The sequence below is a fragment of the Triticum aestivum genome, chromosome 1B (genome assembly GCF_018294505.1).
Source record: "Triticum aestivum cultivar Chinese Spring chromosome 1B, IWGSC CS RefSeq v2.1, whole genome shotgun sequence".
Taxonomy (NCBI): Eukaryota; Viridiplantae; Streptophyta; class Magnoliopsida; order Poales; family Poaceae; genus Triticum; species Triticum aestivum.
The window spans coordinates 31,118,594-31,190,682 of record NC_057795.1 but is presented as its reverse complement, the minus strand read 5'-3'; the positions used below and the strand labels follow the sequence as shown (position 1 = coordinate 31,190,682).

The window sequence follows — 72,089 nt, the reverse complement described above, 5'->3', positions numbered from 1 at the left end:
TGTCATCTCTCGGAAGTCGATTGGCGTGAGGCAACTCAGAAGGCTACAGGAAGAGATCGTGGTGATACTATGCGAGCTTGAGATGTACTTTCCGCCCGCATTCTTCGACTTTATGTTGCATCCGCTGGTCCATATCGTGGAGGATATCATCCAACTCGGGCCGACGTTCCTGCACAGCATGATGCCGTTCGAAAGGATGAATGGTGTCATCAAAGGATACGTTCGCAACATGTCACGTCCAGAGGGAAGTATAGCCAGGGGCTTTCTGACCGAAGAGTGCATCTCCTACTGCACGAATTATCTAGGCATCGAGAACCCCGTTGGTCTGCCCGTCAACAGGCACCTCGGCAGGCTCGCTGGATGGGGTCACCGTGAGGGTCGCCGCGAAATGCATGTCGACTTCGAGGGTCGACTCGCCGACTTTGAAAGAGCAAACCTAGTCGCGCTACAACACATAGACGTGGTCGATCCTTGGGTGGTAGAGCACAAAACCTTTATTGAGAAGACGTACAATGACCGAGGCCAACAGAGGACGGACGGAGATATAATCAAAGAGCACAACTCATGTTTCACGCGTTGGTTCAAGCAGAAGCTTCTGTCGTACCCTTTACATGAGGATTCTTCCGCGGAAGAACAACTCATATTCGCCTTGTCACAGGGCGCCGAGCACAACCTGATGACCTATGAGGCGTACGATATCAACGGCTACACATTCTACACCGAGAACAAGGACATGAAGAGCGATGGTTATCAGAACTCCGGGGTAACGATGGAATCCTACACCGGTAATGATAAGGACAGATACTACGGAAGGATCGAGGAGATCTGGGAGCTGAGCTACGCTGGAGAGAAGGTCCGGATGTTCTGTGTCAGATGGGCCAAGAGCGTCCTAAAAGAAGACCGGTATTTCACCACCATGGTTATACCCGAAGCCAAATCCAAGACCGCTGGCGCAAACGTCACCGCAAAAAATGAGCCATGGGTACTGGCTTCCCAAGTGGACCAATGCTTCTTCATTACCGACCCGTCAAAGCCCAGTCATGTTGTCGTGAGGAGAGGCAAAAGGAAGATCATTGGAATGGATGGAGTAGCCAATGAGCAAGACTTCGACAAGTATGGCGACCCAAAGATCGAACATGACGACGACAATGAAGTAGTAGCACACACCACAAGAAGAAGCAGGACCACCCTACCTAAAGGACGTCCGTTCCATAGAAGAACTCCATTTGCGAAAAAGAAGCGCAAGAAGATTGTGAATAGATAGCTATCTAAGATCGATTGTATTTAAATCGTATCCTTCATTTCTCGATTGTATTTCATGGGCAGTTTTTGATAACATGAATATTTTAAATTTCATGGGCACTTTTTGAATTCACGAGGACACTCGATCTCGACCCCCCTCCATCTTGATCTGGATTCCCCCTCCATCTCGATCTCGATCCCCCTCCATCTCGACCGCTATCCCCCTCCATCTCGATCTCGATCCCTCCCCCACTCCACCGCCGCCGATGAGCACCCCCCGCACCCGCCCCCGCTCCACCGCCGCCGACGAGCACTCCCGCACCCTCCCCCGCTCCACCGCCGCCGACGAGGACCCCCCGCACCCTCCCCCACTCCACCGCCACCGCCGATGATATTTTCAAATAACAAATTTGATGATATTTTTTAAAAAATTATTACTGTTTTTATAAAAAATATTACTATTTCATATTCATATTCATTTAAAAAAAGTGTAGAATACTATTGTTGTTAAACAACAATTATTACTGTTTTTATAAAAAAATATTACTGTTTCATATTCATATTCATATTCATTTTTTTAAAAATAATATTTTTTTTTACTTATGGCGCATGGGTGGCTGGTGCGCCATTGCTATCTAAAAAAAGAATACTTATGGCGCACTGTGGCGCTGGTGCACCATTGCTATGAAAAAAAACATTCTAATGGCGCACCGCCTGGGGGTGCGCCATTAGTAATCTTCCCCATCCATACACAACCGCGCCGCTCCTTCCCCCCTCCCTCTCGCCAGACTACTTCGATTCGTCCCCCTCCCTCCACCGTGGCGCTCCCTCCCTCGTCCCTCCCTCCACCGCGCTGCCGCTGCCCCGACCCACTGCGCCGCAGCCGCCCACGCGCCCCCGCCGCCTCCCTCTCCCCTTCCTCCCCCTCAGGCGCCGCCTCCCCCCGAGCCCCGCCTCCCCCCTCGAAACCCTAGAAACCTCGGAGCCGCCCCACGTCCACCAGGAGAGGAGGCCCCACCTCTAGTAGGAGAGGAGGCCCGCAACCTCCCCGCCGTCCAGCAGGAGAACAGGGTACGAATCCCTTTTCCGGTTGTCTCTTGCTGATTTTCTTCTTCATCTCCTCCAATCTCTAACGCATTCACATCTATAGCTGTGTTGTGATGTTGTGTTGTGTGAAGGAAGGACTTGGTTCAATTTGGATATAGAGAAGCTGTTGCTGTGGGTTTGACTTGTTTGGATTTGGTTCCCCTGTCACCAAGGTGACCACTTGTCTCGCCTCTCTCCCCCTCTGTACAAGTTCATGGCTGTGGAGTGCTATGGTTGATGCTTGTCTCAGATGTATGCATTTGATTTCAGACTATATAGCTTGCATATGCAAAGTGCCTAGGGTTAAATAGGTCTGTACAGTAACACATTTGCTTCTTATTGTACATGACTATGTTTATTGTGCTGAAACATTTGTCTGATCTAATTAGAATGTATATCTGAGTTAAATAGGTCTGATTTTTAGGTAGAGGCAGCATCCATGTATTTGGGTAGCTAGTGGTTGTTTTTTGCTGTGTTGCAAGAAAGGAGATAATGTTGGCTGAATGTGCTTGAGGAAGAAAAGTATAAAAGTGGTTGGAATCGCATGCCTAGAATGTTGTTCACTTATTGTCTTCATATTTAAAATCATCTGTTTTAAGTAAAGTAAGCTCTGAGAAAAACCTTCCAGAAAAAGCTAAACAGCACAAATATACTGCTCTTGGATTGATGATTTGATTATGTAGCATTCTGTCTGGGAGGCTCTAGTGGAGGATAGATTGGAAGATTATGTTATTATTTGAGCAAGTTCACTGATGTATTTTGTTAGATAAAAAAATACTGACGCTTAATGCTTTACATATTGTTTTGTAAAGGTCATATCAAACATTCTTCTTATGTAATGTATGTTTAGAGGGTGGAAGTAACTCTTGGTGAAATATCTGCACTTACATCACTAAACTATTTGAAAAATGACATATTGACTTCGCTTGCCAAAATGTGCATTCTCTTTTGAATTACAAGCATAGACAGTCCATACACTCTTTCATAATCAATGGATCAGGGATGATTATCATGTTATTACTAGGTTGAACAAACCAAAGATCTGATCACAAAACAGGCTCAGCCTAAGAACTGTACCAACATTTGCACAAACTTGGGGTTGCACAAATGTGGTGTTGCACAAACTTGCTCCTAGGCCAAGAGAGAGATTGAAATTGAGTACTCCTAGGCCAAGAGAGAGATTATGTTAAAAATTCAGTTAAGCAGGCATGGTACTCCTATTTTGAAGTAAAAATTCAGTTTAAAAGTCAGTTAAAAGTCCAGTTTTAGAGCTTGGCATCGATAAATAAATTGACAAGTAAATTGTTCCTTCTTCTGCATTTGACAAGTAATGACTGTTGATAAGCTGCAGCATGGATTAAGCTGTTTCTTTGCTCTGAATTACTTGTGATGCCTCTGAATTACTTGTGATGACATTGAGAAAGACTTGTAAAGATGATGATCATCTTTTATAGAAAACAATTTGTGATCATCTTGCTAGTTTGCTGGGTTTTGTCTCCGACCATTGTGTCGTGATGATATTGCAGGTACCCCGAGAGGCCCTTGAGTTTGCCAGAATGTCGATTAACTTCCGTTCCGGCAAATTTGGGTACTCCATATGTCCTATTTTCAGCAAAGGTCATGCTGAAATTTTCCGTGAATTTTAGCATGACTTTGCTAAAAATCGGACATATGGGGTACTTGCTACTAATGCATGGGCCGGGGTATCTTAGTACTTAATTAAGTAGGATCACATAGGTGGCAATAGAGCCAAGTGATTAGTGCCAAGTGATTAGGCCCAACCTAGGGTGCCTCGGCATCGATAAACTCTAAATGATGAAAACTTAACTTAGCATTTAGGGTGCCTCGGCGTCGACAAACCCTCAATGATGAAACCTTGGCTTTTAGGGTGCCTCGGTGTCGATGAGAACCTAAATGATGTACGCTTAGGCTTTTAGGGTGCCTCGGCGTTGACAAACCCTAAATGATAAAAGCCTAGCTTTTAGGATGCCTCGGTGTCGACAAACCCTAAATGATGAGACCATGATCTTGTTCCTTGACAATAACCAACTTTTTCACCAAACTGTTTTCCTATTTAGAGCGAAACATGGCCAACAACGATGAGACCGGCGGTTCGGGCGGCAAGCAATTCTGGGAGCTATCCCAGGAGATGGAGGAACAACCTCACTGCTATGAGGACGCCGCGGAAGACACCGATCCTGACTATACAACCCCTAGTGGCGTCGGGGATGACACCACAGATGGTGCCGCCGAGGATGCCACCACTGACGATGGCAGCGCACACACAGATGGCTGCCAACCGAAGAAGCAAAGGAAGGACCGGCGCCCGAATGCGCTCCGCACCCTAAAGGAGGAATTTACTCAAGTGGACTCCGACGGGCATCCAACGGAACCCAAACATATAGTCAAGGGGTACTCGCTTCAGCTCGGGTGCATTCTCCGGAGCACCGTCTCGATCAACACCGAGAACCTTAGGCATAAGGACCGAGGGAATTTGCGCAACCTCCTCTTCACGAAGCTGCACGAACGATACAAGTTCCCCGCCGAATTTGAAAACACACGCCTCTCAGGGAATAAAGTGAACAGTGCCGCCCTCACGAGGATGAGCACGGCCCTGTCTACTTGGAGAAGCGTGGTTAAGAGAATGATTGATAAAGGTGATAGTTATGAGAAGATCAAGGCAAAAAATCCTTCGATCAACGAATATGACTACAAGGAGTTCAAGATCAAGTGCGAGAGCAGCGCAACCTCCGAATCAAGTCAGTGGGAGAAAGAAATGCGGGAGTTGAACTTAGGGGAACACAAACTCGGTCCCGACGGTTACAGAGTGGCGGAGCCTATATGGGACAAGGAGGACGCGGAGCGTGCCGAGCAAGGCCTACCGCCCCACTTCGAGAAATACAGCGGTGACAAGCAGACCAGGAACTTCGTCAGGGCCCGGTACAAGGAGGACCCGATAACAAAGGAGCTTACCACGGATCCGAAGACCAGGGTGCTTGAGCTTGTTCTGGTAAGGAATACACCCCTGGGTAATTAGCTCCATATGGTTGCACTCTAATTAATCCCCAATATTTCTAAATGGTTCACGTTCCTTCCGCAGGACACTGAAAGCAGTAGCGCGGGGTCGTCTCAGAGCTCCCCTTTCGACACCCCTTTAAATAGGGCGTCGAACGTAATGAAAAACAAGGATAAGCTCAGTAAGCCGACGTCAGTTGGTCGTGTGGCCGGCAAAGGCTTGTCCACAAAATGGTCGTCATACTATACCGCCGGTGGGCAAAAGGAGAAAAAGACCAGCTCGGAAAGCCAGTCGCGCGAGGTTGAAGCACTCAAGGCACAAGTGGCGCGGATTCCAGAGCTTGTCCAAGAGCAAGTGGAACAACAACTGGGAATGAAGCTCAACGCCATGTTTCCTACGTTGATTCATGGGCTAACAACGTGGATTGGGGCGGCCAACAGGGGCCTCCCCCGGTTCCCAGCTTCACGACCAGCAACTCGCACAGCTTGCAGGCGGCGCCATTGGTGTCTCCGGCGGCGCCATTGGTGTCTCCGGCGGAGGCGGTATTCGTGTCTCCAGCGCCGGCACGGGAATTGGAGCTTAATGCACCCGGTTGTACGCCGGTCGGCACCTCGCCAGCAAGCGGCCCCTTTGTCAGCTGCACGCCCGCTGTTGGCGGTGCCTCGACATTAGCCGAGCTTGACGGCATCACGGTAACTAAGCCTCTCGGCCGATGACTTCATCTCCTTGCCTTTGACTGGGCATCCCTGACACCCTACATGTTTTCGCAGGGCGCCGCCGACGTTCCTTGCACTCTTCTGCACTTCGTGGGTGGCGAGTTGGTCGATGTCACCAAGGGCAGAATCGTTCAACCGGGCAACCCCATGTTCCACGGTAATCCGATGCCACCCACAGTGTATAGGGTTGAAGTGGTTCGGGTGCTGACAGGCTGCGACGAGCTGTTACCTCCGATTCGACTCGCTGGGGCCGACGAAGAGGTTGAGATGACCCTCAGCGCCTGCGTAAACTGGCCCCTGCTTTGGCCGAAGAGCTAGATTCGTTTGGGGGCGGGGGACACCACCCCACAGAAAAGACCGCTAGTCGTGTCGGCGCCAAGCCATGGCAAGAACGCCGCAACACTACCGGACCTGCCGGACATCCCTATGCCGGACATCCCTATGGTACAGGATCCGGACATCCCTATGGCACAGGATCCGGACGATGACGACAACGATGATGGTACATTTACCAAAGTCGATAAGTACTTTGCCGAACATGGGTACGCTGACGAGTTCTGTGGGCCTCTTTCTCAAGAACCCAACCAAGACGACCGCGATCTAGCTGGTACGGCGAAGAAATCAAATTGCAATAGGCGTTGTCTGGCATTCAGTTCTCAGGAGACGCCTCCAGCTCCCACCTTCACCGAGCCTCAGATAGCTGAGGTGTGAAATATTATCAGCACCAACACGCTCAAGAAGGCGGTCTGTGAGTAGAACTCGGTCCCATTACAGGAGATCAAGAAGAAGGGACGGAAATGAAAGACTAACAAGGGCGCCGGTGCGAGCCAGCTGGCACCGAGTTCGATCCGTGCTCAGGACGGGCCACCTTCACCTAAGGATATTTCAAGGAGGGTGCATGTGGCAGGTAGGGCAATGCTACCGCCAAATATGCTCAATGCCGCAACCGGTGCTATGCGGAGTCTGCACGACAGTGTTCTTTCTTTGGAGAAGCGGCGTCTCAGAGAGAATCATGTGGCATACCCGGTTTTTGTGGCCAAGGTGCCAGAGGGCAAGGGCTTTGTGGATGGCGACATCGGGGGTACGATCGTCATGCGGTTTGATGACATCTTTGCTATGTTTAACCTTGATCCGCTGCACTACACCTTCGTTCGGCTGTTTTCGCTGAGTATGGAGATGCGGATCATTAGAGACAAGACCCCGGACATCGTGATAGTCGACCCCTTCTACATGCGTGCCAAGCACTTGAGCAGCGTTGGGGACCGCCAAGTTGCGAGTTCACACCTCGAAGGCGTCATTCTGGCAAACCCAGATAAGGATAACTTCCTTGTGGCTTACTTTCCCGAGTAAGTCATCTCTTAACCGCCCCGTAACATATGATTTCTTAGATTTCGATCGTTCTTTTTTTTCTAACATTCCGTGTTCTGTGCAGTGACACACATTGCACACTCATCCTCTTAAGCCCGAAATATTCCATGGCCACGTATTTCGACCCGAACCGTAACTCCAAGATAGACTACACAAATGTCAAGAAAGTTCTTGATGATGTTCTCCCCGACTACGCCAAATCTGGAGGCACCTTCACCAGGGCAGTTCGTAAGTACGGCAAGCACACCTTCTCACACAATATGAAGTTCTGCTGCGTCAAGGAGCCACCTGGCGGTCATAAGGATGCCTACTACGCCCTCCATCACATGCGGGCGATCGTAAGGGACCACCATCACGTTCTGCTACCAAATAATCTCAAAGATTGGGCCGCGAGCTTGTCGGCAATCCAGGACGCGAACCTCAGACAAGAATTCTTTCGCATCCAGTCGGAGTTTGCGGACATCATCCATCAAGATGTCCTTCATACCTTGGGGCAGTTCTTCCTCAGATATCAACCGTCTAACAGTGAGATAGATGGAATGCTACAAATGCAGGGTGACAACGACCGCGATTTCATGACCATCATGACAGACGACGGCTTCATCCACGCTCCTGTTCGATGAGTCGAGTCGAAAGTAGTGATGTGTAGTTCTGAAACATTGATTGGCTCATGTTGTAATTAAACTTTAATGAATTCGTATGTCTCTTTGGTTTGGACAGTCGTTTAACTTAGATGTAATCGATGCTATTGATTAGTAGGACCATGAATCGTGCTATTAATTTCTTGCTTTTCTCTTCCGATCCTTTTGTTGCATACTTACATATTGCTTATGTATTGTCTGTTGTTTGGCTTGTGCATAGAGATGCCGTCGTATGTCGTGGACATGGGTAAGGTTCCCGGAGTCTATGATGACCCGGAGGAGTGTCGGAGACAGGTTCACCGTTTCAGCGGTAACAGTTACAAAGGGTACACCACTAGGGCGGAGGCTGAATCTAGATACGCCCGCTATCTAGCGGGAGAGGGGAGGGAGCGTTGGAGGAACCGGATGAAGACCAGTTTGATCGCGATGATGCTCATCGTGATGACCACAGCTCTCTTCTATGTGATGGTAGTTTAGATGATCGATATCGACTTGTAATGTGAAGACAAACTCGATACTCGCGGTCTTGAGACTTGTAATGTTTTATATTTGTTCGGTCTTTTGAATTCGGAGACTAATATGATGAATTGTATTCGGAGACTAATCTTCTACTGTATTCGGTGAATCTGCTGTTGCTGTGTGCTGCTGTCTATATTTTGTCCAATAATATATTTTGTAAGCAGTGCAAAAATCAGAAAAGTAAAAAAAAACAAATATTCATACTAATGGCGCATCACCTCAAGGTGCGCCATTTGTATGCCAAAGGATACTAATGGCGCATCACCACAGAGTGCGCCATTAGTATGACAAAGCACATGGTTACGTATGCCCCCCCCCGGGAGGCATACTAATGGCGCATGGTGTTACATACTAATGGTGCACTGCTTGGTGCGCCATTAGTATACCAGATACTGCAAAACCGGTGCGCCATTAGTAGGCCTTTTCCTAGTAGTGACATGTGTTCACATTATTAGGTTTACATCTCCATCTCCGTGACATGTGAAACATGGCCATGAGCAAATGCATCTGGTAGTCTAATACTCATTTGTGTGCTCACATGAAGTCAACTTGGGACTACTCTAATTTTTTAATTCAACACAAAGTTTCAATAACAAAGTGTAGTACTTGCCAACTTATAAAAATGATGTTAGCAACCAACATTTAACTGTTCATGGACACAATGAAATATAATCAGTACTATGATTGCTTTTAGGGCAAATTTTCATCAACTTTCTCCTCTAAAGGGGTACCAGAGAAATTCTCCAGCAAAGCTCCGCCTCGGATCGTGAATATCTTCTTTGATAACACAGTGGGAATTTTTTTTGCAAATAGTTTGGAGTTCCAGAGTTATATATTGTTAGAGGCAGCAGGGTCGCAAGCTGGAGGCCACACGTCCATTGGTGATGCATCAGGAGCATGGGACCAACATTTGCCCATGCCCTTCTCCTTTGGCAGGTCATCATCTTCGGAGATGTTGCATGTCCTGGTTATTTTAGCTCGGAATGTTCTTGAAGTCGATATAAAATATTGCATTAAAAGATAACAAATACAAATATGAATCCAAAAGTTAAGTTATGTTTTAGATGTAGCACTTAGTGCACCTCGTGCAGCATGGTTGCCAAAAACAGCCCAGGTGCATTGTGAGTCCTGCATCTCCAACACACTTTTATTAATATTTTTTGCAAAGTTTGGCTCATTGCACACCGTCTGTCCTCAGTGACACGTCTGTGATTTTACTTGCGCACTACAAAATCTTGTAACTCCTCAGTAACCCCAACTCTTCTCACTCTTTGTCATCCTCTCCTGATCTCTCTTGATCAGAACAAGAAGGCGATGAGCTCTCGATCTCCACAACCTGGTCACCAGTGGGGTAGCCAGGATGGGGCCAGGCCCTGGGCAAGCCACATGCCATACATGTTCTACAATGTCAAATAGTGTCTAAATTGCTACAGTCAACAAAGAAACTTGGTGTTACAACCGGAGGCGCGACCCTTGTAGCCTTGAGCCCTGTCTACGCCATTGCCGGTCACCACTCCCCATCGACACTCGTAAGTCGTGATGATCTAGATGTGGTGCCCATTGTTGCTTCCTCCTCCACTTCCCAATTGCCACCTTCTTCCATCATCGCTCAATCTCACATTTCTGACCCCCCACCCACCCACCCACCCATGAAGGACAACTTTTCTCTATTTTTCCATAGGAGAGAATAGGGACCTCGTATACATGTGATGCCATAGGATTACTAATCCATCAAGTGATAGGAGCACTCGGTGAGCGTATACATGTGATGCCCTAGGAGTACTAACCCATCAAGGGCCGAAAACACTCCACAAATGTTTTATTGAGTGTTACACTCAGCAGACCCCTTTTCGGCAAAGCACACTTTGTCGGGACCTTTCTGCCGCGTACTCGGCCAATAGTATGCTAAGTGTGAAACGAACCAAATGGACGTTTTTTGCAAAATAAAGTGGTTTGACGGGCACTGATACGTCTCCAATGTATCTACTTTTCCAAACACTTTTGCCCTTGTTTTGGACTCTAACTTGCATGATTTGAATGAAACTAACCCGTACTGACGCTGTTTTCAGCAGAACTACCATGATGTTGTTTTATGTGTAGAAAAGAGAAGTTCTCGGAATGTCCTGGAAATCCACGAAGGCACTTTTTGGAATTAATAAGAATTTTTGGCGAAAAGATTAATGCCAGGGGGCCCACAACCTATCCACGAGACAGCCCCCCCAGGGCGCGGCCTCCTATCTCGTGGGCCCCCTGGACCTCCACCGACCTCAACTCCAACTCCACATATTCCGTCTCGGGGAGAAAAAAATCAGAGTGAAAGTTTTATTGCGTTTTACGACACGGAGCCGCCGCCAAGACCTAATCTCTCTCTGGAGGGCTGATCTGGAGTCCGTTCGGGGTTTCGGAGAGGGGGATTCGCCGCCGTCGTCATCATCAACCATCCTCCATCACCAATTTCATGATGCTCACTGCCGTGCGTGAGTAATTCCATCGTAGGCTTGCTAGACGGTGATGGGTTGGATGAGATTTACCATGTAATCAAGTTAGTTTTGTTAGGGTTTGATCCCTAGTATCCACTATGTTCTGAGATTGATGTCACTATGACTTTGCTATGCTTAATGCTTGTCACTAAGGCCCGAGTGCCATGATTTCAGATCTGAACCTATTATGTTTTCATCAATATATGTGTGTTCTTGATCCTATCTTGCAAGTCTATAGTCACCTATTATGTGTTATGATCCGACAACCCCGAAGTGACAATAATCGGGATACTTTTCGGTGATGACCGTAGTTTGAGGAGTTCATGTATTCACCATGTGTTAATGCTTTGGTCCGGTTCTCTATTAAAAGGAGGCCTTAATATCCCTTAGTTTCCGTAAGAACCCCGCTGCAACAGGGGGGTACGACAAAAGATGTCATGCAAGTTCTTTTCCATAAGCATGAATTGATGAATTGGAGCTAGTTCTATTACATTACATTGATGAATTGGAGCTAGTTCTATATCACCCTATGTTATAACTATTGGATGAGGAATCACATCCGGCATAATTATCCATCACTGATCCATTGCCTACGAGCTTTTCATATATTGTTCTTCGCTTATTTACTTTTCCGTTGCTACTGTTACAACTACTACAAAAACCCAAAAACATTTATATTTACTGTTGCTACTGTTACCATTATTATCATACCACTTTTGCTACTAAACACTTTGCTGCAGATACTAAGTTATCCAGGTGTGGTTGAATTGACAACTCAACTGCTAATACTCAAGAATATTCTTTGGCTCCCCTTGTGTCGAATACATAAATTTGGGTTGTACTTCACCCTCGAAAGCTGTTGCGATCCCCTACACTTGTGGGTTATCAAGACTAATTTCTGACACCGTTGCCGGGTAGCATAGCTCTATTCTATGAGTCACTTGGGATTTATATCTGTTGATCACTATGAAGAACTTGAAAGATGCTAAGACCAAGATTTTTCCCTCAACTACGAGGGGAGGTAAGGAACTGCCATCTAGCTCTGCACTAGATTCTCCTTCCGTTATTAGTAGGCTTGCGACACCTAAACCTGCTACTGCTATGAATTCTGATATGTCACATGGTATTGATGATGCCACTTCTGCTATGCATGATGAAACTACTTTTGTGCGTGATACTACTTTGCCATTAGGTGAATTTCTTGATGAACAACTTGCTAGAGTTAGGGGGGATGAAAATATTGAAGAACCTATTATTGATGATAGTGATGATGAACGTTCCCCCAATGATTATGTATTACCTGTTGTTCCTAAGGGTTATGTTATGAATGAAGCAGCTGCCATGGAAATTCTTGCTTGCAATGATAGAAATAATTTTAAGAAATTATTAGCTAAATGGAAGCAGCATTCTCTTAATGCTAGAATGAAACCCGATCCAGCGTTTGCTACTTCACCTATCTGTGTTACTGATAAGGATTATGAATTCTCTGTCGATCCTGATATTATTACTTTAGTTGAATCTGATCCTTTTTATGGCCTTGAATCTGAAACTGTTGTGGCACATCTTACCTAGTTGAATGATATAGCCACCCTGGTCACTCATGATAAGAAGTCTCGCTATTTATATATCCTTAAGATATTTCCGTTCTCATTAAAGGGTGATGCTAAGACCTGGTATAATTCTCTTGCTCCTGGTTGTGTGCGTAGTCCCCAGGATATGATTTATTACTTCTCTGCTAAATATTTTCCTACTCATAAGAAACAAGCTGCCTTGCGGGAAATATATAATTTTGTGCAAATAAAAGAAGAGAGTCTCCCACAAGCTTGGGGGAGGCTTCTCTGGTTACTTAATGCTTTGCCAGATCATCCTCTTAAGAAAAATGAAATACTCGATATCTTTTATAATGGACTAACCGATGCTTCCAAGGACTACTTGGATAGTTGTGCTGGTTGTGTTTTCAGGGAAAGAACAGTCGATGAAGCTGAAATATTACTGAATAATATGTTGACTAATGAAAATAATTGGACTCTTCCTGAGCCAGTTCCTGAAGTAATTCCTAAACCAAAATATCCAACTCCTGAGCCTATTCCTAAACCCACTCCGAAGAAGAGAGGTGTTTTATTTCTCAATCCTGAAGATATGCAAGAGGCAAAGAAATCAATGAAAGAAAAAGGTATTATAGCTGAAGATGTTAAGAATTTACCACCTATTGAAGAAATACATGGTCTTAATTTGTTGCCTGAAGAACCACATTGTCTTGATAACCCGACACAGGTAGTAAAGCTAAATTCTCTCTATAGATATGATAAAGTTGAAATACCCTCTACTAAATTTCATAGCCCATGCTTAGATGAATTTGATGACTTTATGGCTAGAGAAGAAAGTTTTAATGCTTATGTTGGTAGAGAGTTAAAGAATAACGCTTTCGAGATAGGACGCGTAGGTGACAATCTGGCCAGAGTTAAAGATGAACTTCCACTACTAGGGAAAAGGCTAGCAGCAGCGCGGGTTTTAGGTGTATCAGTAGCGTAGGGAGGGGCGCTACTAATAAGGCGCTACAACTAACATATAGCAGTAGCGCGTGGTCATCGGCGCTACTGCTACACAAGTGTAGCAGCAGCGCGGTTACTGGGAGCTCGCTACTGCTAGTAGCTCGAGCGCCCTTTGCAACAACGCGCTACTGCTATCGCGGTGCTGCTGCTAACTTTTATACACTCGCTACTGCTAATTTAACAGGTTTTTGTTTTTTTGGGCATATTTGTTTTGTATTTGAACAGGCTTTATAGAAGAATCTTTAGCACATAGAAATGTCATCATGATACATATACAAATGCCTGTGAGACCACGAATGTAATCATAGCATATACATACAAATAGTCTCATCATAATCATCATCCAACACAAAGTGGTCTCTCGTCATCATCTCGAAAATAGCGATACAAGTCCTTGATTACTTGCAAATACATCGTCATCCATCTAAACAATGGTATACGCGAGAAGAGCTATCACTTTGAGTACATGAGTTCGTATCCCTCTCTCGCATTAGCATGAACCTAAACTAACTACTGCCTGCCGCTCGGAAACCGGAAACCGGCAACACCTGGGCCTGACACTCCAGCCACTCATCATATATATACTCTTGGCGTAGCACTTCTTCGCCATCGATGATCTATGCACCTGCATCGTCACATGAGTCGATGATATGCAACATATATAGTTGAGCAACAGAAAGAGACAGACTTGACAAAAATAGAAACAACATATCATAAGCATAAATAACAAAGTTCATCGTACCCAAAATGCCCTAACTAGAGTGATCTTCGCTAGTCGAGGAGGAGGACAGTTTAATTACATCACAAATAAAGTTTCACTGCGCATAACTCAAAGTTTTGTCATACAGAAAGTATGGACTAAACAGACACATTGTCATATATCGACAATCACTCCAACATGCCGTGCCATCCATCGAGGTCAGGGAGATAGTCCCCGAGCTTAGTGAAAGGCTTCATGTCGAGACGCTGAGAGGCTATCCATGTTCGGACGTCTTCCCGCGACATTTGTCCTTCTCCGTAGAACATCCCTGTTTTTCCGACGACCTCTTTCATGATGATTTGGGCAAGTTCGCGCTGGATGTTATAGAACTCAGCTCGAAGTCGATGATCCTCGATATCTCCTATGTCCTTTGCCCATTGCAGAATATGGGCATCGCCAGATCTAGGTGACATGTGAAGGTTCTGGTGATCCCGTCTGTACTCCAGCATGTGGTGTAGGACATAGAATCCATCATTAAGAGAATCGTTCGGTTGCTGGATGCAGCAGAAGTCGGTCTTATGGCTGAAGGCGGCCCTGCCGCCCCTTCTCTTCTTGTCCCTAACCTCTCCACCCCTTGCTTGGTAGTAAAACATAGCACTGTCGAGAACATCTTTGATGTGGGTGTAATCCTTTTTGTGAATGTTCTTCGACGAGTCCAAGTAAAGAGCGTGGGAGAATCGGGGGTAGAGGATGATGAGGACGGCGCGCCCGCCGCTGCGCAAAATAAGTACACCTCAAATTAATTAGCCTCCACCGTGCAAATGAATTATTGAAATCGAAGGAAGGATAGCAGCGCGGATGACTTACACGGGATGATAAGGCACGAGAATCGCCTCCTTGTCCTTATTGGCGAGCATGAAACTGACGATGTAATCCCTCGCGTATTCACGCTGCTCTGCACAGACTCCCAAGAAGCTCTCGTGCATGTAGTACGGGTCAGCGACACAGATATGACGTATCTGCTCAACCCCAATGATGTAGTTCATGTGCAAGGCATAAAGGCGGACAAACGTAAAATCCAGCTTCTTCACGTGAAACATGTCGAATATGTAATCGAATCGGAGGAAGAACTTATCCGCAGGGAAGCTGTCGACGTACGACATTTTCCGCGGAACGTTAACCACGTAGAGTGGATATCCTGGATCTTTCGAGGCGATGAGGCCTTTCTCTACCCGCAGCACATCGTCATGAAGTCACCTTAGATCGCCGAATCTGGCCCGTAGCGCTGTTGCAGGTAGGATTGGTTGACCGGGGATATGCCATTTATCCGCATCGGGGATATCTATACGGTCCTGAAGCCGAGGCTGCTAAGGCGGCTGGATCATAGAATCAGCTTTTTTGCATTTCCTCGCTCTCTTCCTAGACTTCTTTACTATCGGAAGGTCGTCAATAATACGTTGAGACGGTAATTCCTACACCGACTCATGACGCTCAAACCCTGAGGAGGCGCCAGTATAGACATACTGTTCAGCGCCATCGTCATCCTCATCCTCATCCATGGCGACGTCATCAACGACTAATGGAGCCTCCTCCTTACCCCGTCCGCTATCACCCAACCCGAAACCCGATGCTAATTGGGTAGGTGGGGTGTTGATGTTCATACCTTGCTGAGGCTGCGTGCTCGTGGGTGTGCTCCCGGCCGCCTCCAGACAAAGCGACTCTTTGTCCACAACAGGACCCACCCATTGCAACAATCACCAAGCCGCCGCGGGGTCTCGTCGCCATCCCTCACTAGTATTAGAGGAGGCAAATTCTCGTGGCCCGGTTTGACACTGGCCACGGAAACCTTGAAGACGTTCGGGGGGATCGGCCGGCTGTGGAACAATGGTTCCTTCGGCTCCATTATCGTCGCCTTCCCCACATCCACCTTCTGTTCGCCGATGGTGTACAATATGGTGCACGGGGTTTCGTCGGCCTGCAAAGAAAAGTCTGCGACGTCAGACATCCGAAAGGCAACGAAAATGGGAGATTATACATTTATATTGAAGGGGGCCAGTGTGACAGATACTGTGAGGGCATCGAGCTCAGCCAAAGAGGAGGCACCACCGAGAACGACCGGTGCGGGAGCCGGTGCGGGAGCCGGTGCGGGAGCAGGTGTGGGAGCAGGTACGGGAGCAGATGCGGGAGCAGGTGCGGGAGCAGGTGCTCCCAAGAAGTCAGCAAGGGGAAAGTCCTCTGCATTTTTTTCTGGATTTTGCCTTGTCCAAGTGAAAACGCCCGTCACCAAGGAAGTAGACATATCTGCAATCGCCTGTTTTGCGGCAGCTACTGCTATTGTGACTGTCTGAGATGATTTCTTCTCAACTGCAATCTCAACCTTCTTGTCGATGTTTTCTTCAGTTAACCTACGTCTTTCCTTTCTCTCCTCTGTGGTATCACGGTAGTACTTCTTCCACGTGGCGCCGTCTCCGACACCGTGCACGCGTCCATACAACGGTCGAGTATCCACCGGTTGTCGTTCCAATATGTTCAACGCCCGGTTGAATGGAGTGTCCCACTTGGGCCTCGCCAATGCCTCAGACGGCGAGTCGCTTTCGGCCGCAATCCGGTGCTGCTCTCTCTGCAAAAGGCACAAGGATCGTTTACAAATATGACTAACGTGTGCAGTCGAATTGATCAGAAACTAAAATTACCAGCAGTCTCATGAACTCCGTAATGACCGGTGTTGTCTCGTAAACCTTCTTCACTGGGTCCCAACGGTGCCGGGCCCTCAGGACGTCACGCTCCTGCGGGACGGTGAAATCCGCCAAGGGGTCTGGGATGCCCAGACTCGCGGCTTCCGCGTCCTCCTTGGCCCATTTGGACCTCTTTCCGCCGTAACCACGGCTTCCGAGGTGGTGGCTCCCAATGTTCCTCTTTTGAAGCCCCTTCATGTACTTAGACTTTTTTTGGCAGCTTCGGCCTCGCAAGCCTCCTTGAATATTTGAAACTGCTCTTCCGTGATTGTCGGATTATCCTTTACAATCTCGGAGTAGGGTTCCCCGTCGTTGATCTTTGCTTTCACTCGATTTTTCCAGGCGGCCAACGCGTCGCTAAACTTGGTCATGGCGTGTTTGTTTATCTTCTTCATTGCCGGGTCCTCGTCTGGATCTTCATAATCCTTCTCATTCCGGCCCGGGAACAAGAATATCTGGTGAAAGTTCTTTAGGAGGGAGCTCCTCATATTTTCTATCTTCTGTAGTTTCTCATCGTTGATGGTGGTGGTTGTCCGTACGATGCAGCCTATTTGATTGCCGTAGCACGCGCGCGCTTCCTCGGGCGCCTTTGGCTCAAAATTGCCGTCGTCCACCTCCGTGACCACCAGTCTAGTAGTCCTGAGTTTGTTAGGAACCCGTTGCCTCTTTGCTTTCGGTTCTACACCGTCTCCGCTCCCCGAGGCAGCACCGGTCTCAGCGCCGGTCTCGATGTCGGTCTGAATCTCAGCGCCGGTCTCAGTCTCAGCACCTGTCTGTGTGTCGGTCTCAGTCCCTGATGCCACCGGTGGGCCCAGCAACAACATCGGTTGATCGTCGGTAAGGCTAAAATATTCGTCTGCCGCCCGGTAGACGTCGTCGCAATCACCAGAACCCTGTCCTTCATTGTTGCTAGCCATGTTTCCTATGATTAAATCTAGTCAATTAATTCTAGACCTAATAAAATGAATAATGACATAAAAAAGGACTATTGTTTTGCAGGAATGTTGACTCCTTCCTGGTGCGGCAAATCCCGGGCACTCGATATGTCCTAGTTTGTAGCACAAGTCATGCCGAAATTCACGGAAAATTTCGGCATGACCTTTGCTAAAAAGTGGACAAATCGAGAACCTGAAATTTGACGGAATAGAAATGAATCAACGTTCTGGCAAAACATAGGCCACTCAGCATCATTCCCTGGAAACAACAAAGCCACTTGGGCACAATCGAACAACTTCAATGAAAAGATATAACATGAGCAAACACTATTGAGGAATTTGCATATAACATGGCCACTTCAATGAAAAGATATAATCAACAATAATGGAATATGCAAATGAACATCAATGACATATAGCTACTGTTCTGTTTGACCAAGTTTTTGAAAAGAAAAACAATTCTGTTTTTTGTTTATAGCTAAATGCCATAGCTACTGTTTTTTATTTATAGCTAAATACTTTTGTTTTTTGTCTAAAGCTAAAAGTCTAGGAACTACATTTTCTCTAACCCTTTTGACCTCACCAGAATTTCCACAGCGAGACCTTAGTACCTACACCCAATTTCTTCAAAAATATTCAGGTCCATAGTCCAAATAATTCAAATTTCATTTGAATGAAATTTGGAACAAATTTAGGTTCGTAGTCAAAATATTTTTTATAGCTAAGTGTTTTTTGTTTATACCCTTTGTTAATTTAAATCTAAATGCTACTATTATTTATATACCCTCTATTAGTTTAAAGCTAAATGGAATTACTGTTTAGGAATTTTCATAAAAATTGCCCTAGCTAATTTCCTAAAAAAATTGCTAATCATTTTTCCTAAATGCTATAAAATGCGTACCGCCCTAAAAAATCTAGGGTTCATATGAACATCATATGAACATCAACACAGTATCAACATATATATAATTGCCCTAGCAGAGAGAAATAGGACGGTAGGGATAGGAGAGGCATAGCCTTACGGTCGGCGGCGAGGGCAGGCTCTGGCTCGGGCAGCGGCGGTGAGGTCGAGGGCGGCGGCGGCGAGCTCGAGGGAGGCGACAGTGAGATTGACGACAGCCTTGGGCGGTGGCTGTGAGGTCGAGGGGGCGGCCTCGGGCGGCGGCGGTGTGGTCGAAGGCGGCGGGCGGCGTCGGTGTGGTCGAAGGCGGCCTCGGGTGGTGGCGGTATGGTCGAAGGCGGCAGGGCAACGGCGGTGATGGAGCAGTTGGGGGACAGGGGGGAGTAGAGAGGGGGGGGAAGGACTTAGCGAAATTTGGAGCCAGGGCTGCCGGGATTTGAGTCAAACTAGCAGTAGCGCGTTTTGCCGAAATGCGCTATAGCTAAGATAGCTATAGCGTGTTCCAGAGAAACATGCTGCAGCTAACCCTTTCTGTTTTCTATTTCTTTTTCTTTTGTTTTCTTTACATTTTCTTTTTTTCATTTCTCCTTTTTCTATTTCTTTCATTTTCATTTACTTTCCTACTTATTTTTCTATTTATTTTCTTTTACATAGCAGTAGCGCTCTACAGCAGAAACGCGCTGCTACAATGTTTTTAGCAGTAGCGTGCTTCTGGGAGAAGCGCTGCTACTATTCCTAGCCTACCGACACTAGTGAGGGAATTTTAGTAGTAGCGCTTTTCTGTGAAGACGCGCTACTGCTAAAATAATGGTTGTAGCGTGGTTTTGCAACAAGCGCTACTACTAAGTAGCGCTAGCGCCGAGTTTTGACCAACGCTACTGCTATACCTCTGTGTATAGCGTTTTCCCTAGTAGTGTTCACCGCGTTAGCAAATATGCTTCTATAGTTGCTACTCAAGCTGAGCAAGTACTCAAAGATCAAAATGATTTTCTTTATGAATTGAATAATAAAAATGACTTTGCCGTTAGAGTGGCTACTAGAACTAGTAGAATGACTAAGGAACCTTTGTATTCTGAAGGCCACCCTAAAATAATTGAACAAGATTCTCAGAATAATAATCTAGATGTTCCTAGTTCTTCTAAGAAGAAGAAAAAGAAGAATGATAGGACTTTGCAAACTTCCAGTCAACCTAATGTAGAAACACCTGAGAATCCTAATAATATTTCTATCTCTGATGCTGAAACACAATCCAGAGATGAACTTGAACCTGATGATAATGCTAATAATGATGTTCATGTTGATGCTCAGCCTAGCAAAAACAATGATGTAGAGATTGAACCTGCTGTTGATCTTGATAACCCACCATTAAAAATCAACATTATGATAAGAGAGACTTCATTGCGAGGAAGCACGGGAAAGAAAGAGAACCATGGGTGCAGAAACTCATGCCCTTTCCTCCTAAACCATCCAAGTCAAAGGATGACGAGGATTTTGAGCGCTTTGCTGAAATGATTAGACCTATATTCTTACGTATGCGCTTAACTGATATGCTTATAGTAAATCATTATGCTAAGTATATGAAGGATATCATTACAAATAAAAGAAAGATACCGGAAGCTTAAATTTCCACCATGCTTGCTAATTACACATTTAAGGGTGGAATACCAAAGAAACTTGGAGATCCGGGTGTTCCAACTATACCATGTTCCATTAAAAGAAATTATGTCAGAACTGCTTTATGTGATCTTGGAGCCGGTGTTAGTGTAATGCCTCTCTCTTTATATCGTAGGCTTGAATTGAATAAGTTGACACCTACTGAAATATCTTTGCAACTACCTGATAAATCAACTGCTATGCCTATCGGTATTTGTGAGGATGTGCCTGTTGTGGCTGCAAATGTCACTATCTTAACGGACTTCGTTATTCTTGATATTCCTTGGTAGACCTTTTCTTAATACTGCAGGGGCTGTTATTGATTGTAACAAAGGCAATGTCACTTTTCATGTTAATGGTAATGAGCATACGATACACTTTCCGAGGAAACAATCTCAAGTTCATAGCATCAATTCTATTGAAAAAGTTCCAACTATCATTTTTGGAGGTTTTAAATTTCCTCTCCCTACTGTCAAGAAAAAGTATGATATTCTTATTGTTGGGGATTTTCATATCCCCGTTGAGGTAACTTAGTGTTATTCAAAATTTCTCCGGTTCCGTGTTATTCGGAATGAGTTTATTAACAAGACTTGATCAACCTTGTTAGCGGGTTCATTTCGATGATCACGAGATGGAGGAAACTAGAAGGCAGAACCTTCTGTACCCTCTTTTTACTTTCTGTTATTTAGATTAAATAAAGCAAAATTAGTGTTATCCGTCTATTTCTGAATTATCCGTGCATTAAAAAATAGTCCGAACATAAAAGTGCTCCAAATGCCCTGCAAATTTAGTATGATTTTTCTGGAATATTTGAGGATTTTAGGCACTGAAAACACTATAGGAGGGGCAAGCACCAGGCCACGAGAGAGGAGGGCGCCCCCCCTGTAGGGTGCGCCCCCCTGTCTCGTGGCCCCCTGGTGGCTCCCCTCTACTTATGCCAGCTCCCAAACACTTCATCTTCTACCCAGAAAAATCCCCATCTAGCTCAAGCACGAGTTCTAGCTCGTTTTGCTGTGATTTTCGATCTTTTAGCTCAAAGCTCCATTCACAAAACTGCTTTGGAAGATTTTTGATTGGTATGTGACTCCTCCATTGGTCCAATTAGTTTTTGTTCTAGTGCTTTATTCATTGCAAATTTTTGCTACTTAGGTGACCATGTTCTTGAGCTTGCATGTTAAATTTTTGAGGTCCCAAGCAATTCCAATGCATGATATGGGCTCTAGGCACTTGTAGGAGTAGTTGCTATCAATCTTGTTTAGTTTATGCACTTTTATTTTGAAGTTACTAAAAATTTCAGAAATTTTCAGAGAACGTTAAGGAGACTTTTGAGGGGCTCTTCTAGCCAAGGCTCTCAGGAAAAACAAGCTAAAGAGAAGGAAAAAGCCAAGTATAATCTTCCTCGCTTAGCGGAAGTACGACCTTGTGAATGGCCATGTGATGATTTCTTGAAAGAGGCTGGAATTCATGAAGACTTTTATGCTTTAATCGAGACTGCAGGCCTCACCGGTTTCATCAACGACCGAATCGATCAGTATCTCTTACTCACCAATACTTTCATGCACAAACTTTTATTTTTATCCTAAGAAGTCACCTCCTGCAGTATCATTTCACTTATATGATGAGTTCAAAGAAATGTCTTTACGTCATTTTTGCGCGGTATGTAGGAAACCCTATGAGGGAGAATTAGAGGAACCCCATCGTGAAGATGTGGTTGGCTTTGTTAATACTATCGCTGTAGAGGAGCCAAAGATGGGTTCCAAAGCAAAAGTCTCTAGCATACACTTTCCTGTTTTACGCTACTTTGCCATATTTGCTAGTAGATGCTTGATTGGTCGTGGGAATAGTGGAAACTTGAGTGTTCCTGATATTATCATTCTTAAACATGCTTTGCTTGGAGACAATAGTTTTAATATGGGTGTCGTCATTGCTAAACGGCTAGCCCTTAATCGTACAAAAGGCCCCATATTTGGAGGTATCTATGCTTCACATCTTGCTAAACATTTTCAGATACCCATTAGGCACCATGAGGAGGAGGAGACAACATTGCCTCCTCACATTTTAGATTACAAGAGCATGGTAGCACATAAGTTTATTTTCGACAACGAAGATAGGATGCTCTTGTATAAACTTAGATTCAATAAGAAACACTTTGAGATTATTATTTTGCCTGAGCCTCTGTTGTTTGATTTGCTTGCAGAAAAATTTCTCGTCACAACGGAAGTGGTGAACAATCATCGAGCCCAAGCTTTTACTCCAGAACCTGAACCTGAGCCGGAACCTGAACTGGACCCTTATCGTGCATCATCTGTCCAGTGGGATCCGGAGATGACCAGCCAGTGGTATCCTGATTACACCTCTCATTACACCGGGGAAAGTAGGGGTGGTCCTTGGTATTAAACCAAATTAGGCCAAAAGCCTAAGCTTGGGGGAGTACGTATTTCTCACCGACTTTACATTCATGTTCACACACTAGTCGTCGGTGCTCATACTCTTTCATTGTATTATCCATGCTAGTTTAAGTTTCTTTTTCTAGTTTTCTTCTTGTGTGTTTGATAAACCTTTAGAAAAACCAAAAAAATTAGTTAGTTTAATTTCCTTGCCTGTAGTAGGAATTAAAATGAAAACCCAAAAAGATTTCTCGTTCTTCTTTTACTTGTTGGGAGCTTTCCCGTGTAAATAGTTTTATTTTCTTTTCTTTCCTTTGGGGGTCGAGAAGACCATATTGAAAATGCTTAGTGGCTCTTATTTGCATGATTGTTTATTTAATTTAGAGCCCATATTACTTGTCTTCTCTCTTGAGTTGAATGATTGCAGATTCCAGCATAGTCCAATGCACGTGCACTCTTATTATTATACACATCGTTCAGTCGTGCAAGTGAAAGGCAATAATGATGATATATGATGGACTTATGGGGATGAGAAAATTTGGTATGAACTCAACCTCTCTTGTTTTTGTAAATATGATGAGTTCATCGTTCCTGAGTCAGCTATTATGAAGTAAACATATTTGCAATGACATTTAGAGATTATAGTTACTTGTGCCATGCTTGATTAGCTATGAGTTTTAATGGTTTACCTTGCATCCCAACATGCTATTAGAATGATTATGATGTGATATGATGGGATGGTATCCTCCTTTGAATGAATTGAGTGACTCGACTTGGCACATGTTCACGCATGTAGTTGAATCAAATCAACATAGCCTTCACGATATTTATGTTCACGGTGTATGATATCCTACTCATGCTTGTAATCGATATGAATTAATTTTAATGCATGCTTACGACTGTTGTCGCTCTCTCAGTTGGTCGCTTCCCAGTCTTTTGCTAGCCTTCACCTGTACTAAGCGGGAATACTGCTTGTGCATCCAACTACTTAAACCCCAAAAGTTGTTCCATATGAGTCCACTATACCTACCTATATGTGGTATCTACCTGCCGTTCCAAGTAAATTTGTATGTGCCAAACTCCAAACCTTCAAATGAAATTCTGTTTTGTATGCTCGAGCAGCTCATGTTACAACTAGGGCTGCCTATATCTTCCATGCTAGGTGGGTTATTCTCAAGAGGAGTGGACTCTGCTCCTCATTCACGAGAAAGGGCCGGTAACCGGGATGCCCAGTCCCATGATCCAAAAAGATCAAAGCACATCAAAATAATTAAACAAAACTCCCCCAGGGCTGTTGTATGTTGGAGGCACTCGTTGTTTCGAGCAAGCCATGGATTGATGCTTGTTGGTGGTTGGGGAAGTATAAACCTTTACCATTCTGTTTGGGAACTTCCTATAATGCATTTAGTATGGAAGATACAGCCATCTCATAGATGTTGCGTTGACAACAAAAGTATGCCGCTCAAAATGTAATTCAATCTCTATTTTAAAATCGAGCTCTCGCACCTCTACAAATCCCTGCTTCCCTCTGCGAAGGGCCTATTTATTTACTTTTATGTTGAGTCATCATCCTTCTTATTAAAAGCACCCGCTGGAGAGCACACTGTCATTTGCGTTCATTATTACTGGTTTATATTGGGTATGACTTGACTGGATCTCTTCTACCATGAATTACAATGTTTAGTCAGTCCTTGATCTTTAAAGGTGCTCTACATTTATGTTTTGCCGTCTCAGAAAGGGCTAGCGAGATACCATTTTGTTATATCATGTTATGATTATTTTGAGAAAGTGTTGTCATCCGAGTTTTATTATTATGGCTCTCTAGCTGATTATGCTATTGATATGAGTAATTTTGAGAGCTAAGTGTTATCGTGAATACGGTTAGTTCATAATATTTGCTAAAACTTGAATGCCGGCTTTCCATGTTTACAACAACAAGAGCAAACAGAGTTTGAGGACAAGCAAAGGTTTAAGCTTGGGGGAGTTGATACGTCTCCAACGTATCTACTTTTCCAAACACTTTTGCCCATGTTTTGGACTCTAACTTGCATGATTTGAGTGAAACTAACCCGGACTGACGCTGTTTTTAGCAGAACTACCATGATGTTGTTTTATGTGTAGAAAAGAAAAGTTCTTGGAATGTCCTGGAAATCCACGGAGGCACTTTTTGGAATTAATAAGAATTTTTGGCGAAAGAATTAATGCCAGGGGGCCCACAGCCTGTCCATAAGACAGGGGGGCGCGCCCCCCCTACGGCACGGCCTCCTAGCTCGTCGGCCCCCTGGACCTCCACCGACCTCAACTCCAACTCCATATATTCCGTTTCGGGGAGAAAAAAATCAGAGAGAAAGTTTTATCGTGTTTTACGACACGGAGCCGTCGCCAAGCCCTAATCTCTCATGGGAGGGCTGATCTGGAGTCCGTTCGGGGCTCCGGAGAGGGGGATTCGCCGCCATCGTCATCATCAACCATCCTCCATCACCAATTTCATGATGCTCACCGCCGTGCGTGAGTAATTCCATCGTAGGCTTGCTAGATAGTGATGGGTTGGATGAGATTTACTATGTAATCAAGTTAGTTTTGTTAGGGTTTGATCCCTAGTATCCACTATGTTCTGAGATTGATGTTGCTATGACTTTGCTATGCTTAATGCTTGTCACTAGGGCCCAAGTGCCATGATTTCAGATAACCTATTATGTTTTCATGAATATATGTTTGTTCTTGATCCTATCTTACAAGTCTATAGTCATCTATTATGTGTTATAATCCGACAACCCCGAAGTGACAATAATCGGGATACTTCTTGGTGATGACCGTAGTTTGAGGAGTTCATGTATTCACCATGTGTTAATGCTTTGGTCCGGTTCTCTATTAAAAGGAGTCCTTAATATCCCTTAGTTCCCGTAAGGACCCCACTGCAACGGGAGGGTAGGACAAAAGATGTCATGCCAGTTCTTTTCCATAAGCACGTATGACTATTTATGAAATACATGCCTACATTACATTGATGAATTGGAGCTAGTTCTATATCACCGTATGTTATAACTATTGCATGAGGAATCACATCCGGCATAATTATCCATCACTGATCCATTACCTACGAGCTTTCCATATATTATTCTTCACTTATTTACTTTTTCGTTGCTACTGTTACAACTACTACAAAAACCCAAAACATTTATCTTTACCGTTGCTACTATTACCATTATTATCATACCACTTTTGCTACTAAACACTTTGCTGCAGATACTAAGTTATCCAGGTGTGGTTGAATTGACAACTCAACTGCTAATACTCAAGAATATTCTTTGGCTCCCCTTGTGTCGAATCAATAAATTTGGGTTGTACTTCACCCTTGAAAGCTGTGGCGATCCCCTACACTTGTGGGTTATCAGGCAGCCAACGGAAAAGTTGCCTGCTAGGTGGGCAACAAGGGTTGTCGATTACCTCCAGTTTGATAATCGGCAAAGATGGTACCATTGAAGGGCGCCAATTCTCCACAAGGTTTGCCGAGTTCTTATGGGCAGACACTCGCCAAAGAATTGTCATATTTTCCAAGTTACCTAGGCAGGATAGTCGACAAAGGCTAGACCACAGAGGGGCACAACGTGTTGTCTTGGTTTGCCAAGTACCCTCGGGATAGCACTTACTCCCCTCCTTCCATCTATAAGGGGCCTAATGCATTTTTCAAGACTGCCTTTGACTATTGACAAGATTAATAGTACATGAGATGTATAATCTGAAAATTATATCATTGAAAGCTCCTTTCACATACGAATTTGCACGTATGCTTTGTCTAAGTTGCATGTCATATATTATTGCTCTAACATTTTGTCAGAGCTAGCCTCGAAAAACACATAGAAGGAGGGAGTAGCAAACATATGAATGCTCGGCAAAGGGGTTGCCCGGCGGGCTGCCATGCTCCATGGGAGCGATTAAACCATGTTGTCCATACAGAGGGAACTCACGAAGCGATGACAATATTGAACACTATAGCGTGCTAGTCAATGGCTCAGTACAAAGTACAATGTCCCGCTAATAAGATGATATAGCACGCTAATAGCGGATTTTAAGGCTCGTGCTATTTTGCGCTATTTTTTCACTGCTCACTTGGCAGATCACAGTTGTCGACATACTATCTTGACAAGGTTATCTAAGTTCTTCCTGCTACCGCCATCAGGGGTGAATGCGCTGGCCGCCTTGCCCGACATCTCTTGCATCTTTTCCCACATTCGGATGACTTGTTCCCGGGCGAGCAGCGACGACACCGCCGCCGCCACAGCTTCGCACATCATGGGCTCCTCCAAGACCATGCCGAAACCCCAGACGCGCGCCACTAGCTGCGCGTTCATCTTCTGGTCGGTGAAGAAGGGGCAGCACGCCATGGGCATGTCGACGGAGACGCCCTCCTGCACCGACGCCCACCTGGCGTGCGTCACAGAGGCGCCAACTGACGGGTGGCACAGCATGGCCTCCTGCGGCACCCACGGCACCACCTTGCCGTGCTCGAGGTCGAGGAACCCCAGCGGGAGCTGCGGACAGGACTCCTTCGGCAGCGACCAGAGGAACGGCGCGCCGGAGGCCTCCAGCCCGCTGCGAGCTCGCGCAGTCCGTGCAGCTCCTCTGGAGTTCCTGCCATGGCGGTGACGACCATGCCAAAGCTGGCGTACGGGATGGCACGGGCGGGGTGGCCGTCGAGCCAGGCGAGGCATCCTTGCGGGTCGGTGCTTGTCTCGACGGTGTCGTCATTGCCAGGGAACGGTAGAAGGTGGAAGTGTTGGAAATATGCCCTAGAGGCAATAATAAAAGGATTATTATTATATTTCTTTGTTCATGGTAATAGTCTATTATTCATGCTATAATTGTGTTATCCGGAAATCGTAATACACGTGTGAATACATAGGCCACAACTTGTCCCTAGTGAGCCTCTAGTTGACTAGCTCGTTGATCAACAGATAGTCATGGTTTCCTGACTATGGGCATTGGATGTCATTGATAACGGGATCACATCATTAGGAGAATGATGTGATGGACAAGACCCAATCCTAAGCATAGCACATGATCGTGTAGTTCGTTTGCTAGAGCTTTTCCAATGTCAAGTATCTTTTCCTTAGACCATGAGATCGTGTAACTCCCGGATACCGTAGGAGTGCTTTGGGTGTACCAAATGTCGCAACATAACTGGGTGACTATAAATGTATACTACGGGTATCTACGGAACTATCTGTTGGGTTGACACAGATCGAGACTGGGATTTGTCACTCCGTATGACGGAGAGGTATCTCTGGGCCCACTCGGTAATGCATCATCATAATGAGCTCAAAGTGACCAAGTGTCTAGTCACGGGATCATGCATTACAGTACGAGTAAAGTGACTTTCCGATAACGAGATTGAACGAGGTATTGGGATACCGACGATCGAATCTCGGGCAAGTAACATACCGATTGACAAAGGGAATTGTATACGGGGTTGCTTGAATCCTCGACATAGTGGTTCATCCGATGAGATTATCGAGGAGCATGTAGGAGCCAACATGGGTATCTAGATCCCGCTGTTGGTTATTGACCGGAGAGCCGTCTCGGTCATGTCTACGTGTCTCCCGAACCCGTAGGGTCTACACACTTAAGGTTCGGTGACGCTAGGGTTGTAGAGATATTAGTATGCAGCAAACCTAAACTTGTTAGGAGTCCCGGATGAGATCCCGGACGTCACGAGGAGTTCCGGAATGGTCCGGAGGTAAAGAATTATATATGGGAAGTCGAGTTTCGGCCATCGGGAAAGTTTTGGGGGTCACCGGTATTGTACCGGGACCACCGGAAGGGTCCCGGGGGTCCACCGGGTGGGGCCACCCATCCCGGAGGGCCCCATGGGCTGAAGTGGGAGGGGAACCAGCCCCTGGTGGGCTGGTGCGCCCCCCCTTGGGCTCCCCTGCGCCTAGGATGCACACCCCCGAATGACATTATTAGTAACTTACCCCAACACCGAATGCACCCCCCCCCCCGTGGATCGCCTTTTCAATTTAAAAAAATAAAGAAAATGATGGAAATGTCAAAAAAATAAAAGAAAATAAGTTTCCCATGTGATATGTGGTCTAGTTGTTGGGAAAACTTACAACTATGAATTTCGACTTTATTTGCAAAATCTCTCTGGAAATTTGTAAAATGGGCATAACTTTTGCATACGAACTCGGATGAAAAAGTTTTTTATATGAAAACTCATCTACTCGAAAAGTTACATCCAAATTTAACCGGGGGATCCCCGTTAAACATTTTCAAATTCCCCAAAAACCTAACAGAAAAAAGTTACGGGGCTTTCAAGATCTAGAGGCAAAAAAATTCAAAAAATTTCAAACTTACTAGTGGCGCACCGTGGATGTGGTGCGCCACTAGTAACAGAAAAAAATGGTTTTGAATTTTTATTTGAATTTTTTTTCAAAAAATGATACGTGATATGACCGGGAAATTTGAAATATTATTCAAAATTTCATCACAGTCATGAACATGAAGAAAGTCCCAGACATCAACAAGGTATAATAGGATTGATATGCTAGATATATCAACAAGTGCCTGTGAAGTGAGCTGTTGCTGGGGTTGGATAGAACTCTGAAGTTAAGCGTGCTTGGGCTGGAGTAGTCTGAGAATGGTTAACCTTTCGGGAAGTTTGAGCACGGAGTGCGATTTGACCTAAGATTAAGCATATTGACCCGAGATTAAGCCGTAGTGAACTGAGATTAAGAAAAAAAACGAAAAAAAATAAAAACAAATTAAAAACAAATTTTAAAAAAATTCTGAATTTTTTTTTGAAAAAATATTGTTACTAATGGCGCACTTCTATGTGGTGCGCCATTAGTATACCAGATACTAATGGCGCACCGTGGGCTATTCTAATGGCGCACCAGCGGTGCGCCATTAGTATACCAGATACTAATGGCGCACCACAGGTGCGCCATTAGTAAAAAATACTAGTGGCGTAGTACTAATGGCGCACCGGTAGTGTGCCATTAGTAGGCAAAACCGGTGCGCCATTAGTAGGCCTTTTCCTAGTAGTGTCAACCTCTCCTTCCCCCTTGCTGGATCAAGAAGGAGGAGACGTCACGCTGACCGTACGTGTGTTGAACGCGGAGGTGCCATCCGTTCGGCGCTAGGATCTCCGGTGACTTGGATCACGACAAGTACGACTCCCTCAACCCCGTTCCCTTGAACGCTTCCGCTCGATCTACAAGGGTATGTAGATGCACTCCTATCTCTCGTTTCTAGATGAACTCATAGATTGATCTTGGTGAAACCGTAGGAAAAATTTTATTTTCTGCAATGTTCCCCAATAGTGGTATCAGAGCTAGGTCTATGCGTAGTTCTCTTTGCACGAGTAGAACACAAATCTTTTGTGGGTGTAGATGTTGTCAACTTTCTTGCCACTACTAGTCTTATTTTGCTTCAGCGGTATTGTGGGATGAAGCGGCCCAGAACGACCTTACACGTACGCTTACGTGAGACAGGTTCCACCGACTGACATCACTAGTTGCATAAGGTGGCTAGCAGGTGTCTGTGAATCCCACTTTAGTTGGAGTGGATTCGATGAAAAGGGTCCTTATGAAGGGTAAATAGAAGTTGACAAATCACGTTGTGGCTTTTTCGTAGGTAAGAAAATGTTCTTGCTAGAACCATATTGCAGCCACGTAAAAGATTCAACAACAATTAGAGGACGTCTAACTTGTTTTTGCAGCAATTGCTTTGTGATGTGATATGGCCAAAAGTTGTGATGAATGATGAATGATATATTGTGATGTATGAGATCATGTTCTTGTAATAGGAATCACGACTTGCATGTCGATGAGTATGACAACCGGCAGGAGCCATAGGAGTTGTCTTAATTATTGTATGACCTGCGTGTCAATGATTTAACGCCATGTAATTACTTTACTTTATTGCTAAACCGTTAGCTATAGTAGTAGAAGTAATAGTTGGCGAGCAACTTCATGGAGACACGATGATGGAGATCATGGTGTCATGCCGGTGACGAAGATGATCATGGAGCCCCGAAGATGGAGATCAAAGGAGCTATATGATATTGGCCATATCATGTCACTACTATTTGATTGCATGTGATGTTTATCATGTTTTTGCATCTTGTTTACTTAGAACGACGGTAGTAAATAAGATGATCCCTCATAATAATTTCAAGAAAGTGTTTCCCCTAACTGTGCACCGTTGCGACAGTTCTTTGTTTCGAAGCACCACGTGATGATCGGATGTGATAGATTCTAACATTCACATACAACGGGTGTAAGACAGATTTACACATGCAAAACACTTAGGTTAACTTGACGAGCCTAGCATGTACAGACATGGCCTCGGAACACAAGAGACCTAAAGGTCGAACATGAGTCGTATGAAAGATACGATCAACATGGAGATGTTCACCAATGATGACTGGTCCGTCTCACGTGATGATCGGACACGGCCTAGTCGACTCGGATCATGTAACACTTAGATGACTAAAGGAATGTCTAATCTGAGTGGGAGTTCATTAAATAATTTGATTAAATGAACTTAATTATCATGAACTTAGTCTAAATTTTTTGCCAAATGTCTTGTAGATCAAATGGCTAACGCTCATGTCAACATGAACTTCAACGCGTTCCTAGAGAAAACCAAGCTGAAAGATGATGGCAGCAACTATACGGACTGTGTCCGGAACCCGAGGATCATCCTCATAGCTACCAAGAAAGCATATGTCCTAGAAGGACCGCTAGGTGAAGCACCCATCCCAGAGAACCAAGACGTTATGAACGCTTGGCAGTCACGTGCTGATGATTACTCCCTCGTTCAGTGCGGCATGCTTTACAGCTTAGAACCGGGGCTCCAAAAGCGTTTTGAGCAACACGGAGCATATGAGATGTTCGAAGAGCTGATAATGGTTTTCCAAGCTCACGCCCGGGTCGAGAGATATGAAGTCCGCGACAAGTTCTATAGTTGTAAGATGGAGGAAAATAGTTTTGTCAGTGAGCACATACTCAAAATGTCTGTGTTGCACAACCGCCTGTCCCAGCTGGACATTAACCTCCCGGACGAGGCGGTCATTGACAGAATCCTTCAGTCGCTCCCACCGAGCTACAAGAGCTTTGTGATGAACTACAATATGCAGGGGATGGTGAAAACTATTCCTGAAGTAGTTTCAATGCTGAAGTCAGCAGAGGTAGAAATCAAAAAGGAACATCAAGTGTTGATGGTCAATAAAACAACCAAGTTCAAGAAAGGCAAGGGTAAGAATAACTTCAAGAAGGACGGCAAGGATGTTGCCGCGCCCGGTAAGCCAGTTTCGGGGAAGAATTCAAAGAATGGACCCAAGCCTGAGACTGAGTGCTTTTATTGAAAAGGGAAGGGTCATTGGAAGCGGAACTGCCCCAAATACTTAGCGGACAAGAAGGCCGACAACACTAAAGGTATATGTGGTATACATGTAATTGATGTGTACCTTACCAGTGCTCGTAGTAGCTCCTGGGTATTTTATACCGGTGCCGTTGCTCATATTTGTAACTCAAAGCAGGAGCTGCGGAATAAGCAGAGACTGGCGAAGGACGAGGTGACAATGCGCGTCGGGAATGGTTCCAAGGTCGATGTGATCGCCGTCAGCATGCTACTGAAGTAAATATGCCCTAGAGGCAATAATAAAGTTATTATTTATTTCCTCATATCATGATAAATGTTTATTATTCATGCTAGAATTGTATTAACCGGAAACATGATACATGTGTGAGTACATAGACAAACATATAGTCACTAGTATGCCTCTACTTGACTAGCTCATTAATCAAAGATGGTTATGTTTCCTAACCATAGACATGTGTTGTCATTTGATTAATGGGATCACATCATTAGCAGAATGATGTGATTGACATGACCCATTCCGTTAGCCTAGCACTTGATCGTTTAGTATATTGCTATTGCTTTCTTCATGACTTCTACATGTTCCTGTAACTATGAGATTATGCAACTCCCGTTTACCGGAGGAACACTTTGGGTGCTACCAAACGTCACAACGTAACTGGGTGATTATAAAGGAGTACTACAGGTGTCTCCAAAGGTACATGTTGGGTTGGCGTATTTCGAGATTAGGTTTTGTCACTCCGATTGCCGGAGAGGTATCTCTGGGCCCTCTCGGTAATGCACATCACTATAAGCCTTGCAAGCAATGTAGCTAATGAGTTAGTTACAGAATGATGCATTACGTAACGAGTAAAGAGACTTGCCGGTAACGAGATTGAACTAGGTATTAGATACCGACGATCGAATCTCGGGCAAGTAACATACCGATGACAAAGGGAACAACGTATGTTGTTATGCGGTTTGGCGGATAAAGATCTTCGTAGAATATGTAGGAGCCAATATGAGCATCCAGGTTCCGCTATTGGTTATTGACCGAGAATAGTTCTAGGTCATGTCTACATAGTTCTCGAACCCATAGGGTCCGCGCGCTTAACGTTACGATGACAGTTTTATTATGAGTTTATATATTTTGATGTACCGAAGGTTGTTCGGAGTCCCGGATGTGATTCAGGACATGACGAGGAGTCTCAAAATGGTCGAGACATAAAGATTGATATATTGGAAGCCTATATTTGGATATCGGAAACGTTCCGGGAGAAACCGGGATTTTTCCGGAGTACCGGGGGGTTACCGAAACCTCCTAGGGGGTTATTGGGCATACATGGGCCATGAGGGAGATGAGGAGGGCCGGCCAGGGCAGGCCGCGCGCCCCCTCTCCCCCTAGTCCGAATAGGACAAGGAGGGGGGGGCGACACCCCCCTTTCCTCTTTCCCCTCCCCCCTTTCCTTCTCCCCCAAGGCAAGAGGGGGGAGTCCTACTCCCGGTGGGAGTAGGACTCCTCCAGGCGCACCCCTTGGGGGCCTGCCACACCTCCCCCTCCCTCCTTTATATACGGGGGTAGGGGGGCACCCTAGAACACACAAGTTGATCTACGTGATCGTTCCTTAGCCGTGTGCGGTGCCCCCCTCCACCATATTCCACCTCGGTCATATCGTCGCGGAGTTTAGGCGAAGCCCTGCGCTGGTAGAACATCATCATCGTCACCACGCCGTCGTGCTGACGGAACTCATCCCCGACACTTTGCTGGATCGGAGTCCGGGGATCATCATCGAGCTGAACGTGTGCTGAACTCGGAGGTGTCGTACGTTCGGTACTTGGATTGGTCGGATCATGAAGAAGTACGACTACATCAACCGCGTTGTCATAATGCTTCCGCTTATGGTCTACGAGGGTACGTGGACATTACTCTCCCCTCTCGTTGCTATGCATCACCATGATCTTGCATGTGCGTAGGAATTTTTTTGAAATTACTACGGTACCCAACAGTGGCATCCGAGCCTAGGTTTTATGCGTTGATGTCATATGCACGAGTAGAACACAAGTGAGTTGTGGGCGACACAAGTCATACTGCTTACCAGCATATCATACTTTGGCTCATCGGTATTGTGAGATGAAGCAGCCCGGACCGACATTATGCATATGCTTACGCGAGACTGGTTTCACCGTTACGAGCACTCGTGCTTAAAGGTGACTGGCGGGTGTCTGTCTCTCTCACTTTAACTGAATCGAGTGTGGCTAGGCCCGATCCTTGCGAAGGTTAAAACAACATTAACTTGACGAACTATCGTTGTGGTTTTGATGCGTAGGTAAGAACGGTTCTTGCTAAGCCCGTAGCAGCCACGTAAAATTTGCAACAACAAAGTAGAGGACGTCTAACTTGTTTTTGCAGGGCATGTTGTGATGTGATACGGTCAAGATGTGATGCTATATTTTATTGTATGAGATGATCATGTTTTGTAACTGAAGTTATAGGCAACTGGCAGGAGCCATATGGTTGTCGCTTTATTGTATGAAATGCAAATGCCCTGTAATTGCTTTACTTTATCACTAAGCGGTAGCGATAGTCGTAGAAGCAATATATGGCGTAACCACAACAATGCTACGATGGAGATCAAGGTGTCGCGCCGGTGACGATGGTGATCACGACGGTGCTTCGAAGATGGATATCACAAGCACGAGATGATGATGGCCATATCATATCACTTATATTGATTGCATGTGATGTTTATCCTTTATGCATCTTATCTTGCTTTGATTGACGGTAGCATTTTAAGATGATCTCTCACTAAATTATCAAGAAGTGTTCTCCCTGAGTATGCACCATTGTGAAAGTTCTTCGTACTGAGACACCACGTGATGATCAGGTGTGATAGGCTCTACGTTCAAATACAACGGGTGCAAAACAGTTGCACACGCGGAATACTCAGGTTAAACTTGACGAGCCTAGCATATAACAGATATGGCCTCGGAACACGGAGACCGAAAGGTCGAGCGTGAATCATATAGTAGATATGATCAACATATTGATGTTCATTGTTGAAACTACTCCATCTCACGTGACGATCGGACATGGTGTAGTTGATATGGATGACGTAATCACTTAGAGGATTAGAGGGATGTCTATCTAAGTGGGAGTTCTTAAGTAATATGATTAATTGAACTTAAATTTATCATGAACTTAGTACCTGATAGTATTTTTTGCTTGTCTATGTTTGTTGTAGATAGATGGCTCGTGTTGTTGTTCCATTGAATTTTAATGCGTTCCTTGAGAAAGCAAAGTTGAAAGATGATGGCAGCAATTACACGGACTGGGTCCGTAACCTGAGGATTATCCTCATTGCTGCACAGAAAAATTACGTCCTGGAAGCACCGCTGGGTGCCAGGCCTGATGCTGATGCAACTGACGATGTTAACAACGTCTGGCAGAGCAAAGCTGATGACTACTCGATAGTTCAGTGTGCCATGCTTTACGGCTTAGAAACGGGTCTTCAACGACGTTTTGAACGTCATGGAGCATATGAGATGTTCTAGGAGTTGAAGTTAATATTTCAAGCAAATGCCCGGATTGAGAGATATGAAGTCTCCAATAAGTTCTATAGCTGCAAGATGGAGGAGAATAGTTCTGTCAGTGAAGACATACTCAAAATGTCTAGGTATAATAATCACTTGATTCAACTGGGAGTTAATCTTCCTGATGATAGTGTCATTGACAGAATTCTTCGATCACTGCCACCAAGCTACAAGAGCTTCGTGATGAACTATAATATGCAAGGGATGGACAAGACTACTCCCGAGCTCTTCGCAATGCTAAAAGCCGCGGAGGTAGAAATCAAGAAGGAGCATCAAGTGTTGATGGTTAACAAGTCCATCAAGAAAAAGGGCAAAGGTAAGAAGAAGGGGAACTTCAAGAAGAACAGCAAACAAGTTGCTGCTCAAGAGAAGAAACCCAAGTCTGGACCTAAGCCTGAGACTGAGTGCTTCTACTGCAAGCAGACTGGACACTGGAAGCGGAACTGCCCCAAGTATTTGGCGGATAAGAAGGATGGCAAAGTGAACAAAGGTATATGTGATATACATGTTATTGATGTGTACCTTACTAATGCTCGTAGTAGTACCTGGGTATTTGATACTGGTTCTGTTGCTCATATTTGTAGCTCGAACCAGGGACTACGGATTAAGTGAAGATTGGCTAAGGACGAGGTGACGATGCGCGTGGGAAATGGTTCCAAAGTCGATGTGATCGCGGTCAGCACGCTACCTCTACATCTACCATCGGGATTAGTTTTAGACCTAAATAATTGTTATTCGGTGCCAGGGTTGAGCATGAACATTATATCTGGATCTTGTTTGATGCGAGACGGTTATTCATTTAAGTCAGAGAATAATGGTTGTTCTATTTATATGAGTAATATCTTTTATGGTCATGCACCCTTGAAGAATGGTCTATTTTTATTGAATCTCGATAGTAGTGATACACCTATTCATAGTGTTGAAACCAAAAGATACAGAGTTGATAATGATAGTGCAACTTATTTGTGGCACTGCCGTTTAGGTCATATCGGTGTAAAGCGCATGAAGAAACTCCATATTGATGGACTTTTAGAATCACTTGATTATGAATCACTTGGTACTTGCGAACCGTGCCTCATGGGCAAGATGACTAAAACGCCGTTCTCCGGAACTATGGAGCGAGCAACTGATTTGTTGGAAATCATACATACTGATGTTTGTGGTCCAATGAATGTTGAGGCTCGCGGCGGGTATCGTTATTTTCTCACATTCACAGATGATTTGAGCAGATAAGGGTATATCTACTTAATGAAACACAAGTCTGAAACATTTGAAAAGTTCAAAGAATTTCAGAGTGAAGTGGAAAATCATCATAACAAGAAAATAAAATTTCTACGATCTGATCGTGGAGGAGAATATTTGAGTTACGAGTTTGGTTTACATTTGAAACAATGCGGAATAGTTTCGCAACTCACGCCACCCGGAACACCACAACAAAATGGTGTGTCCGAATGTCGTAATCGTACTTTACTAGATATGGTGCGATCTATGACGTCTCTTACTGATTTACCACTATCGTTTTGGGGTTATGCTTTAGAGACGGCCACATTCACGTTAAATAGGGCACCATCAAAATCCGTTGAGATGACGCCTCATGAACTGTGGTTTGGCAAGAAACCAAAGTTGTCGTTTCTTAAAGTTTGGGGCTGCGATGCTTATGTGAAGAAACTTCAACCAGATAAGCTCGAACCCAAATCGGAGAAATGTGTCTTCATAGGATACCCAAAAGAGACTGTTGGGTACACCTTCTATCACATATCTGAAGGCAAGATTTTCGTTGCAAAATTCAGATCCTTTCTAGAGAAGGAGTTTCTCTCGAAAGAAGTGAGCGGGAGGAAAGTAGAACTTGCTAAGGTAACTGTACCTGCTCCCTTATTGGAAAGTAGTTCATCACAGGAACCAGTTCCTGTGACAACTACACCAATCAGTGAGGAAGCTAATGATATTGATCATGAAACTTCAGATCAAGTTTCTACTGAACCTCGTAGGTCTACCAGAGTAAGATCCGCACCAGAGTGGTATGGTAATCTTATTCTGGAAGTCATGTTACTTGACCATGATGAACCTACGAACTATGAGGAAGCAATGATGAGCCCAGATTCTGCAAAATGGCTAGAGGCCATGAAATCTGAGATGGGATCCATGTAAGAGAACAAAGTATGGACTTTGGTTGACTTTCCCGATGATCGGCAAGCCATTGAGAATAAATGGATTTTTAAGAAGAAGACTGACGCTGATGGTAATGTAACTGTCTATAAAGCTCGACTTGTTGCAAAAGGTTTTCGACAAGTTCAAGGGGTTGACTACCATGAGACTTTCTCACCCGTAGCGATGCTTAAGTCTGTCCGAATCATGTTAGCAATTGCTGCATTTTATGATTATGAAATTTGGCAAATGGATGTCAAAACTGCATTCTTGAATGGATTTCTGGAAGAAGAGTTGTATATGATGCAGCCAGAAGGTTTTGTTGATCCAAAAGGTGTTAACAAAGTGTGCAAGCTCCAGCGATCCATTTATGGACTGGTGCAAGCATCTCGGAGTTGGAATAAACGCTTTGATAGTGTGATCAAAGCATATGGTTTTATACAGACTTTTGGAGAAGCCTGTATTTACAAGAAAGTGAGTGGGAGCTCTGTAGCATTTCTGATATTATATGTAGATGACATATTATTAATTGGAAATGATATAGAATTTCTGGATAGCATAAAGGGATACTTGAATAAAAGTTTTTCTATGAAAGACCTCGGTGAAGCTGCTTATATATTGGGCATCAAGATTTATTTAGATAGATCAAGACGCTTAATTGGACTTTCACAAAGCACATACCTTGATAATGTTTTGAAAAAGTTCAAAATGGATCAGGCAAAGAAAGGGTTCTTGCCCGTACGACAAGGTGTGAAGTTGAGTCAAACTCAATGCCCGACCACAACAGAAGATAGAGAGAAAATGAAAGATGTTCCCTATGTTCAGCCATAGGCTCTATCATCTATGCAATGTTGTGTACCAGACCTAACGTGTGCTTAGCAATAAGCTTGGTAGGAAGGTACCAAAGTAATTCAGGAGTGGATCACTGGACAGCGGTCAAGAACATCCTGAAATACCTGAAAAGGACTAAGGATATGTTTCTTGTATATGGAGGTGACAAAGAGCTAGTCGTAAATGGTTACGTCGATGCAAGCTTTGACACTCATCCGAACGATTCTAAATCGCAAACCGGATACGTGTTTTTATTAAACGGTGGAGCTGTAAGTTGGTGCAGTTCTAAACAAAGCGTCGTGGCGAGATCTACATGTGAAGTAGAGTACATAGCTGCTTTGGAAGCAGCAAATGAAGGAGTCTGGATGAAGGAGTTCATTTCCAATCTAGGTGTCATACCTAGTGCATCGGGACCAATGAAGATCTTTTGTGATAATACTGGTGCAATTGCCTTGGCAAAGGAATCCAGATTTCACAAGTGGACCAAGCACATCAAGAGACGCTTCAATTCCATCCGGGATCAAGTCCAGGTGGGAGACATAGAGATTTGCAAGATACATACGGATCTGAATGTGGCAGACCCATTGACTAAGCCTCTTCCACGAGCAAAACATGATCAGCACCAAGACTCCATGTGTGTTAGAATCATTACTGTGTAATCTAGATTATTAACTCTAGTGCAAGTGGGAGACTGAAGGAAATATGCCCTAGAGGCACTACTAGGGAAAACCCTAGTAGCAGCGCGGGTTTTGAGGCTAGCAGCAGCTCGGGTGGACGCGCTACTAATAAGGCGCTACAGCTAACTCATAGTAGTAGCGCGGCCCTTACCCGCGCTACTACTGTTTACGATATCAGCAGTGCTTTTTAAGAACGCGCTACTATTACCTACCTGTAGCAATTTCGCCATCCCTCGCTACTGCTATATCTTTCATCATTCTCCCATTACCCCTTTCCCTTTCAGTTTCCCTTTCAGATACTAGATACTAGGTACTGCTAGTAGATATCAAATTCATAAACCATTACAAGGTAGTACTCCCTTCGTTCCAAATTACTCGTCGTGGTTTTAGTTCATACCACGACGAGTAATTTGGAACGAAGGGAGTACTAGATAACAATTTCATGCATAGTCAACATGCATCCTCAAGCAGTACAAGGTCATATCAACGGCCATCATCATATGTGGTTCTAGATGATATTGACGACGATCATCATATGTAGTTCTAGATGATATAGCCACACACACATATGTAGCTCTAGATGATATAGACACACACACATATGTAGTTCTAGATGATATCGAAGACAATCATCATCCTTAAGCCTGGGCGGTTGGTGTTCCTGATAGTAATTAGGATGGCCTGTCCAACACGAAGATTCTTGCCATCGAGGAATTTCTTCCACCCAACCGAGTTTAAGTGTGTGCGACTGTCCGTGTCTACGCGGTAAGTACAGGTTGTGACGGAGCCCCTTGCAGTAAGGCGTAGTCCAGCCGAGCCTTCTTCATCAGGCTCAATACCATAACTCACAGATATGCTGTTTGCCAATTTCTGAATAAGAAAAACATATCAATTAATAAATAGCCTCGCAAATAAGTACATATGGATTATCTACACTATTAATAGTTTTGTTAGATTCTACACTAATAAGCATGTGATCGAACTCTACAATAAAACATAACATCGACTAGATTCCACACAACATACCATATCATTGGACTGTTCACTAAGTAATTCATCGGATAATTTGCATTTGTATGTATAACATACCATATCATGTCGATCAACCATGGTATTTGTCAAGCGAGTCACGAATGGCACCCCGTAAAGTCAACACGTGACGGAATTATGTCCCATAGGTTGGACACCTCCTCCTCACTCAGCCTTGTTCTTTGAGCTACGATGGCTTCATGAAGTGGGTCCTCATCATCTTCATCGAGTGGGTCCTCATTATCTTCATCATCTTCATCATCTTCGTCATCTTCATCATCTTCCACCAGGTTGAGATAAATGACAGCTAGCTTGGGTCTTTCTGCTCAGGAGGAGAAGCTGATCAACTCACCACCAGTAAGACGCATGCGAGCGACGAAACGGGCCCATCCATCTCCTCCAATCTGCGACATATTGCACCCTTTCTCGACCTCCATAGTGTAGGGCCCCCCAAGAGCCTCAAATGTCACAGTGTCTCCTGTCAGCTTGTTCAATTTCAACCTCACATTGCATGGGACGATCTGTGTAAAATAAGCAAAATGACACAATGCAGTAATGCCAACACTAAAAACAAAATAGTTATTACATTTCATCTAATTTTTTACCGCTGCATGACGGAAACTCGGCTGGAAGTAGATGCCGAACAGCTTGCCAGTTGCAAGGCTGCTGGTGCATCTTGACTTGCACAGTCGACATAGTGGTGGTGGTGGTGGCGCCATTTTTCCTAAAGCAATATGAGCAAAGGATTAATGATCAACTAAATCAAAATGTTCTAAGTCAACTAAATTAACTAGCCTACTAAATCAACTAAATCAAAATGTTCTAAATCAACTAAATCAACTAGCCTACGAAATCAACTAAATCAAAATGTTCTAAGTCAACTAAATCAACTAAATGAACTAGCCTATTAAATCAACTAAATCAAAATGTTCTAAGTCAACTAAATCAACTAAATGAACTAGCATATTAAATCAACTAAATCAAAATGTTCTAAGTCAACTAATTCAACTAGCCTACTAATTAAATCAACTAAATCAAAATGTTCTAAGTCAATTAAATCAAAATGTTGCATATGAACTAGCCTAGCTACTAAATCAAAATGTAGCGGGTAGGAGGGAGAAGGAGGGGCGACTCGAGGAGGGAGAAGAGAGTAGGATGGAGGAGGAAGGCGGCGCAAGGAGGGGCTGGCCGGCGTGGCCAGTGGAGGGAGGACGGAGGAGGAAGGCGGAGCGAGGAGGGGCCGGTCAGCGGCGAGTGGAGAGGGAGGACGGAGGAGGAGGCCGGTACCGAGTCCAGCAAGGAGGAGGAGGTGACGGCGGCGCAGACGGAGGGGGGCGATGGGGTGGACCGGTGCGGGGGATTGAGAGGGGATCCAGTGAGCTAGTGTGTGACTGTGTGAGTGTGGATCGGATAGAGGAGATGGGGCAAAACTTTTGTAGTAAATTTAGCAGTAGCGCTTATTGCAGCAATGCGCTGCTACTATGCTACGTAGCAGTAGCGCCCGTCGTTATAACGCGTTGCTGCTATAACTAGCCTCGTGGCGGCCTCGTGGGAATTATAGCAGTAGTGCTTCTTTGAGTGGGCGCGCTACTACTATATTGGTTTCAGCAGCGAGTTACTCCCGAGCACGCTACTGCTAATTAGCAGCAGCGTCTTATTTTACAACGCGCTGCTGATAAGATTTTGTGTATAGGCTTTTCCCTAGTAGTGAGGCAATAATAAAGTTATTATTTATTTCCTCATATCATGATAAATGTTTATTATTCATGCTAGAATTGTATTAACCGGAAACATGATACATGTGTGAGTACATAGACAAACATATAGTCACTAGTATGCCTCTACTTGACTAGCTCATTAATCAAAGATGGTTATGTTTCCTAGCCATAGACATGTGTTGTCATTTGATTAATGGGATCACATCATTAGGAGAATGATGTGATTGACATGACCCATTCCGTTAGCCTAGCACTTGATCATTTAGTATATTGCTATTGCTTTCTTCATGACTTATACATGTTCCGGTAACTATGAGATTATGCAACTCCCGTTTACCGGAGGAACACTTTGGGTGCTACCAAATGTCAAAACGTAACTGGGTGATTATAAAGGAGTACTACAGGTGTCTCCAAAGGTACATGTTGGGTTGGCGTATTTCGAGATTAGGTTTTGTCACTCCGATTGCCGGAGAGGTATCTCTGGGCCCTCTCGGTAATGCACATCACTATAAGCCTTGCAAGCAATGTAGCTAATGAGTTAGTTACGGAATGATGCATTACGTAACGAGTAAAGAGACTTGCCGGTAACGAGATTGAACTAGGTATTAGATACCGATGATCGAATATCGGGCAAGTAACATACCGATGACAACGGGAACAACGTATGTTGTTATGTGGTTTGACCGATAAAGATCTTCGTAGAATATGTAGGAGCCAATATGAGCATCCAGGTTCCGCTATTGGTTATTGACCGAGAATAGTTCTAGGTCATGTCTACATAGTTCTCGAACCCGTAGGGTCCGCACGCTTAACATTAGGATTACAGTTTTATTATGAGTTTATATATTTTGATGTACCGAAGACTGTTCGGAGTCCCGGATGTGATCCAGGACATGACAAGGAGTCTCGAAATGGTCGACACATAAAGATTGATATATTGGAAGCCTATATTTGGATATCGGAAACGTTCCAGGAGAAACCAGGATTTTTCCGGAGTACCGGGTGGTTACCGGAACCCCCCCAGGGGTTATTGGGCCTACATGGGCCATGAGGGAGAAGAGGAGGGCCGGCCAGGGCAGGCCGCGTGCCCCCTCTCCCCCTAGTCCGAATAGGACAAGGAGGGGGGGCGGCGCCCCCCTTTCCTCTTTCCCCTCCCCCCTTTCCTTCTCCACCAAGGCAAGAGGGGGAAGTCCTACTCCCGATGGGAGTAGGACTCCTCCAGGCGCACCCCTTGGGGGCCGGCCGAACCTCCCCCTCCCTCCTTTATATACGGGGGCAGGGGGGCACCCTAGAACACACAAGTTGATCTACGTGATCGTTCCTTAGCCGTGTGCGGTGCCCCCCTCCACCATATTCCACCTCAGTCATATCGTCACGGAGTTTAGGCGAAGCCCTGCGCCAGTAGAACATCATCATCGTCACCACGCCGTCGTGCTGACGGAACTCATCCCCGACACTTTGCTGGACCGGAGTCCGGGGATCGTCATCGAGCTGAACGTGTGCTGAACTCGGAGGTGCCGTACGTTCGGTACTTGGATCGGTCGGATCGTGAAGAAGAACGACTACATCAACCGTGTTGTCATAACGCTTCCGCTTACGGTCTACGAGGGTACGTGGACATTAGTCTCCCCTCTCGTTGCTATGCATCACCATGATCTTGCGTGTGCGTAGGAATTTTTTTGAAATTACTACGTTACCCAACAACTACCTCTACATTTACCTACGGGATTAGTTTTAAACCTCAATAATTGTTATTTAGTGCCAAGTTTGAGCATGAACATTGTATCTGGATCTCGTTTAATATGAGATGGCTACTCATTTAAATCCGAGAATAATGGTTGTTCTATTTATATGAGAGATATGTTTTATGGTCATGCCCCGATGGTCAATGGTTTATTCTTAATGAATCTCGAACGTGATGTTACACATATTCATAGTGTGAATACCAAAAGATGTAAAGTTGATAATGATAGTCCCACATACTTGTGGCACTGCCGCCTTGGTCACATTGGTGTCAAGCGCATGAAGAAGCTCCAATGGACTTTTAGAGTCTCTCGATTATGAATCATTTGATACATGCAAACCATGCCTCATGGGAAAAATGACCAAGAGTCCGTTCTCCGGAACAATGGAGCGAGCAACCAACTTATTGGAAATCATACATACCGATGTGTGCGGTCCAATGAGCGTTGAGGCTCGCGGAGGATATCATTATGTTCTCACTCTCACTGACGACTTGAGTAGATATGGTTATGTCTACTTGATGAAACACAAGTCTGAGACCTTTGAAAAGTTCAAGGAATTTCAGAATGAGGTAGAGAATCAACGGGACCGAAAGAAAGTTCCTATGATCAGATCGTGGAGGAGAATATTTAAGTCATGAATTTGGTACGCACTTAAGGAAATGTGGAATCGTTTCACAACTCACGCCGCCTGGAACACCTCAGTGTAACGGTGTGTCCGAACGTCGTAATCGCACTCTATTGGATATGGTGCGATCTATGATGTCTCTTACCGATTTACCGCTATCATTTTGGGGATACGCACTAGAGACATCTACATTCACTTTAAATAGGGCTCCGTCTAAATCCATTGAAACGACACCGTATGAATTATGGTTTGGGAAGAAACCTAAGCTGTCGTTCCTAAAAGTTTGGGGATGCGATGCTTATGTCAAGAAACTTCAACCTGAAAAGCTCGAACCCAAGTTGGAAAAATGCGTCTTCATAGGATACCCTAAGGAAACCATTGGGTATACCTTCTACCTTAGATTCGAAGGCAAGATCTTTGTTGCCAAGAACGTATCATTTCTGGAAAAAGAGTGAAAAAGAGTTTCTCTCGAAAGGAGCGAGTGGGAGGAAAGTAGAACTCGATGAAGTACTACCTCTAGAACCGGAAAGTAGTGCAGCTCAGGAAAATGTTCCTGTGGTGCCTACACCGACTGGAGAGGAAATTAATGATGATGATCAAGGTACTTCAGATCAAGTTGCTACTGAACTTCGTAGGTCCACAAGGACACGTTCCACGCCAGAGTGGTATGGCAACCCTGTCCTGGAAATCATGTTGTTATACAACGGTGAACCTTCGAACTATGAAGAAGCGATGGCGGGCCCATATTCCAACAAATGGCTTCAAGCCATGCAATCCGAGATAGAATCCATGTATGAAAACAAAGTATGAACTTTGACAGACTTGCCCGATGATCGGCAAGCGATAGAAAACAAATGGATCTTTAAGAAGAAGACGGACGCGGATGGTAATGTTACCATCTATAAAGCTCGACTTGTTGCTAAGGGTTATCAGCAAGTTCAAGGGGTTGACTACGATGAGACTTTCTCTCCCGTAGCGAAGCTGAAGTCCGTCCGAATCATGTTAGCAAATGCCGCATACTATGATTATGAGATATGGCAGATGGACGTCAAAACGGCATTCCTTAATGACTATCTTAAGGAAGAACTGTATATGATGCAGCCGGAAGGTTTTGTCGACCCTAAGAATGCTAACAAGGTATGCAAGCTCCAACGATCCATTTATGGACTGGTGCAAGCATCTCGGAGTTGGAACATTCGCTTTGATGAGATGATCAAAGCGTTTGGGTTTATGCAGACTTATGGAGAAGCCTGCGTTTACAAGAAAGTGAGTGGGAGCAATGTAGCATTTCTCATATTATATGTAGATGACATACTTTTGATGGGAAATGATATAGAACTCTTGGACAACATTAAGGCCTACTTGAATAAGTGTTTTTCAATGAAGGACCTTGGAGAAGCTACTTACATATTAGGCATCAAGATCTATAGGGATAGATCGAGACGCCTCATAAGTCTTTCACAAAGCACATACCTTGATAAGATATTGAAGAAGTTCAATATGGATCAGTCCAAGAAAGGGTTCTTGCCTGTATTGCAATGTGTGAGATTGAGCTCGGCTCAATGCCCGACCACGGCAGAAGATAAAGAAGAGATGAGTGTCATCCCCTATGCCTCAGCCATAGGATCTATTATGTATGCCATGCTGTGTACCAGACCTGATGTAAACCTTGCCGTAAGTTCGGTAGGAAGGTACCTAAGTAATCCCGGCAAGGAACACTGGACAGCGGTCAAGAATATCCTAAAGTACCTGAAAAGGACAAAGGACATGTTTCTCATCTATGGAGGTGACGAAGATCTCATTGTAAAGGGTTACGTCGACACTAGCTTCGACACAGATCTGGATGACTCTAAGTCACAAACCGGATATGTGTATATGTTGAATCGTGGACCAGTAAGCTGGTGCAGTTGCAAGCAGAGCGTCGTGGCGGGATCTACATGTGAAGCTGAGTACATGGCAGCCTCGGAGGCAGCGCATGAAGCAATATGGATTAAGGAGTTCATCACCGACCTAGGAGTCATACCCAATGCGTCGGGGCCGATCACTCTCTTCTGTGACAACACTGGAGATATTGCCCTTGCCAAGGAGCCCAAGTTTCACAAGAAGACCAGGCACATCAAGCGTCGTTTCAACTCCATCCGTGAAAATGTTCAAGATGGAGACATAGATATTTGCAAAGTACATACGGATCTGAATGTCGCAGATCCGTTGACTAAACCTTTTCCGCGAGCAAAACATGATCAACACCAGAACTCTATGGGTGTTCGATTCATCACAATGTAACTAGATTATTGACTCTAGTGCAAGTGGGAGACTGTTGGAAATATGCCCTAGAGGCAATAATAAAAGGATTATTATTATATTTCTTTGTTCATGGTAATAGTCTATTATTCATGCTATAATTGTGTTATCCGGAAATCGTAATACACGTGTGAATACATAGACCACAACGTGTCCCTAGTGAGCCTCTAGTTGACTAGCTCGTTGATCAACAGATAGTCATGGTTTCCTGACTATGGGCATTGGATGTCATTGATAACGGGATCACATCATTAGGAGAATGATGTGATGGACAAGACCCAATCCTAAGCATAGCACAAGATCGTGTAGTTCGTTTGCTAGAGCTTTTCCAATGCCAAGTATCTTTTCCTTACACCATGAGATCGTGTAACTCCTGGATACCGTAGGAGTGCTTTGGGTGTACCAAACGTCACAATGTAACTGGGTGACTATAAAGGTATACTACGGGTATCTCCAAAAGTATCTGTTGGGTTGACACGGATCGAGAATGGGATTTGTCACTCCGTATGACAGAGAGGTATCTCTGGGCCCACTCAGTAATGCATCATCATAATGAGCTCAAAGTGACCAAGTGTCTGGTCACGGGATCATGCATTACGGTATGAGTAAAGTGACTTGCCGGCAACGAGATTGAACGAGGTATTGGGATACCGACGATCGAATCTCGGGCAAGTGACATACCGATTGACAAAGGGAATTGTATACGGGGTTGCTTGAATCCTCGACATCGTGTTTCATCCGATGAGATCATCGAGGAGCATGTAGGAGCCAACATGGGTATCCAGATCCCACTGTTGGTTATTGACCGGAGAGCCGTCTCGGTCATGTCTACGTGTCTCCCGAACCCGTAGGGTCTACACACTTAAGGTTCGGTGACGCTAGGGTTGTAAAGATATTAGTATGCAGCAAACCGAAAGTTGTTCGGAGTCCCGGATGAGATCTCGGACGTCACGAGGAGTTCCGAAATGGCCCGGAGGTAAAGAATTATATATGGGAAGTCGAGTTTCGGCCATCGGGAAAGTTTTGGGGGTCATCGGTATTGTACCGGGACCACCGGAAGGGTCCCGGGGGTCCACCTGGTGGGGCCACCCATCCCGGAGGGCCCCATGGGCTGAAGTGGGAGGGGAACCAGCCCCTGGTGGGCTGGTATGCCCCCCCTTGGGCCCCCTACGCCTAGGGTTGGGAACCTTAGGGGAGGGGGCGCCTCCACTTGCCTTGGGGGGCAAGGCACCCCCTTGGCCGGCGCCCCCCCTAGAAGATCCCATCTCCTAGGGCCGGCGCCCCCCTGGGGACCCTATATATAGAGGGGGGGAGGGAGGGCAGCCGCACCCTTGCACTTGGCACCTCCCTTCCCCCTTGCTACACGTATCCCTCCCGCAGACGCTTGGCGAAGCCCTGCCGGGATCCCTGCTGCATCCACCACCACGCCGTCGTGCTGCTGGATCTTCATCAACCCCTCCTTCCCTCTTGCTGGATCAAGAAGGAGGAGACGTCACGCTGACCGTACGTGTGTTGAACGCGGAGGTGCCGTTGGTTCGGCGCTAGGATCTCCGGTGATTTGGATCACGACGAGTACGACTTCCTCAACCCCGTTCCCTTGAACGCTTCCGCTCAATCTACAAGGGTATGTAGATGCACTCCTATCTCTCGTTGCTAGATGAACTCCACAGGGAAGGTCGTCCGGGAGGAGACCCCGGAAGGTGTTGAAGGCGACGGCGGTGGCCCCACAGGGAAGGTGCTCCGCTATGCGATGGAACAAGGAGATAATCGGCGATTTCATGTCGCCGGAGACGATGCCGTTGGGGAGGTCCCGGACTTCGTAGCTTCCGAAGCCCGGGTGCGAGGTTAGCAGCTCGTCTGCCCGGCTCGCTGCTGCAAGCATTCAGTCAGATACTCACTTGTTGTTGTCTAGCCTACTCACTGAACCACGGCGATCACCGGAGACAAGGAAGAAACAAGAGAGAGAGAGGACACGAGATTTCCCGGCGCACAGACGCCTCCGGCCGCACGAACAGCCCCTTGTATTTCGGGCGAGCTCGAACTCTGCCACACACACCACCCCATCGTGAGCGCACATACACTCTCAGAGGCTACATCATCTCTCTCTGGCTCCTCTCCTCTCTACACGACACCACCAGCCACTTAAATATGCAAGGCAACGCACAGCCTAGCCGCCTCCATCAGCCACTAACAGCACTTACTAACTACCACGACGCCACACCTCCATGCACTAACCTAAGCTAGCATTCATACTAGAATCGCTCACGCCCAGCTTTGTAGCTAGCCCACTAACTAACCAGCCATGCATGTAGATGGAATCCCGGCCGCTACTCACGCACGAACGTGACTCGGCCAGGCCGCTCCATGAGGCCGTGATCAAGATTACTGCTGACAATTTCCCTCCTAATCTTAACCGGCTCGCCATCGTCGAAGTTGTTGCAGCTGCCGTTGTGGTCGTCGTCACGAGTGTGACCCAGCCCGTGGACCCGACCTGGCGCGACGATGCCGGTTGCACCGTGCTCCGTCACAACTCCGGCGACACAGCCGAGCTCCTTCTCCGTCGGCGACACACGTCTGGCGTCCCTCTGCGTCCCGCACGTTCCGCGCGCACCTAACGCGCCCGACGAGTCCGACCGCACCAGTGCGCCCCGCACGTCCCGCGCGCATCCGACGCGCCCGACGAGCCCGACTACACCAGACGCTCACCGCCCGCCGCCTCCCCGTCCGCCATGGCAGCCGCCAGCAACAAACGCCGGAAGGATGTAGCCGAACTCGAGCACGGACTCGAGCACAACGGCGACATACGCCTCCTCCCAACGTCAACTGCATGCTCGTACGCGCGCCCGCGGTCCCGGCGCGTCCAGTGCGCACCCATAACACGCACCGGTCGCGCCCGGCTCGCCGCCTCGGCTTATTCCCTGCACCGCTCCTGCCTCAACCGCAGCGCAGCACCTCCATGTCACCATGCTGTTGTGTGTCGTTGAAGCCGCCACCACGCAGGTCCTCCGCGCCCTCCTCACCGTACCGCCGCAGCCACCGCGGCCTTCTCGCCGCGCCGCGCACCTCCATAGACCGACACACGGCCCGGAGCATCGCGCAGCCGCCGGCGAACTCCGCCACCGCCGGTACGCCTCCGGCAAGGAGAACGACGCCCAAGGTAAATCGGCTCTGATACCAATTGTTGTTGTCTAGCCTACTCACTGAACCACGGCGATCACCGGAGACAAGGAAGAAACAAGAGAGAGAGAGGACACGAGATTTCCCGGCGCACAAACGTCTCCAGCCGCACGAACAGCCCCTTATATTTCCGGCGAGTTCGAACTCTGCCACACACACCACCCCACCGTGAGCGCACATACACTCTCAGAGGCTACATCATCTCTCTCTGGCTCCTCTTCTCTCTACACAACACCACCAGCCACTTAAATATGCAAGGCAACGCACAGCCTAGCCGCCTCCATCGGCCACTAACAGCACTTACTAACTACCACAACGCCACACCTCCATGCACTAACCTAAGCTAGCATGCATACTAGAATCGCTCACGCCCAGCTTTGTAGCTATCCCACTAACTAACCAGCCATGCATGTAGATGGAATAACGGCCGCTACTCACGCACGAACGTGACTCGGCCAGGCCGCTGCATGAGGCCGTGATCAAGATTACTGCTGACATCACTCACTTAGCCACTCAGCAATTCATCAATTCGTGCGTACCTTTGTCGCCGATGTCGTCGCGCAGCGCCTCGGCGCGGAGGTGCGCCAGGAGAGCGCTGGGGCCGCCGGTCCAGACGGCACCCCATGGAGCCTCCACCTCGGCGGCCGCCTTGGCGGCCATCCACATGAACGAGTCCCCGACAACGCAGGTCACCCTGGCGCCGCCCACAGAGGCGCGAGCTCTCTCCAGGGCCTCCCTCAACCCGCCAGCCGCAGCAGCCTCCATGAAGAGCTTCAGACGCATCTTGGGATGCGGAGGTAGCGCCGCAGCGGCGCCATCCGATTCTGAGCTCGAAGATAAACCGTCCAGGACCTCCATGAAGCGTAGGTCCTCCAGGAGCTTATTGTGCTTCTGCTGCTCCTGTAGCTGCGCGGCGGTGCACAACAAGGAGAAGGTGGCAGCCGGCGCTGCCGCCGCGGGGGCGCGCGCGATGCGGAACAGCTTCACCGCGTGGGAGGCGAAGGGGAAGGCGACAACGACAACGTGCGCCACGGCCGCCGACATCTTGTACGTGCACTAGAGCACAGGTTATTTGACTTCTACTATGTGCGTGTCAGTTCTATGCTCCCTCATTACACAGAGTTTTGGCCAGACAGCACAGACCGACCGCCACCACAATCTTTATCTTTACCTATATATATATATATATATATATATATATATATATTATTTATTTATATTTATAATATACTCCCTCCGTTCCTAAATACTTGTCTTTCTAAGCATTTCAACAAGTGACTATATACGGAGCAAAATGAGTGACTCTACACTCTAAAATATGTCTACATACATCTGTATGTAGTAGTTATTTGAAATGTCTAGAAAGACAAATATTTAGGAACGGAGGAAGTATATATATACATGTATATATATATCTTTATCCTTACCTAATAATAAAACAAAGAGAATTGGGTTTCCATCATCCGTCGTCGCTAGCGATTTTGCATAAAAGTCCTCGTGTTTTGTGAAAATTCAACCCTCAGTCCCTTTTCTCATTAATCTAAGATAACGTTACACTTTTTACAAAAACCCCTACATCTATAAGAATTCAAATGCGATCCTCTGATTTGTCTTATCCAGACGTGGCGCCGTTGCGACCCCGTCCGCCGCCGCGAGTCCTCTCTGGCCACCTCCGCCGTAACCTTCTCAATCTCCCGTGTCGTGATTTAGTCCCACCTCGCTCCTCTGCATCCACTTCAATCAATTTATATACACAGGCTACTATGCCGCATCAGAAATCAAGAAGCTTGCGAGGGGAACAAAATGAAGGAATTAATCCCGCAAGAGGGAAGGTGGAGCGAAGGGAACTCCAAATCAGACAAGCACAGAGATGTATAGAGGCGAAGTCGCAATGGCGGGCGTTGGTGCGACGGAGGCAGTTCTGAGCTCCATGGGGGGCGGCACCATTCGAGAAAGAAGAGAGAGGGTGTGAGGAGAGAGAGTAGATCGGTGACAGGATGGGAGGGAGAAGCGCCGCCGGGAGGTTGGCTCACCGGCGGGGGGTCTGCTGCTGCTGCAAATCGAACCCCAGATCCACGCACCCCTTGAGTTCCTCCAGGTCGTCATCCATCAGGCTCCTGGCACGCCCCAAGTTGCGCCCTTGGAATCCCTGGCGCCTGCCCTGGCACCGTCCGGGGTCCCGTATTCCCCGGCGAGCACCACCGGCCGCGCCCTCCGTGGCCACGCCGCCTCCCACTGCGAACTACACCACACCTCCTCTGCCTCCGGGCCATTCTTCACCCGGCGGTTGGCGGGGGCGTCTGCGGCTGCAGGGAGCATGATGAGGACACGAAGGAGGTAGCTGCCGTCGTCGTTGCCGCGGACTCGTTGAGGTCGGAGCCAGTGCTCATGGCGGCCCCTGCCCTGCGGCGATTGTTGAGCTTGCTTGCTCTTCTCACGCGGTAGCTCCGCGTCTTGCTCTCTCTGTCGCTTTGCGCATATGGGTGAAGTACAGATGCAGATAGATGGGGATGAGAAAAGAGAGATGGAGCTAGAGAAGAACCGAAATGGGTGGAGACGGATGGATAAGATTGTGCTTGTCTAGCGGTGGAGGTGGAGCTAAGCGGTGGAGGCGTACATGTGTACGTGGTAGGCCGCCCGACCACACTTGACGGGGATTGGGGTGGAGACGAATGGATTTTTTAGAGGGGGGATGGGGGAGTACTCGTGCCGGCCCAACTGGTTTATCACCGGTTAAACCCGTGACTATGGATGGACAAATGCATCAGGAGATAGTATAAATATTTTTCTTGCGTTTGGGCCAAGCCTTAATAGTGCAAAAAGAAATATGGGACCTAAAACATAATCTTCCAAATCAAACAACCTTCGACAAAAAAACTACATAATGAAAATCACTAAAAATCAAATCTTTTGATAATTTTATAAAATACTATAAAAGAATTAGTAAACTCTAGAAGAGTATTTAAGAAACATTCTATGTTTCTCCCGCTAAAAGACTATTCCATGAACGGAAATCCGCTGGTGCTCCTGGGAGCGCGTGCTCGTGCCACCGAAAAATATTTTTTAAAGTGTGAAAAAAAAATCCAAACAAAAGTTCGGCCCATATATCTCGACATTATATGTGTACACGTCAAGTTTCGGAGAAAACTGACCTTTTTTGTGGCTAACTTGTTATTTTTTCGCGAAACGACTTCGTGAGCAGGTACAATATCAAAATATACACGCCAAATTTTTGTTTAGTATTTTGTAACATTTTAAAATTTGTTTAAAACATATTTTAAAAATCAGGAGCGCACGCTCGCATGTGCCAAAACGTCATTCTCATTACATGAACCACTACTCTTTTATTTAATGAAGTAGGGAGCTTAAGTATGCACCAATGAAGGACGGGTTAGGGTGGCAAGATAACCGCATATATATGCACCTTATAGAGATGAGGGTAATCTAGATTTGAATAAAAATGAAGCATAGTGGCACGTAAAGCAAGTTTTATAAAAAAAGTCCGCCCGTTGCAACGCACGGGCATTTGTACTAGTAATAATATAATAAAATAAATTAGGTTTCTTTCGTCCGTCATGGCATTTTTCAGAAAAGTCCCTCTATTTCGGAGAATTCAACTTGCAGTCCTGTTTTAAGTTAAAACGAATCGTTTTATCATATTTTACATAAAAGTCCATGTATTTTGTTGAAATCAACCCATAGTCCGGATTTAAGTCACACCCGAACCGTTATTTTTCCTTTTTCGAAAACCCCCTTGATGTTTTAGGTAATTCATCCGCGTGACTCCGATTTGAACATGTTATATATGAAATTTGATTAGAAAAATATGTAGAATATGAATATGAGATTATTTTCACCTGTTAAGTATTTTTAAATATTATTTAGGAATATATTTAAGTCAAATAAATTTTCTAAATTATCCGTATCTTTTAAACCGTAACTTCGATTTTAACATATTATATATGAAATATTATTAGAGAAATATGTGGAATCTAAATATGATGTTAATTTTACCTGTTAAATATTTGTAAAATATTGTTTTGGGAGCAAACTTATAATTTATAGCGTAAGATCCGTTTTCCTTTCGTACCAGCGGCGACCCGGATTGCTAATAAACACCTCACTATAACAATATAGGGAAAAGAAAACATCGATAACTTCACATGCATACCTCTGAAAAATATCGCAAGGGAAAACAACAGATTTCTCATCGCGAAAGTGAGAGAAAGCGAGAGAGAGAGAGAGAGGGAGGGAGGGAGGGAGAGGGAGGAGAGAAGGAGAGAGAGACGCCTTAGGATTAAACATATTCAATCACGTTTTTTTTTGTTCTGTGTGAACACCGAGACCATCGCCGGCGAGGGTGAGAAGGAGGATAAGCGACAACACAAATATGATGCCTCGCAAAAATAAAGAAGATGGACCTATTGTGGTCTTGGATGATGATTGTTGGGTTAAGAGTGTGTATTATGTTTTCTCTCCCGTTGCAACGCATGGACTCTTTTGCTAGTAATCCTAAGAAATGCTTGCACGTCTTAGCGTAAAATTAATGACATAGCAGTTAGATGTGCAATACTTTTTTTTTGCATTTCAATTTGAGAGCTTTTATTCAACAAAGGCACTCCTAGCATCATCCGCCAAAAGGCTGGTGAGTAGGAACGAATGTCTAGATCCAGTCCAACTTCCAGTGACCATTAGTGTGCTAGCATGTTTAGCACAAAGGTGGGCCGGTACGCTGGCTGATCTCTTTACATGTTGAACATCAAAAAAAGAAAAAGCGGAGGCTAGCTCTCCAATTTCTAAACGTAAAGGAGCCACAACAGAAAGACTGTTGTGGCGAGTGTTTCAGAGATAAACGATCTCCAGGCAGTCCGTTTCCATGATCACATGGGAGAATTTGTGTAGGGCGCAAATATAACTCCATCTCGAAGCGCCATGGTCTCTCCAATGAACAGATCCGATATCCCCAGATGGGGTTTGCTCCCAGCGAGGCAGTACTGGAACGTGCAATACCTCCCGCTCCACCTTATTGAGATCCAAATTCATAGCCACATCAGTGTTGATTTTGATAACCCCCTCCTCTGGAGGTGTCCACCCAAAACCTGGTAGCACCGAAGCATGTGAGAGGAATGTCGAGCAAGGTCAGGTCCTCTTGAATCCTCTTAGCCGATGTGTATGGGTCAAGCTGATCATCATCAAGAGTAACTCTATTTCTAGAGTGCCAAATAGCCACATCACTGAGATCATCTGAGAACTTTCCATGTCAGAGAAGCACCCATCACAAATGGTCACGGGTCCATGTGTGAGGGTGCAAGTGTGGCCTACGGAGATCGAACATTGCAAATGCTTAATCCCAGAACAATTTGGCATGAGAGCAATGCACCAAGGCGTGCATTAAATCATCATCCATCGCAAAGCAAACATTACATTTACTGATGAGTTTGATATGGCGGTGCCATAAGGTGCATTCATCAGGAAGGATTCCACGGACAACTCTCCACCAGAATACCCGCACCTTTGGCAAAACCTAGAGCTTCCATAGAGACTTCCACATCTGTTCTTCAGTCTGTAAGGTACCGGTAACCGTCCCTTCTTCTAGAGCTGAACACTCTTTTTGATTCACGAGAGTAGATGCCGCTTCTTTCATGGGCCCAAGCAAGAAAATTATCACTCCCACCCGAACGTATTGGTATATTAAGAATAGCATCAGCGTCAGGTGCAGTAAAAACATCCCGGATCAGATCTTGGCGCCATCACCAATTTTTAGTATCAATGAGCTAGTCCACTATCTCTAGTGTCGTCCCACCTGGTATCACCATGGGAGATATACTGGCTAGACCTGTGATCCATCTATCATGCCATATGGAGATAGTAGTCCCGTCTCTCACCCTTTTAATCAGGCCAACGTCGAGTTCCTTTCTGCCAGCTACTATCGCTCGCCAAATGGCAGATGATGTCTTCGGCTCCGTGGCCTCCATGAACTCCCCTTCAGGAAAATATCACCCCTTTAAAACCCTGGCGCATAACGAGGCCGGTTAGTAATTAAACTCTAGCCATGCTTTCCTAACAGCGCTAGACTGAACAACTTCATGTCGTGAAAACCCATACCCCCTCGAGCTTTCGGAGATGCAAGTTTATCCCAGGCCACCCAATGCAGAGATCGACGGTCAAGGGAACCACTCCACCAGAATTTTGCCATGCTAGCAGTCAAACTTTTGCATACCTTTTTTGTAAGAAGGAGGCAACTCATACTGAACATTGGGATTGTTTGGATAACTGACTGTATAAGTGATTCTCTTCCGGCGCAGGCTAGATGTCTCTTGGCCCAACCATTCATTTTACTCCACGATCGCTCACAGATATGATCAAAAGTACCACTAGAAATCCTCCCAACCGCTGTTGGTAATCCAAGATAATGATCGCTAAAAGCGTCCACTTGGATGCCTAATAACAACTTCACTTCTTTCCTTCTGCCCACTAGAGTATTCGACGAGAAGAAAAGTGCACTTTTAGCTCTATTAATCGACTGTCCGGAACATCAAGCATAGATAACTCAAATTTCATTCAGCCGGACCACGCTTTCTTACGTTGCACTGATGAAGATAATGTTGTCATCGGAAAATAGCAAATGGCTCACCCACGGTGCCCTCACTGACGCACGGATGCCTCTGTCTATATGTGGCGAACCATATGAGTTCAACAGAGATGTGAGTCCTTCTGAACATAACAGGAAGAGAAAGAGAGATATTGGATCTCCTTGACACAAACCACATGTTGGTGCGAAGTATGGAAGAAGTTCTCCGTTGACTCTTATTGTAAACCGAACCAAGGAAACACACTTCATTATAAGAGAAACAAAATTCCCATCGAAACCAAGCTTAGTCATGATTGCCTCGAGGTAATGCCATTCAAGTCGGTCGTAGGCTTTCATCATATCTAGCTTGACATCACATGAGTAATTATTCCCCTTCTTCCTCCTTCTCATCGTGTGGACGCTCTTGAAAGCTACCACGACATTATCAGTAATCAACCTACCGTGGACAAACGCACTTTGCTCCTCAACCACCACTGTGTCCATAAACTCTTTCAGGCGGTTAGTAATCATCTTGGCCCCGATCTTGTAGGGCACCGAACATAACGAGATTGGTCGGAATTGAGCAATACTTTGAGGGTTGCGTACCTTTGGTATGAGTGTGATCGATGTGTCATTGAACCCCAATGGTAGCCCGCCTCCATTAAGAAAACCCAAAATAGCCGGCACTAGATCTCCTTGAAGGATATTCCAGTGTCTTTGAAAGAAGCCCGCAGTAAACCCATCAACTCCCAAAGCTTTCGAAGGTGATATTTGAAAAAGAGCTGTTCGGACCTCCTCCGGTTCATAGGGTCTATCAAGCACCAAGTTCATATCACCCATCACACGCTTGGGGTCAAATTGCAGCAACTCATTCATATCATTATATCCTTGCGAGGAGTACAAATTCTGATAGAATGACTGCACCTCCACCATATCTTCTTGCTTAGATGCACACACAGATCCATCTGCCCATTAAAGATTGGAAATTCTGTTCATACGCTTACGTTGCGCCGCTTGTGCATGGTAGTAAGCCGTATTACGATCACCTTTCCGGGTCCAAGGCACACGAGAGCGTTGTCTCATCCATACCTCCTCCTGCCTCAAGGCCTCACAAAGTTTTATCATCGTGGCCTTTTCTTCATCATTCGGACCCCTGCCAACAGATTGCCTCCTCAAGATTTCCAGTTTTGCTTGTAGTTTCTTCACTTTTTTGCCAAGACACCTGAACTCCTTGGCACCACACGCTCCAAGGTCGCTTTGGAGCTTATGCAAAATTTCTTGAATTCCTGCAAGTCCCTATCCGGAATGGTTCCTTTTCCATGCCTCAGCAACAAAATTATCATATTCAGCATGGGAGTGCCAGACATCTTCGTAACGGAACAGTTTTGGCCCCCTACGTGATCGCATTTGATGTGACTCAACCAGCACGAAGCAGTGGTCTAATTCCACCGCACTGATGTGGTGAACACGTATAGGGTCAAATCTTTGTAGGAACTCCTCGTTTGCTACCCCTCGATCAAGGCGGGCTTTCACATTCATCTCCCCCTTGCTTATTATCCCATGTGTACGGTACCCCTGAGAACCCAAGATCCTGCACGGAACAATCTTCCAGAATTTCCTGAAAGGCTAGCATCTGAACTTCGGACCTCGCAGCCCTGCTAAAGTGTTCAGTGCCAAATAGTGTCTCATTGAAATCTCCAAGACACATCCATGCCTGATGCGGTATTGCATGAAGCATTCTCAAACATTGGCAACTATGGTGCCTCTCTTCTTTCCTTGACGCGCCATAGAAGCCTGTAAATCTCCATTCTGGAGTAGACATATCATCTTTCTTGACCGTAACATCAATGTCTCCAGAACTATAGTTTTTCAACTTCACCTTCACATCACTTGACCAGAACAAATCAATTCTGCCGCTGAGTCTAGCACTATCCACCGCAAAGCATCCCGCAAAACCAAGACATTGTTGCATAATCTCTACTCTTTGAGCCCTGATCTTCGTCTCCGAAACAGAGAGCAAGGCGGGCCCTTCTTGCTTCGTTATTTTCTAAAACTCACGAACTACCTCGGGGTTCCCAAGCCCCCAGTAGTTCCAACTCAGGCATTTCATGGCTCCTGGCAGGGCTGACCAGCAGCTACTGCCAAATTTTTGGAGGATGGGGAAGTAGGCTTCTTCTTCTTTGGTTCTGGTTCCTTAACTCTTGAGCCGGCACCCCCATCTCCATCTATGCCACCCAAACTGTCGGTGTACTAAAGTAGGGGCATTCCTTTGTACCCCTTATTTGTGCACGGGCAGCCAGAGCTGCGCCCGCGGCCACACATAGCAGAGAAGAGGGAGGAGTCAAATCCATAAGATGGTCAAAGCAATGCCAAGACCAAGAACACAAAGGCCAAGATGGCGAGGTGGACTCCCCCGACAAGGCCCTTGCTAGGGCAGCCCCCACAGCTCCGGCAAGAGCCCTGCCGGGGCAACTTGCCCGAATGCCAGCAGAGCGCGCCGCCCCTGAGCCTAAGGTTTCCGAACACCGCCAACCACGCTGGAACCAGGGCTCGGGAGGCACCTCTGTGGAGGCATGCAGATCTTTGTGAAGACAAGGGTTAGAAGACGACGAGCCCCGGCAAAACCTTTGTCGAAGGCATCCACAAGACCTCCGGCAAATCCTTGCCGGGGACGACAACAGTGCCGCGGCAAGACCCTTGCCGGGCCCCGGCAAGGCCCTTGCCGAGGACATCCGTGAGGCCACAGCCAGGCACATGCTCGCCAAGACTCCACCACCCCTCCCATGCAGCTGCCAGCCCACCAGCTAGGCAGGCACCTACGTGTCAACATGAGGCTTCCAGGCCAACTCAGGGAGAGCTTACATGATGGCATGCAAATCTTCGTGAAGGCCCTACCACTGCGCCACCTCAACAGCCTGCTAGCCTACATGGCACCATGCGCACCGCTGGCCTGGACGCTTGTCAGACTGAGGTGGGGCGGCGACGGATGGGACGGGGGTTGGTTTCCGTCCCCGATAAAGTGAGGGGGACACCTAAGGGGTGCATTAAATGCGTCTCGTCCCGTAATGGCTAGCGATAAGCTTAGCCACTGTGCACCGATGCCACCTCCTGTGTGCCACTGTGGCGATCCCCTTGATTATAAAAGGAGGGTCGAGGCATACTGGAGAGGGATTCAGACCCCTTGACAAGTTACTCATCGTAGCTAGCTCAAGAACTCCAAGAACACTCAAATAGACACTAAAGCGGGACTAGGGTATTACGCATCCTTGCAGCCCGAACCTGGGTAAACGATCTGTGTGCTTGAACTAACTATCGATCCCGCTCTTCTCACAACCCCGCGCCCCACAACTGTAGTAGGGATCCCAGTTGATCCCATAGGTGTCGTTTCCATCGACATCTTTGGTGCGCCAGGCAGGGGCGCGTAGTTGAGAGAATCTGGTTCAGTAGTTAGTTCAACCGTTTTCTTCGTCTCCATGGCTCCCAAAAGGAAGACGACGACATCCATTGGCTCATCCGGAGCCGGACTGCCCGTACCAGTGCGCGCAAGTAGCGGGGCCATTGTGGACAGAACCCGCAGCGCGGTCCGCGAACATCCGCATCGCTCTGGCAGCCACAGCTTGGTGAGCGGCGTCATCCGTACGCAAGGCGATGGGTCGGGCGCTGCCACATCCAAAGACGGAGCTGGGCCCCCCGCAGGTGGCGCAGGGCCTTCTCCGGCGCCCACAGCGCGCTCCTCCCATGTTGTGCGTGATGAGTAGTGCCACCACATTGATGACCCCGGGCGCCACCGTGGGAAGAGGCCTGCGCATCACTCACGGGGCAGAGAGGACCAGCATGCATGTCGAAGCGCTGACGAAAATGGCGTACGACCGTAGGACCGTGATAGAGCTCCTTCTAACATGGTTAGAGGTCAGATCGTGTCATGGTCCACGCAACTCTCGCCGCCACCCATGCCAGCAAAAGCCTTGGCGTGCGTGCAGCTGCTCCTCGACTTTCCTGCTGCTGCGGAGAAGCTCGACGAGTGGAGAGCCACCATCCGGAGCCTCGTTGGCATGGCCAACAAAGATGAGCCGCGGCCAGCGGCACCCGCAGGCCGACGCTCCGTCGAGCCACCACATCCCAGTGGAGGAAGGGCCGGAGATGGTGCAGCCACGGTGCACTATCCTCCCCATGTCAGCTAGCGTGGGCGTCGATCCGTCGTGATGACGCTTGTGACAATAGTTCCATAGCGTCATCTGGTCCACGGACCCACCGCGACCAGCGTCAAGTTCTTCAGGAGCGAGCCCATGAAGATGCTCGAACTACCATTGAACGCCGGATGCGCGCCACTAGACGGATAGGGGAGCAGGACCCACTATGGACCACCCGACACCAGGAGGCTACAGTGGCCTACCCTATGAGGTGGGTTGCCCGGCTTTTACCCGCGAGCTGCAGCAGTTCCAGTGGCCCTCCCACCGCATGTTCAAGCCCGGCGTTGGAGAGAAGTACAACGGCAAGACTCACCCGTCGGAGTTCCTCAGCATCTACACCATCGTGATGCAGGCTGCTGGAGCACGAGAAGACAAGGTTCTTGCCAATTACTTCCCGTTGGCGCTTAAGCCCAATGTCATGTCATGGTTGATGCACTTGCCGGTGGATTCCAATTCTTCTTGGTCGGATCTGTGTCATGAGTTTGTTGGTGACTTCACTGGAGGCCATCAAGCTCATGGCCAGGCGAGTGATCTGCATATCATACCCCGGAATGAAGGGGAAACTCTGCGCAAGTACATCCAGAGGTTCAGTCGGGTGCAGTACAACATCCCGGACGTTCACCCCACCGCCGTGATTAGCGTGTTCCATCAGAACATGCGCAACCGCAAGATGCGTGAAGAGCTGGCGATGAACAAGGTCAGGGATGTGGCCGAACTCTATGTTCTGTCCGACAGGTGTGCCCCGGCTGAAGAGGGGAGGAAGTACCCCGGCGAGGACACCAGTGCGGAAACTGACTCCACAGACGACACCGCCTCCCTGGCGAAGAAGGGTCGGCGCCGGAATAGAAAGCGCAAGGGCAAGACCGTGCTTGTCGTCGAAGGATCTGATGACATCGGCACTGCCAAAAAGGCCAACACAAGTGACCCCGGCAAGGAGGTTGCAGGGTGTGGCACTTGCCGGGCCTTGGCAGGTGCCGACAAGCACGGGAGCTTTGACAAGCAGTATTGCAAGATCCACCGCACCAAGGGCCATGACCTCCAGAACTGCCGACAAGTTGAGCTACTTGCTGAAAAGCAAAAAGCTGAGTATGAGAGGTGGGACAAGGAGAAGGGTCAAGACTGTTGGAGGGTACGGCAAGCAGTGGGCGCGTGAGATTGCGGCGGCGGAGGCATCGGTCGATGCTCGGAAGCCACTGAAGTGGTCCAGCACGCCTATCATTTTTGACACCGAGGACCACCCTGCTCGCACAACAACGGTCGGGTGCTTGCTCTTGTTGGTTTCACAAACAATATGCAACCTTAAGGTGACAAAGATGCTAGTCAACGGCGGGGCCGGTCTGAACTTAATCTCGTCGGTCGTGATCAAAAGGCTGCAGATTCCTAATGGAGACCTCGAAGAAATGGGAACGTTTTAAGGGGTCAACCGGGAAGAAGCCAGCCAAAGGGAAAGGTCACGCTGCCCGTGACATTTGGGAGTGAGTTGAATTACAGGACGAAGAGAATTATCTTCGACGTAGCCGAGATACCCTTGCCTTACAACGGGATCCTCGGCCGCCAGGCACTAGCCAAGTTCATGGCGGCGTCACATTACGCCTACAACATGCTGAAGATGCCTGGGCCGATGACCATCATCACTGTCCCCTCCAACAAGAAAGATGCATTGATCTGCGCTGATCAGCTTTACCGGTAGGCAGTTGTAGCTCCTGCCGCTAAGGCACTTGCTCCTGCCGCTGAAGCCCTGGGAGGAAAGAAGACCGACAAGACCTCTCGCACCCACTCTGGCAAGCGCACCTCTTCGGAATGTTGTGCTCCCGTCGAGGACGTGCCAGAGAGCTCCACCGGCAAGAGCAAGAAGTCCAGAGCTGCGCCACCAGAGACCAAGAGGGTGTCCGTCAAGGAGGACGGCATGGGAGGGGCTTTCACCATAAGCTCCTCCCTCGATAGCAAATAGGAAGGCGAGCTCGTCGCTTTCCTGCGGGCGAATGTTGATGTGTTTGCATGGCAAGCATCCAACATCCCTGGCGTTCCAAGGTAAGTGATTGAGCACCATCTTGTTGTATGTCCTCACGCACGGCCCGTCAAGCAGAAGGTTAGGAAGCAAGCTCTGTAGAGGCAGGAGTTCATCACGGAGGAAATCAAAAAGATAGAAGCAGCAGGTTTGGTGAGAGGAGTACTCCATCCGACGTGGTTGGCCAGTCCGGTGGTAGTGCGCAAGGCGAATGGGAAGTGGAGGCTGTGTATTGATTACACAGATATCAATAAGGCTTGTCCAAAAGACCCCTTCCCATTGCCACGCATCGGCCAGATTGTTGACTCCACGGCCGGGTGCGACCTGTTGTATTTCCTCAATGCCTACTCAGGATACCATTAGATTTTCATGATGAAAGAAGATGAGGAGAAGACAACATTCATCACCCCATGTGGTACGTATTGCTTTTTGTGGATGCCTTTCGGGTTGAAGAGTGCTGGCTCGACCTTCACGACAGCAGTCCAAATTGGTTTTGAGCCCCAGCTACATAGAAATATGGAAGCTTATATGGATGACATAGTGGTGAAAACCAAGGACAAGGCAACACTTGTGCAAGATTTGGAGGAAACATTTACAAATCTGCGCAAGACAAACCTCAAGCTGAACCCTGAGAAGTGTGTTTTTGGCGTGCCGTCCTGCAAGCTTCTTGGGTTCTTTTGTCGCAGCGGGGGATTGAGGCGAATCCCAACAAGATCAAGGCCATCGAGCAGATTGAGGAACCAAAGCGGATCAAGGATGTGCGTCGGCTCACTGGTCGCGTTGCGGCCATGAGCAGATTCATCTCCAAGTCTGCTGAGCGTGCCCTCCCCTGTTTCAAAATCTTGAAAAAGGAGGGCCCAATGGAGTGGACCCAGAGGCCGGGGTAGCGCTGCAGGATTTGAAGAAGTACCTCTCCTCCACGCCGATACTAGTTGCGCCTAAACCACAAGAGCCGCTGCTGCTGTATCTAGCGGCGACGAATTAAGTGGTTAGTGTTGCACTAGTGGCAAAGAGGGAGGTCGACGAAGAGAAAGTAGCGGCGGCAGGCTTTACGGTGACGAGCCAAAGCTCCCCCTGACAGGGCCCGGTCCCGGCAGGGTGGGGCACCCGGCAGAGTCTGATACCAGCGAGACAGGGCCTACGCAACCAGGTGAAGTGGTGCAGAAGAAGAAGATGATGCAACACCCGGTTTACTTTATCAGCTCCCTCTTGTAGGGGGCTTGGTCAAGGTACTCTAGTGTGCATAAATTGATCTTCGGCCTCCTTATGGCCTCGAGGAAGCTGCGTCATTACTTCCAAGCCCACGAGATCACCGTTGTCACCCGCCTCTCGTTGCAACGGATACTTGATACGTCTCCATCATATCTATAATTTTTTATTGTTCCATGCAAATATTATTCAACTTTTATATAATTTTGGCAACTTTTTATACTATTTTTGGGACTAACATATTGATTCAGTGCCCAGTGCCAGTTCCTGTATGTTGCATGTTTTATGTTTCCCAGAAAACCAATATCAAACGGAGTCCAAACGGGATAAAAACGGACGGAGAATTATTTTTATCATTTACCTACTCGAGGACGAGTAGCAATTAAGCTTGGGGATGCTGATACGTCTCCGTCGTATCTATAATTTTTTATTGTTCCATGACAATATTAGTCAACTTTATATACTTTTGGCAACTTTTTATACTATTTTTGGGACTAACATATTGATCCAGTGCTCAGTGCTAGTTCCTGTATGTTGCATGTTTTATGTATCGCAGAAAACCAATATCAAACGGAGTCCAAATGGGATAAAAACGGACGGAGAATTATTTTGCAATATTTGGGATATCCCGGAGGAAGAATCAATGTGGAACAGTGTCCGAGGTGGCCACAAGATAGGGGGCACGCTCTAGGGAGGCAGGCCACCCGTAAGGCGGTTGATGCCCTTCTTTTGCCGCAAGAAAGTTAATTTTATGAGAAAAATCTGGGCGAAAGATTCACCCCAATCGGAGTTACGGATCTCCGGATATTTAAGAAACGGTGAAGGGGTAGAATCAGAGAACGCAGAAACAAAGAGATAGATCCAATCTTGGAGGGGCTCTCGCATCTAGGGAGTAGGTCAGGAATAATAAGAAGAAGGGGGCCTCTCTCCCCCTTGCTTCCGGTGGCGCCGGAGCGCTGCCGGGGGCCATCATCATCACCGCGATCTTCACCAACACCGCCGTCATCTTCACCAACATCTCCATCACCTTCCCCTTTCTATATTCAACGGTCCACTCTCCCGCAACCTGCTGTACCCTCTACTTGAACATGGTGCTTTATGCTTCATATTATTATCCAATGATGTGTTGCCATCCTATGATGTCTGAGTAGATTTCCATTGTCCTATCGGTGATTGATGAATTGCTATGATTGGTTTGAGTTGCATGTTTTATTATTGGTGGTGTCCTATGGTGCCCTCCGTTTCGCGCAAGCGTGAGGGATTCCTGCTGTAGGGTGTTGCAATGCGTTCATGATTCGCTTATAGTGGGTTGCGTGAGTGACTGAAACACAAACCTGAGTAAGTAGATTGTTGCGTATGGGATAAAGGGGACTTGATACTTTAATGCTATGGTTGGGTTTTACCTTAATGAATCTTTAGTAGTTGCGGATGCTTGCTAGAGTTCCAATCATAAGTGCATATGATCCAAGAAGAGAAAGTATGTTAGCTTATGCCTCTCCCTCAAATAGAATTGCGATAGTGATTACCGTTCTAGTAACATAGTCAATTGCCTAGGGACAATTTCACAACTCCTATCACCACTTTTCCATACTCGCTATATTTACTTTATTGCATCTTTACTTAAATAGCCCCTAGCTTTTACTTACGTGCTCTTTATTATCTTACAAACCTATCCTATCACACCTACAAAGTACTTCTAGTTTCATACTTGTTCTAGGTAAAGCGAACGTCAAGCGTGCATAGAGTTGTATCGATGGTCGATAGAACTTGAGGGAATATTTATTCTACCTTTAGCTCCTCATTGGGTTCGACACTCTTACTTATCAAAAACTATTGCGATCCCCTACACTTGTGGGTTATCAATACTGCACAACCCAGATTCAACAGGGAGGATTGTGGAATGGGCCTTGGAGGTGTCAAGTTTTGGTCTGAAGTTTGAAAGTACCTCGATGATCCAGAGGAGAGTTTTGGCGGAGTTCATCGCGGAATGGACCTCGACGCCCGATGAAGAGGTCCAGGAGACTACTCTCCCCGACAAGGAAGCAAGTCGCAACTGGATTATGTACTTTGATGGGGCTTTCTCGCTGCAAGGTGCCAGTGCTGGGGTGCTGCTTGTTGCACCCACTGGAGAGCACCTCAAGTATGTCCAGATGCACTTTCCCAGGGAGATGTCAACGAAGAACGCTGCCGAATACGAGGGATTGCTTGCCGGTCTCAGGATCGCGGCAGACCTCAGAGTCAAAAAGCTCATCATTAGGGGTGATTCACAGCTTGTCGTCAGGCAAGTCAACAAGGATTATCAAAGTCCGTTGATGGAAGCTTACATAGGTGGAGTGAGGAAACTGGAGGAACACTTTGACGGGATACAAGCGGAGCATGTCCCTCGAATGGAAAACGACATCGCCGACTACCTATCGAAGCGTGCTGCCCTGAAGCTACCTATGGAACTAGGTACTTTTGTGCTTCGGTTAACTCAACCATCCATTGAACCGTCAATAGAGCAGAGCAAGCGGAGGAAATCAGGCCCCAACAAGTACTTCCCCACTGAGCTCCCTGGAGCCGCTGGCGAAGATGTTGCCGTGAATGCTGATCCTGATGTGGGGCAACCGACTCCGACAGGGCCTATGGCCGTGGACGTATAGGCGGCTGCTCCCATGGCAGAGGAGATGCCTTTAGTCCTTGCCGTAGAGCCCTAGGCTCCGGCATGGGCGTCACACATCATCCAATTCCTCCAGACAGGGGAACTTCCTGAGGAACAGGAACAAGCAGAGAAAGTAGCCCGTCGGTCTGCCATGTATCAGTTCGTTGACAACGCTTTGTATAGAAAAAGACCGAACATTGTGAAGTTGAAGTGCATCCCTCGGGAGGAAGGACTAGAGCTGTTGGCAGAGATACATGGAGGCATATGTGGTTCCCACATAGGTTCGAGGGCCCTTGGCGGCAATGCTTTTCGGCAAGGCTTCTTCTGGCCCACATCCCTCCAGGATGCAATGACACTAGTAACCAAGTGCGAAGCGTGTCAGTTCCATTCAAAGAAGCTTCATAAGCCAGCTCAAGCCCTTCAGACAACGCCTCTCTCCTGGCCATTCTCGGTCTGGGGGCTCGACATACTGGTCCCTTTCCCTCGCGCTGTTGGGGGCTTTGAGTACTTGTATGTTGCAATCGACAAGTTCACAAAGTGGCCTGAGGTGGAAGCGGTGAGGAAGGTGACAACACAGTTAGCCATCAAGTTCTTCAAGGGGCTAGTTATCCGTTTTGGTGTGCCAAATAGGATCATCACCGGCAACGGCACGCAGTTCACAAGCCACACCTTCATGCATTACATAGAGGATCTCGGCAGCAAGGTATGTTTTGCTTCCATGGCACACCCATGAGGCAACGACCAAGCAGAGAGAGCAAATACTGAAGTTCTGCGAGGCTTAAGAACGAAGACTTTTGACAGGCTGCACAGGAGCGGAAGGCACTGGATTGATGAGTTGCCGGCGGTTCTTTGGTCGATCAGAACGACGCCAAATCGAGACACCGGCCAGGCACCCTTTGCCCTTGTTTACGGGGCAGAGGCAGTTCTCCCCACGGAACTCATATACGGGTCACCTCGAGTGCTCGCTTATGATGAGCTTGAGCAAGAGCGATTGCGGCAAGATGACGCAACGCTCCTTGAGGAAGATCGTCTTCGGGCGGCTGTCAGAGCAGCAAGCAACCAGCAAGCCTTGTGCCGCTACCATAGCCACAAGGTGCATGCCCGAAGCTTTGAGAAAGGCGACCTTGTTCTTCGGCGCGTTCAGTCGGCCAAGAATTCCAACAGGTTGACGCCAAAGTGGGAAGGCCCTTATTGGGTAATACAAGTCACCAGGCCCGACGCAGTTCGCCTGGAGAGTGAATACGACATTCCAGTGAGCAACTCCTAGAACATTGAACATCTTCGCAAGTTTTACCCATAACGCGCGGCTTGCCGGGCCTCCCGGCAAGCCACCTTTTGTACGAGCCTTGCCGACATGGCATGTAACCCTTTGTACAAAGCCAGGCGCAGACCCTGAAGATAAATAAATGAAGTGCTGGTGCCCTAAGTTATAGCATGCATGCTAGGTTGAGTCTCTCCCTCGGTTAGGGTTGATAGTGCTTAGCGGCGACTAACCCCTAGCATAGAGGTCGAGTCTGCATCTCTGTTCTTCTCCGTCCTTTTTGTTTTGCAGGATACATGAGCATCTCTGCTGAGCATGTGGAATAAGGAGAACAAGTTGGCGCTCCGGCCCCGGCAAGCCAAGGTTGCCGGGGGTTGAAGATACAAGGATCCGACCCCGGCAAGCCAAGGTTGCCGGGGAAGGACCGCAGATTCAAATAAGTTTTTCATCCCCTGTCGTGCATTCCCGTATGAAACTAGGGGCATATGAAGCCTCGTCTTGTTTCTAGGCTACCGTGCTCCCCCCTTTCCTGTATCCAAAGAATCATTTCTTAGGGCGGAATCTAGTTGTAGCCGCGGCAGCAAGGAAACAGGCGTAGGGCCTAACCCTACTTCACCCCTGCCTCTTCCGAAAGCGTGAGTGCGGCTGAATGGGGGTAAGGGAGCGGCAAGGCATGTTGTCAGGTGACGTTGTTTATATTGAGAATAACAAGGATTCGTTCCTTGGTATGGGCTTGGCTCACACACAAAGGACCAAGCAAGCACCCTTTTTCATTAATATGTCCCATACAAGTACATATCATATGCAATGTAAACATGAGCAAGGGGATTACGAGTTTTAAATTCAACCAAGGCATGTGGGCTTACAAGCTTAAAAAAAGATAAGATGCCCGTAATCCCTTTCTTGTCCCTCTCCTCAAGAAACGGAACAAGATGGCAGGGGAAAAAAGAAGCGCCTAGGCGAGGCACGAGCAGCAGAAGACACCAAGAGAACATCCCGGCGGCCGTCCGGAAGGGGGCTAGTGATGATGGTGCCGAGAGAAGAACTGGAAGATGGGGCAGCGGGCCGACAATACGCTACGAAGGCGTCGATGCCATCGTATTCCGACTTGGCGGCCCACCACCCACCTTCTTCGCCTTCTCCGGCCTTCCTACGCTAGCCGCCTAAGGAGGCGACCCCGAGAAGTTCAAGGAGCTGGCCCCACCGGGAGTGGAGGCCAGGTGCAAATGCTGCAGCTGCCGTCGCCGCCAGGGACGGAGGGTCTGGCGCCTAGTCGGACCCATCATCCTCCCGCCTGACACCCTCGTCGTCGTTGTCACTGTCTTCTCGTCACTCCCGCTCGAGGAAGAATCTTCGTCATCGGAGGAGCTCTCCACGCAGCACTTTAGGTGAGTCCCGAAGTCTCCACAGACCTTGACGGAGAGCAGGCCGTTCTCCATCAGTTTGAAGTAGAGAACGAGCCACGCCGTCAAGCTGTGGATGCGAGCGAAGGTCTTCCATCCGCGGCAGAGATACATGACATGAGGGGCTGGGAAGTCAACATCAACCCACGTGCCGCTATTCCGCAGCCCCTCATATGCAATCTCAGTGTCTGCGGTGGGTCGAGCTCCATCTCCTGAGCGAATGGAGTGGGGAGATGAAGACGGCGATGCGCTGGCCGGCGCAGCCTGATGAAGAAATCGCGGGGCTGATCACTGATGTGGCCCTACATTGGGGGAGGGACCGCTGGCGGAGGCGAGGCCGACGCGCCACCCCGTCCTCCTCTTCCCCGAACGCCACGGCGACCTCGACCTTGCCCCCTCCCCCTTCCCCTTGTGGATGGTTCCGCCACCACGAGCTCTTGGGAAGGAGGAGCGGCGCGTTGACGGGCGGCAACCCTCAACGCCACCGTCGAAGCACCGACGCGTCCTCTCGTCATAGCGGAAAGGGAATAGAAGCCAAGAGGAGAGGAGGCAGATGGCGAAAGACTGGGAGGTGCCACCCCTCCCCCTCCCCTCCTTATGAAGGGGCGGGGTCGGGGTCCGGCGGCCTCTCTCAACTAGTCCGGCCCATTAAGGTGGCAGCAGGCGAGGCCGTCGACCGCCCTCCTTGCCCGATTGAAGGCGCGTGGGTGTTGACCCACGCGCATGCGCCTTCCCATATTCCATGCGCCAGTTGCCCACCCCGCGCCGTGCATGCGGTCTACACGGCGCAAGGGGAGGGCGTAGTGGGAGACGTGGAACGGCGGCCCTGTGGTTTCCAAAGGACACGCATGCCACCCCTTCACTATTTCACCGTGGGTGACGCAAGCATGCTTCGCTCATCCCCGCACACGATCCCCACGTACGCATTCAATGCGGGTCGTGGGGAAGCGCAGTAGACGGAAAAAGTTACTGCGGTAAAAACCGCCCCGCGACCGTTCTGGGCCTAGCCCAACAACGCATTGCGCTTATGTGTGGCCCAGGCCCAGGGGCTCCTGTCGGTGTACTAAAGTAGGGGCACTCCTTTGTACCCCTTACTTGTGCACGGGCAGTCAGAGCCGCACCCACGGCCACACTTAGCAGGGTAGAGGGAGGAGTCAAAGCCATAAGATGGTCAAAGCAATGCCAAGACCATGAACACAAAGGCCAAGATGGCGAGGTGGACTCCCCCGGAAAGGCCCTTGCCGGGGCAGCCCCCGCAGCTCCGGCAGGAACCCTATCGGGGAAACTTGCCCGAACGCTAGCAGAGTGCGCCGCCCTTGAGCCCAAGGTTTCCGAACACCGCCAACCACGCTAGAACCAGGGCTCGGGAGGCACCTCTGTGGAGGCATGCAAATCTTTGTGAAGACAAGGATCAGAAGACGACGAGCCCCGGCAAAACCTTTGTCGAAGGCATCCACAAGACCTCCGGAAAGATCCTTGCCGGGGACGACCACAGTGCCACGGCAAGACCCTTGTCGGGCCCCGGCAAGGCCCTTGCCGAGGACATCCGCGAGGCCACAGCCAGGCACGCGCCCGCCAAGACTCCACCACCCCTCCCATGCAGCTGCCAGCCCACCAGCTAGGCAGGCACCTGCGTGTCGACATGAGGCTTCCAGGCCAACTCAGCGAGCGCTTACGTGGTGGCATCAAAATCTTCGTGAAGGCGCTACCACCGCGCCACCTCAGCAGCCCGCTAGCCTACATGGCGCCATGCGCACCGCTGGCCTGGACGCGTGTCGGACCGAGGTGCGGCGGCGACGGACGGGACAGGGGCTGGTTTCCGTTCCCGATAAAGTGAGGGGGGCACCTAAGGGGCGCATTAAATGCGTCTTGTCCCATAATGGCTAGCGATAAGCTTAGCCACTGTGCACCGATGCCACCTCCTGTGTGCCACTGTGGTGATCCCCTTGACTATAAAAGGAGGACCGAGGCATACTGGAGAGGGATTCGGACCCCTTGACAAGTTACTCATCGTAGCTATCTCAAGAACTCCAAGAACACTCAAATATACACTAAATCAGGACTAGGGTATTACGCATTCTTGCGGCCCGAACATGGGTAAACTATCCGTGTGCTTGAACTAACTGTCGATCCCGCTCTTCTCACAACCCCGCTCCCCGCAACCGTAGTAGGGATCCCAGTTGATCACATAGGTGTCGTTTCCACCAACACGAACCATCAACTCTCTGAGCAGTAAACACCACCATATCAGTAGGAGTTCCATCTGGGCTTGTCATATTAGCAGAACTTGGTAATGCCAGAGGGTCAACCCTACAATAAACTGTTTCATTCTGCGGTCCTCCCTTTCTCTTATAAGATGGTTTCTTCTTTGGGGAATTGACCTCCTCATCCCCTCTAGGCATGTTGTTCGGTAAGGCTCCATCCTTCCTACTGGCTGCAGAGTTTTGAGTTTCTTTAGACGAGCCATCACCCGAGCCATCTCCCTTCCTGTCCTCCGGCGCCCGTAAGCTTGTGTTAAAAGGCAGGTCTCCATTCTCATCATGGCTACCCCGAATGGGACAAAATAGATCAGAGTGGCCAAGACGGCCAGACGAGAAACAAAAATTCGGGACGTGCTCATATTGAATACTTAGAGCACATCTAAATGTGCTTTAGCTAATCGTAATTCTG

General features: G+C 47.3%; 1 long non-coding RNA gene and 1 pseudogene across 1 annotated transcript; both read right to left on the bottom strand.

The window, feature by feature from the left end:
• Positions 1 to 27,049: 27,049 nt before the first annotated feature.
• LOC123076345 (anthocyanidin 3-O-glucosyltransferase-like) lies at positions 27,050 to 51,180 on the bottom strand (annotated as a pseudogene).
• A 329-nt stretch (positions 51,181 to 51,509) lies between these two features.
• LOC123105302 (uncharacterized) lies at positions 51,510 to 52,887 on the bottom strand. The gene is made up of 2 exons (XR_006450786.1): positions 52,170 to 52,887; positions 51,510 to 51,861 (listed from the first exon to the last, which is right to left on the bottom strand). It is a non-coding gene; the product is annotated as an uncharacterized lncRNA (long non-coding RNA).
• Between the last annotated feature and the right edge of the window lie 19,202 nt (positions 52,888 to 72,089).